Below are 72,089 nucleotides of genomic sequence, written 5' to 3'. Positions count from 1 at the left end.
TTTTCTCAGATGTTATGTAAGATATTTACTCCTTCATTCTTCTGCTCAGTGTTTACTGAGCATTGTGTTATGTATTTATGTGCTGACATTAGCACTAACACAAAAAAAATTAATATGTGAAATACTGCTATGTAAATTATCCCCACAACTTCCAATATATTCGATGACACATAATATATTTTCTAGCATAGTCAATAGAAACTGGAGGACTGTACATCTTGCTACCTGTGAATCATAGTAATAAACTATCAAAGCAAAAGGCAGATATACTAATTCAGATCAATGCAGCTTAATGTCACTGCAAACTTATTAAATGCCATGCCACCATTGCCTTTCTCATGAAAGAAGAATTGCCTAAGGAATATTAATAAATTTCCAAGATGAAAAATCTTATATAAGGCCATACCTAACTGAGACATATATCATTTCTTTTACAATTCAGATTTTCAAATACATAAATGGGACAATAAATTTTGAGAGAAGCTATTCAACATTCAGAGGCTTCAGTTCTTGCTCCTGGCATTCTCTACTAACAACAGCATCAACATGAGTCCAAAGAATTGAGTTTCATTTTGATCTCTGATAAAATTCAATTTTAGAACCACGAACATTAATTACTTTTTTGTTAATATTACCACATAGGTAAGAATATCATTTTACATGCGTATGCCTTTGCTTTGATATGATCAAATTATTGTTGGTTTTCTGTTTGCCTTTGCTCCTCTCAGAATGGATTTTTCCAAAGAACTTATACCTTGTGAAATGTTAGCCAAGGCACAGAGAGCTTTATGAGTGTTGTTCCTTTCAGCACTCTGTTGACATATGGTTGCGTGGACAAGATCGCAGAAGCAAATGACTGAGTGTGCAGGCTCCGAGGTGAAGGCATTTAATTATAGTTTTAGTTCAGACTGAATTTCTTGGGGAACATCCAAGGTTTCTGCATCAGTGTCAGCATTTATAAAATAGGTAAAGCACAACTCTTCACCTATATTCTCACAAGAAAATTACTACCCACATCAATTCCTATTCTGGAGCTCTAGCTCCAACAAGGCCAATTACATGGGGATAAGGACATTTAAAGTACAGTTTGAGATGTGGCGGTGAAACGTGACATATTAAACCATCATTATTATTAAATTTAGAAACAGGGGACTAAGACAAGAGTAATATGGGGACCACTGACTGAGCACCTGGTAAATGTGAGAAATTCTGCAGGTTGCTTTGCATCTATCCTCAAGAACCTTCACTGCCATCTTGCAAACAGATGAGCTAACTGAGATTTATAGAGGTCAAATAATTTGGCCATGTTCCCGCATATAACAAGGAGCAGAGCCTGGGATTAAATCCAGCTTCACCTCTGGCTTTTATGACCAAGCTATAGCTCTGTAATTATCATGAGATTTAGAAGAACTTAGGGGGAAATGGTAGTCTTTTGTGCACATGACAAGTATCTTAACAGCTCAAGTGATTAAGTGAATGTGTGTGTGTGTATGGCTGTCATGTCCCTTTCTTTTCCTTTGTTACTTTTTCTCTTAAATCACAGCAAATACTTAGCTATCCTTGGACCCTTCTACAAAATATAGGGCTTTCTCCACTCCTCACCCTGTGTTGCTCCTGTAGACAGTTCCCATTGGACATTGAACAGAGATTATCACTACCTTTTTATGTCTCAGAGTCTCTAGTGGCCAGAACCCTCCAAAACAGTTCAAGTGCCTACTTTTGAAGACATTGTGTCCATATTTGATTATCTTTTTTACTTCTAGTAAGAACTTAATATTAAAGATTAAGCAACCCCAAAGCTATGCTACTTGCCATTCCCCTTAACACACTGCATTCCTTCCTCATTCTGTGCCCTTGTCTGTGGTTTTGTCTAACTGGAATGTCTTTTCTACCTTCTCTATCTGGTAAAATTGTTTTACTTTGATTCATTTTCCATGGCCAAGGTAAAAAATCATGCCTCCTACAAAGCTTCCACTAAATTGTTCTCTTAGTTCATTTTGTGTTGCTATAACAAAATACCTGAGGCTTGTTAATGTATTAAAAGAAGATGTCTTTGGCTCATGATTCTGGTTGCTGGAAAATACAAGTAGTATGACTCTGGCATCTGGCATGGGCCCCTCTAGCTATACCACAACATGACAGAAGCAGAAAGGGAAATCATCATGTGCAGAAGACCACATGTGAGGAAGGAAGAGTAGGGAGGTGTCAAGCTAACTCTTCAATGACAACTCACTCTTGCAAAAATTAATCCATTTCTAAGAGACCTGACCCACTGACCTGGGCATGTTAGTCCATTTATGGGAGTGAATCCTTCATGACCTTATTGCCCTCCACTAGGCCCTCCTCTCAAAAGTTCTACCACTTCTGCACCACCACACTGAGGCACAAGCTTTAGCACATGAATCTCTGGGGGACAAGCTATATCCCGACTGTAGCAATGCCCCCACAGAATAAATCAATCACTATTCTGTGTTTCTATGAATATTTTACACTTTAACATGAACAATAAGCATTTAGCTGAGCAGAATCAGTTATAGTCATCTCTCTTTTTGTACCGTGTCACTGTATTTCCTGCACCTAATAGATCTTGGCACATAATAGCAATTCAGTATTGGTTGAACTGCAGAAGACCCAAAGGATGAGTGATCATAAACAAAAACAGATACCTTGGGAAGTAAACACTGAATCAGGTTTAATCTTTAACTTCCAAGTAAGAATTCCCTAGAGACAAAATTCCACCTGAGGGTGGGATGAGTTGAAGGTGGGGGGAGTAAGCTAAAAATAAACAGTAAGGCAAAAGATATGGAAATTCCATGAATGTGCTTTAAGCTTTCTTTGTATTAAGGTTCTTACCTGTAACTTTTGACCATAATAATGAATACATTTGTACAAGGCTGGTGAGTTCACAAAATGTTTGTTTAAAAAATATCGTCCGGGCAAGGATGTGACTTTGCTTTCAAAACAAAGAACTTGAGTCTCAGAAAATTGATCAATGATCCCAGTTAAAGGTCACACAGTGAGTTAGAGGTTGAGCTGAAACTTGGAACCTAGGTGTTCCTAATTTTCCTTTAAATCTCTTCTTTGCCTTATAGCATATACTCGAGTGTCAATCAACCCCTTTCAATTGTCGGTTGGCTTCAGCTCAGTCTTCTCCTTCTTTATCCTTTTTTATAACTTTTTCCAATTCCTTTCACTTTTCTCCCTGAAATCCCCACACAAGTCTCTTTCAGATTGTCACTTTGTGAAGAAAGAGCACTACAAACAATGCCAGGTGCTCTGCCTTGTCTTAAATCATTAAACCCTGAGACTGTGGTGGGAAAGAGACTATTGGCAGCAAATTGGTCTTTTCAGATACACCTGTTCACACAGAGAGCAGTCACTCCTGGGAGAATCATTCTAAAATATTGACTGTTCTACTTTTAGTGTTCTCTAAGGCACTGCCATTTAATGCTCTTGAGAAGGAAAAGAATCTAACACAAAGTTCTGTTTCATGCTAGTATTTCATGCCTGCTGCTCTGCAGCTCCACATATTGCAAGTCAACAAAAATGCATTGAGCATCTAACATGAGTCCTGCTCTGTTTTGAAAGCTGAAGAGTCTCCAGGTTTCATGAGATATGGTCTCTGCCATCACTGCGGTCTTTGGAATAGTCAGTTATAACACCTGGAGGGTGAAATCATGTATCACCAACCAAGCAGTCTGGTACCAAACTGATTTAGAGTTTCCTTCAGCAACTCCCAAGCCACTAACTCTTCCAGCCACCCCTCTGCTCTATCCTAGGCAACATCTCTGTCCATCACTCACAGCAGTTCAAGCTTTCACCATGCTCAACTCCTTCACCTTAACATTCCAGCCCAGCCAAAACCTCGTCTCATACCTCTTCAACAAAGTTCAACCATTTTCTCGACTTTCTGAACACCGCCACTCCACCCTCCGAGCCAGCATGCTTGTTTCGCCTTTCTTCTTGACCCTGGGCTCTTCTATCTCAGTGGGAGGCAGTATTTCTCCTAGCGCTGGCATCCCATGTCCTCCTGCTTGTCCAAGACCTCATGTCTTCAACTGAGCTCCACCTTCCCTTTCTAGGCAACATTTCCCACTATTCCTGGTTCTTCTCTCTCAGTAAACAAACAGATGCACATCTCTCTCATCCTCCTGGTGTCTAGGTTGGAAACCTAGCAGTCACCTTTGGCTCTGCTCGCTCTCTGCAATCAGTGCTGACCAGAGATTCAGACTCCTAAAGACCCTTCACATGATCCACCTTTCCAGCTCATTGCTAAACCTCAGAACCATATTCTTTCTGACAAGGTTCATTCCAGGAAACTCCTGAACAATCCTCTCTGGCTCCATTTTTCCCTTCTCTCCCATTCAAATGTTACCATGCTTCTAGATAGCTTTCTAAAATCTGAAACTAATCAAGTTACTACCCTGCTTACATCTTTTTATGGCTCTCTCTTGCCTATAAAACAAAATTAGACACTTTTGCATAACGTACAAGATTTTTCCAGATCTGCCTCCCACCTATCTGGCCAGTTATTCTACCTCTCCCATTTGGCACTCCAATCTTCTTCAACTTCTTTGATACCTCCCACATCTCTGTCCTTTTGTTCATGTTCTCCCTCTGCCTAAAACACGTCACTCCTCCCACATCCTCGCCTTGACAAGTCCTCTTCCTTCAAGAGCTCCCTGACTTCCTTTAGGTGGCCCCATATGCTCAGACACACTCTTGACAATATCGATTGCTCAGGGAAATCAGACATTATTTTCACTTGTTAAAATACTGTTCACTTTAGGGACTTTATCTAAATGGGTTTCATTCACATGTTATTTGGTGCTGTGCTTCTTCAGATACCCAGCACTAATTACAACCTCTACTCATTTTTCAAATGAAATTCCTGTTTGTAGGAAACAGAATAATTTTCATGTCAGGAGGGGCTTCTTTGGAAATTCCATCTGCAAAGCACAGCAGATGCAGATAGCTCTGGGAAAAGAGTAGTCAAAGACAGTTAATCATGAGATCCTGCTTTTCAGTAAGCAAAGCCAGATGCTACAGTTGTAGGTCAGTGACAGGTAAACTATAAATAAAATAATTACCACACGGGCCACATCAGGTACCAAAACCTTGATGGAGGTTAAGCTTCTTCATTTTTAAGCAGGAAATATATACCTGTTTTCCACCAGAAGTAAATAAAAACATTTCAGCCATTTGTCTTGCTCATAAGTACTCAATCATATATAATCAGTCCATGTTCTAAGAACACATTCTGATTGTTGTGGAGATGAGCCAGCAATAGCACAATTGCACTGTTGTTAAGCTTGTGGCATTGAGAATCTATTTACCTGGACTGACCCAGGCTTGGCCACTTACAGGGCAGGCAGCATGAACATAGTTCCAAACCTCTCAATGCCTCTGCGCATTTCCAAGAGAAGAATAATAATGGTAAGATTTACCTCACAGAGATGTGGCAAGGATTAAACAACACGCAAAATTCCTGGCATATGTAAAATGTCCAATAAGTGGTCTTAATACTTACCTTGTTGTTAAATTTTTAAAAACTAAAAGAATCTATTAAGAGGTAAATTATTTTATTCTGTAAGTTTTGCTCATGATTATCCCTTCTCCGGAGTATTACTTCTGCACATTGTTCTTTTGATAGCACAGTGGGTCTTTATTTTGAATTTTGGTTGAAAAAGGGAAGAGGGTTTTGACTGATACAGCCAATTTTATCAATAACTCCCCTACTTTAATCCCAAAATTCTTTTCAAGAATTTTAATTTCAAGAAGGAGGTCACACAGAATAGCCAAAGCAATCCTTAGCAAGAATAGTGAATCAGGATGCATCACAATACCAGACCTTAAACTATACTACAGAGCTATAGTAACAAAAACAGCATGGTATTTGGCACCAAAATCAACATGCAGAATAATGGTACAGAATAGAAGACACAGAGACAAACCCACATAGGTAGTTATTTCATACTAGACAAAAGTGCCAAAAACATACATTGAAGAAAAGATATCCTGTTCAACAAATGGTGCTGGGAAAAATCTACATGTAGTGAAATGAAATTAAACCTCTATCTCTCACCCTGCACAGAACTCAACTCAAAGTGAATCAAGGACCTAGGAATCAGACCAGAGACCCTGAGTCTAATAGAAGAAAAAGTAGGCCCAAATCTTCATCATGTTGGCTTAGGACCTGACTACCTTAACAAGACTTCCTTAACAAAACTCCTAAAGTTCAAGCAACAAAATCAAGAATCAATAAATGGGATGGATTCAAACTAAAAAGCTGCTTCTCAGCAGAGGAAACAATCAATAATGTGAAAAGACAGCCTACAAACTGGAGAAAATCTGAACCACATGCATATCAGATACAGCACTAAGTTCCAGGATAAATACAGAACTCAAAAATCTTAACACCAAAACAACAAATAACCCAGTCAATAAATGGGCTAAGGAACTGAACAGATACTTCACAGAAGAAGATATACAATCAATCAACAAATATATGAAAAAATGTTCAACATCTCTAGCAATTAGAGAAATGCAAATCAAACTAAGATTTTATCTCACTCTAGTCAAAATGGCAATTGTCAAGAATACAAGCAACAATAAATGTTGGTGAGGATGTGGGGGGAAAGATCCACTCATACATTGCTGGTAGGAATGCAACATGGTGCAACCACTATGGAAAGTAGTATGGAGAGTCCTTAGAAAACACAGAATGGAACCACTAATTTGACCCAGCTATCCCACTCTTTGGTTTATACCCTAAGGACTTAAAGTCATCACACTACAGTGACACAGCCACATCAATATTTATAACAGCTCAGTTCACAACAGCTAAACCATGGAACCAACCTAGATATGCTTCAAGAGATGAATGAATAAAGAAAATATGGTATATATAGACAATGAAATATTAGTCTTAAAGAAGAATAAAATCATGGCGTTTGCAGGTGAATGAATGGAGTTAGAGAATATCATGCTTAGTGAAACAAGCCAATCCCCAAAACACAAAGGCCAAATGTTTTCTCTGATAAGTGGATGCTTATCCATAATGGGAGTGGGTGGGAAGAATGGAGGAACCTTGGATTAGGCAGAGGGGAGCAAGGGGAGAGGAGAAATGAGATGGACATTATTACCCTGTGTACATGCATGATTGCATGAACCATGTGACTGCATCGTGTTTGGCCAGAGAAATGAGAAGTTGTGCTCCATTTGTATACAATGAGTTGAAATGCATTCTGCTGTCATGTATAACTAATTAGAACAAATGAAAAAGAGAGGGAGTTCTCCACTGCCTGACCATATATTTCAGAAAAGATCCCAGCCCCAGACTGGTTTACTTCCATTAGTTTTCTCATTGGAAGGTGGTTGGTTATGAATTACAGATGTTTTATGCTGCCATGCTGGGCACTTAGATCATGGAAGAATTCCTTTGCAAAATTGTCACCCAGCCTGTGAATAAAAAAAAAATACATAGTACCTAAGAGATACAGAGGTTAGCAGAATTTACTTTGGTGTTTACTTTAAAAATTTGTGGCCTTAGTACCCGAAGGGAAACTTTAAGTTAATCAAAATTGTGTAAGGTATTCCAAAGTAACAACAACAACAACAACAAAAACCTATTTTGGTATTGGTTTGATGCAATCACTGCAACAAGGGGGAACAAAGAACAAAGAATGAGTTCCACCATTCATTTGTATTATAAAGTTCATTCTTATGTTCATACTGATGCTAAGAACTCTTACTAATTGATTTCTATTTAGATGAATACAGTCTGAACTATATATAGTATAGGTACTTATGCCATATACACACAAATATAGTATTTGGGATGGGATGAAATTAGAGGAAGCTTTTCCTAAATTCTTTTTGCAAAGACTTTGAATGGCTTTTGAATAAGTGCAATCCACTCTATTATACAGTTTTACAGCTCCTTCTCCTTTGTTTTTCTCAAATTTGTTTCATTATATGCCCTGAAGAAAGAATAGCCAGTGAGTTCATGAATTAAGACGATTGTCAAGAGGGTGAGCAATTTCGTGTGTAGAAACCGGCACTGGGCTCAGCGCTTCACATACACAACCCCAATTAACCCCGATGTGAGGAAAAAGTGCTATCGCCCCCATTTTACAGACAAATGAAATAAGACAGCCAGGAGCAGGCACTTCCACTTCACAGAGCTGCCTCATTCTGAAACATCTTTACCTCTTGTGTCACAATGTCAACTCTGATTCTTTTTTCCTCTGAGTACTTATTTTTCATTCCCTTAACAATTTCACCCTTTTTCTCTGAGACCCTCTCACTAAAGTCTTCATGTCTTCTCATGAAGACATACATGTGTCATACATGTGTGTGCATGCACACACACACACACACACACACACACACACACACACACTTAATCGCAGACCTAAAAGTCTTTATTAATTTGTTCAAAAAATATGTATTGAATATCTACAGTGTTCCAGACCCTAATTCTAGGAATGGGGGACATGAGAAGCTTTCATGAATTTTCCATTTCACAGGGTGACAGATACCTAAGAAATAATTTTTAAAGGTATTTTATTACAGCTGCAACGAGGACTAGAGTAGAACAGAGCACAAAATAAGAGCATATAACATGGAGACTAACCTTGCAATTGAGAAGAAAAATAAAATGCCATCTTTGTTGATCGTATTCTTGATAACTGCCATTCTCATTGGAGTGAGATAAAATCTGAGTTTTGATTTGCATTTCTCTAATTGTTAGAGATGTTGAACATTTTTTCATATGTTTGTTGACCAATTATATTTCTTCTTCTGTGAAGCGTCTGTTAAGTTCCTTAGCCCATTTATTGATTGGGCTATTTGTTGTTTTGGTATTAAGTGTTTTGAGTTCTTTATAAATCCTGGAGATTAGTGCTCTACCTGAGGTGCATGACCAGGATGTGGGGGGGAAAGGTGCACTTATACATTACTGGTAGGAATGCAAAATGGTGCAACCATTATAGAAAGCAGTATGGCGATTCCTCAGAAAACTTGGAATGGCACCACCATTTGACCCAGATATCCTGCTCCTCGGTTTATAGCAAAGGACTTAAAATCGACATACTACAATAATGTAGTCACATCAATGTTTATAGCAGTTTAACTCACAATAGCTAGACTATGGAATCAACATAGATGCCCTTCAACAGATGAATGGATAAAGAAAATGTGATACACACACACACACACACACACACACACACACACATTTCTCGGTCTTAAAGAAGAATGAAATCATGGCCTTTGCTGGTAAATGAATGGAGTTAGGGAACATCATGCTAAGCGAAATAAGCCAAACCCAAAAAAACCAAAGGCCAAATGTTTTCTCTGATAGGCAGATACTAGTTCACAATTTTTGCAGATAGAGAAGAATAGAGTTATTTTATATTAGGTAGAGAGGCGTGATGGGAAGAGAAGGGGCATGGGGGTAGGAATGAGAGTAGAGTTAAACAGACATTATCATCTCATGTACATGTATGACTGCATGACTTATGTTACCTATAATATGTACAATCATAAAAATGATAATACTCCATTTATGTATGATCTACCAAAATGTATAAATGCATTCTACTGTCATGTACAACTAATTAGAACAAATTTAAAAAAAAATTTAAATGCCATCTTTATTAAGGCATTATTAATGGAACACCCTTCTTTGGAGAGCTCCACTTGACCCCTGGCTGTGTGAACTACTTCCCAGCTCTTACTCCTCCCCTTGCTTTCTGGCTATCTGAAGCAACTGTGCATTCTTGATCCCTGATATCTTTCCCTCCATGATAGATCTGACCAAAGACTGCAGAACTCTCAGTGCTTCTGAGGGCATAAGTGCCTGTTTAGTAGCTTCACATATACCTTTCACTCTCCATGGTGTTAGTTACCTGCTATTAACCATGGTCCAAATATATTAAATGGAAAATTCCACAAGTAAACAACTCTTAAGTTTTAAGTGATGTGCCCTTCTGAGTAAATCTCACACATTTTGCTCTGCATATAAGCATGTAAGAATGTGTATATATACATACCTATGTGTGTATATGCATGTAGGTGTATACGTGCATATGTAGGTTTGTGTGTATATATGTATGTGTATATTTGATGCCAGAAATTGTGTTACTCACTGGAAACAAAGTTGGGAACAGACTACTAGGTGTGTAGTGCATGCCTATAATCCCAGCAAACTGGAAGACTGAGGCAGGAGGATCACAAGTTTGAGACCAACCTTAGCAATTTAGTGACACTCTGTCACAAAATAAAAAATATAAAAGGCTGGGGATGTGGATCAGAGGTTAAGTGCCCCTGGGCTTAATCCCCAGTACAAAAAAAAAAAAATGGGGGACAGAACGGGTATGAACTCTGTCCTCATAGAGCTTATATGCTAATCTTTGCTGACATATAAATATTGATTCCTCAAATATTTGTTAAGTTTTTTAAAGTGCTTAGCTCTATGAAAGATGCAGAAGCAGCACAAAATAATATCCCTGCCTTACAGAATTCATGATCTCATGAGGAGACAAGATCTAAACACATAAAACAACACATGAGAGTAGACTGTCCAAACTGGAAATGGATATAGAGTTAAGTGGAATTACAATTTGAATCTGGAATGTTCCCCACCATCTCTTGTCTTCAGAGGTGGAACTTCAGGAGGTGATTGGATCAGACGGCTCTGACCTTATCAGCAGTTTAATCCATTGATGGCTAAATGGACTACTGGGAGGTAGACCTGGTTGGGAGAAGTTGGTTCCTGAGATCATACTCTGGGAGGGTTTATCTTCTCTCTGGTCCCCTCCTCTCTCTACTTCCCAGCTACCATGAGCTGAGAAACTTTCCTCCTCCAACTCCTTCTACCATAAAGTTCATCACTGCAGCAATGGAGCCAGTTGACCGTAGACTAAAACCTCTGAAACTGTGAGAGAATCTTTCCTCTTTTAACTTGTTCATGCCACATGCTTTGCTCTACAGCACCAAAAAAATGACTAACACAATTGGCCAGTGAATGAGATGAGGTTTGAAAGTGCCTTGAAGGAAAAGTTGACTAGAATAAATGATTAAAAGAAAGGAGGCTTTCTGGGATGAAAGTGACAGAGGACCAACGGAAAGAGACAGGGTTATCCTGATTGCAAGTTTCCCAGAAACAAGGCAAGGCTGGAGCCCTGCACACGAAGATAAGTCACCAAGGGTTGTTTTGACAGATCATGCAAAGCTCTTCTTGTCATGGTCAATGAATTGTACTGGGGTCTCTTCATATTCATTGTTATGCTGGAAATACTATTTTTAAAAATGTATCTGTATTTGAAGGGCAAAGAAACAAGGAGAGAGACAGGTGATGACATTATTGGCTTGATGATGTCAGCACAAGTGAGGAACTGGAAGAATATATGGGACGTGGGTCTGTAGGAAGGAAGCACTAGGGAGGGATGTGAGGAGAGAGGAGGTAAAGGACAGATCCTAGTGAATACGGGAGGCAGTCTCACTCAAGCTGGGGTTCATTGAATTTTACTTGGTACTAGGGCTTCCGCATGGCTATGTCCTGTGGTGGTTTCCAGTGTGGGCCTGGTCTTAGGTGAGAAGGCTGGTCTGGAAGCCCCAGTGTCATTGGAGTGGAATGATTTTGCAAGCAATGGGAACTGATAAGCTCTCTGAACAGAACAGATGCAAAGATGAACCCAGACTCCAGGAGCCAAACAAGTTAGCAATAGCTAATTATCTACTAGAAGCAGAAAAACACAATAATTAGACTTTGTATATTAAGAATGTTTAAGTTAATTATGCTACAATGTTTGTAGGGTATAAATTTCTTGGGAAAATGTTAATTCCTTAAAAAAAAACTCTTCATTAGATCATTCTCATCCTAATTTTGCAGTCTCATAGAGAAGTTGATATTGTTGGCTTAGAAGAGGCCAGATTTCATAATTACCTGACAAATTCTCATGGTTCCTGGAAAAATAGTAAACTCTCCATATAGACACTGAGAAGAGGCAGCTGATTTATTTCCAATTGCTCCATAAATCACAGGAAAACTTGAAAGATTCAATTAAGAGCAGAAGTTGTCCCCAGAAAATTTAATAGAGGTAGTTTTTTTCTTGCAGATTCTTGTCACTTTTAGCTCAGGGCTCCCTATGTTAAAAGCTTCGGTAATAGATAATTAAATGAACTTTTATTTCTGAAACTCTAGCAAATGATTTGTGATATTGTCATTGAGTATGCTCCATACATACCAACATATTTGCCAGTGAACTCTCCTGACATCACTTCCCAATTAAAAAGAAAATCACAAAAGTATTTAAATTATAAGCTGGAATTTTGTTTCTCAAGAATACAAGAGAGTAAAGGTATAATGTGAAAATGCGTAATCTCTGTCTTCCAAATGTAGGCACCAACTCTGTCTGATGCTCAAAACTTTAAAAATCTAAACATGTTCTTGGTGTTAGTGCTTAGTTTTATCCTTGCTTCCTGGAGTGAAGCATATTTCAATCCACATTATTCCTGCTTATCCGGAAGGTATTCCCAGGTGGAATATTAGCCATGGTATTATTAGTTTCTTATCTTGCTAGTTTCTTCATCTATTTCACTAGGCAATTTTGGAACAAACAACAGTTTATGGTTTTAGATTCTCACTCTACCCGTTAGTCTGACAAGCTCTTGCCTAGATCTATGTCATTTTTCCTCATAAATCATTCATTTATTCATTTAACAAATATTTACTGAAAAGCGTTGGATGGATAACTTAAATATGAACGAGATAAAGGAGGTCTCTAAACTCGTGAAGCTTACATCTGGTGTGTGTGTGGGTCAAAGGTGAGAACGGGAAAGAAAAGATAAGCAAATGATAGAACAGGGCAATTTCAGATAGTGTTTGCTGCTGTGAGGAGAGTGAGCTGAGAGGCTGAGGAGGTAACTCAGTAACGTGTGAGCTGTGATCTGCAAGGGGAGGAACCATCCGTGGGCACACCTGGGGAAAGAGAGGCTGATTCAGAAGGTTTGAGGTGAGAGCATAACGGGTATATTTACAAACAGAAGGAAGGTTGATGTACGCCTATCTGCATTAATACCACTCACTACAACTTAGACGGTGCCCGAATGCACATTTCACAGCTGTTACAAAGTAGACCTCAATGGAAAAGGGAAAGAGACGAGGAGGGAAAATACACAGGGGAAATCATGGTGGGCCTCATAGGCTTTGGCCAGGTGTTTGGATGAATTTTAAGTATAACAGCAATGGACAGTAGGATGGCATGATTTCATCTGCAGTTTTAGAGACAACTTTGCTACGGTATGGAGAATGCACTGTAGGGCACAAAAATGGAAACAGTGAGACCAGTGACACTAGGAAGTAGATGACTTTAGGTTAGTTGTTGAACTGCACAAGTTATTTGGAGGAGTTGGAGCAGAGAATCCAGGGATTCCTCCCCAGGTCTCTCTTCTAGACCATTCACAGGTTCCTGCACATCTTTAGCACACCTTTATTACCTCTGGGGCCCTGCTTCATTGTAACTTGTATGTTTAATAGATTTCAAATTTCTAGAAAGCATAGATATTATAGTATATCCCAGATACTACCAAAGTACCTGGCACACAGTGAGTGCTCAAAATATACTTATTCAACACATGCATGAGTTGAAGTGAAATGTTGCAAGTATAATCACTTGGGTTTTTGGAAGCGTGGTATTTTGTAGAGCTGAACATATCTTTCTATATCCTGATTTATTAAATATATTATTCATGTTGGAAAACAGATGCCATCTATAATAAAAAAAAAAAGCTATGACTGTGATTTAGATGTGTCATAATTTATTTATATGGTAAACAGATTGTTTTTTTTATAGAGAAAAAAATAAAAAGTTGCTTATGAACAGGAAATCTTTAGAGCCCCTTTAGGGTTTAGGTTGGTCTGACTGAACTGAGAAGGATTTCCATATATCTTTGTTTAATAAATGGATTGAACTTGATAGAATGGTTTACCTAGCAGCCTTCATTGGCCTATACAAATTATATATGAGCAGAGTACTGAAATCTTGGAAGGATTTAAATGTAATATCCTAGAGAAAGAGAGCCATTGATATTTAAAGGTCTTGGTAAATAATCAAACAGTTACTTTTCGTGTGAATTGACCACTAGAGATTTCAAGTACTGTACAGTACTGGCTATGTTAGTGTGGCATTCATTCCATGCAACTTCTTCTTTTTGCTATAGCTATTGTGCTATATCTCACATTATAGGAAAATGAAATGTCGAAGCCACACATTCTCAGGTAGCTCTATCGACAACTGTAAATAACAATATGGCACCAGAATAAAACATTAGTCAGTCTTTGATTAATGGCAAGACAAGCTTTGAGGTGGCATGTAGCCTTGATGTTTTGTTTAGTTTTCCCTTCCTAAGTCAGAGTATTTTATAAAACCTCCCAACCATACAACTAGTAACAAAAAGTACAGAGAGAAATCATTCCCTGATTGCAGGGGAGAATGACTGGAAAAAAATGCTAGGATTCCTTCAGGGTTAACAATGCAATCGTGGATAGACAAGAAACTACAGCAATACAAGAGCTAAGGTGGAGTGATCGAGCTGATGAGACCTCTAGCTGGAAACGAGCAAATGCAGGCCGTGACTTCTGTGCTTCCTCACGATCAGGACCTGGTCAGCATGTCTTGGATTAGGATACAACACAAAAAGAACAACAATCATATTACTCATATGCCTTTTAGTGTATACACTCGATGACACACACATCACCACAACCGTTAAGTTTTTATCATGAATTCCCATAATGATCTCATAAGGTAAAGAAATTGCAACTTGAAAGATCAATACAGTAGAGGAAGGGAACAGGAGGGAGAAGAGGAGGGAAAGGGGAAGTACTGGGGAATGGATTAGAGCAAATTATATGCCTTTACAATTATGTCAAAATGAAACCTAATGTTATATATAAATGCTATATATAACCTAATGTTATATAAAAAGAACCAATTTTAAAAAGTAGAAACTGCAATTCAAAAATGGTTGAGGAATTATGCAAAACTATGTATCTAATGGGAGATAGGCCAGAATTCAAACCCAGGTGCATCTGAATCCACAGACACCACCCAGCTCCAATTACACTCTGCATACGTACATCTGGATCCAAACTCACACAAACACAGCACACACAATAGGTCCAAACAGACTCACCAACAATGAATGATGAAGAACCAGTAGCATTGGCCCTTCACGTATCGGAATAGAAACAGCCCTCTTAGCACATCTGTTAAAGATGTTATTTTCCTAGGGGGAGAAAGAATTAGATTTAAGCCAAAATGAATAGCACAGTGAGATTAAGTATTTACTAGAATACCATATTGAGAATAAGCATTTCATATTTCATTCATATATTTATAAGTATTTCTTCTAAGTGTAAGTTCAGTTCTCAATCAATGCTTGCTAAATTATAATGTAACAAGTAAACCACCATTTTGGGTACTGTTGAGGAAAGTGCCTAAAGTCATCTAACCTGACGTGTCTGATCAAGGCAGTCAGGGTTTTTATTCCCAGAGGGGCAAACCAAGGTAAGCAGAGTGCTGGAGAAGTCATTATCTGCTCAGGGCCCACAGCTACCTGCATGTGACCCACATGCAGATAGTGTAAAATGATCCTCCCTCCTTTCCCCCAACAAAAAAACTTTAAATAGCTGCAGCTTTTAGCATCTGTGTATAAACATGCCACCATCAGAACAGTTTTCAAAGGTATCACTAATAAATCTGTTTCTATATTGCCACAGCATACCAAGTCACCAGCCTTCCGAGCAGCACATCAGTGTTCCTGCTGTTTACTGCCTACCTGCTAAGCCAATGTCACATTTTTTGGTTCTGTCAACCCCAGGACTCACATTCAAAATGTGTAATTCTGAGTAAGGTGAGCTAGTAGTTCAGCTTCTTGATTTAGATCTTGCTGATCTAGAACCTTGGTGATCTAAATCTTGGAGATCTAAATCAAGTAAGACCTCATACTTGTCTCTCCTATAAAATTATTAATTAGGATACCCTGCTAAGCCCTCAAAGGCCAGGGGCCCTTCCACTAACTCTCGCACCAGCTCTAGGGGATTGTCCTTTCTATGTGGTCAAAAATGGCTCACTGCCAGGCCCACACCATTGCAAGTTGTACCATCTATTTTCCTTTTTTAATTTTTTTAATGAACTATTTTAAGAGCAATTTTAAGTGGACAGAAAAATTATGCACAAAGTACAGAGGACTCTTTTATTCATGTCATATTAGCCAAAACTTAGTCACTTGTTCACACTCGGCTATAATGGAGACTGAGAAACAGAGTCGATGTTCCTTTTGGAGTCTTTCCCAGATTAAAAATAAATCAAGGTTTTATCACAAAGGAGAGGATAATGGACATTGAGAAATAACTAGGAACTTATCAAAATAACTATATCATAACCCTAATTATATACCATGTGATTATTATATCCTGTCTCTTACACTTTATTTTAAACTCCATTAAGGCACAGATCATATATCTCTTTATGTTTACTGTGAAATCTTCAGTATCAAGCACAACGCTTGCCACGTACTAGGCATTTCTAAAAAACATACTGAATAAATAAGTAAAATAATAAAATAGAATTTGGAAATATTAAACTTGCTTACCTAAAAATAGATATAGATAGATAGCTATTAGAAGATAAAAAGTAATGCTGGATCTTCAAAAGACTTCTCTAAATATTAGAAACTTAGCCTTCATGCATTTTCTGCTCTATTGTTTACTTTCAAATTTTTCTATAAGTATCTTCTGAGGTTTAATATGTACCTCAAGAGTATAAGTTTTTCAGTCATAAAATAGTGTAAGAAAGACTGCATATAATGACCAGTTTTTGTAATTCATTTTATAGATAAAAATTTTAAAACACTGATAAATCCTGCAGAATCAAATCCAATTAGCTCACCATTTTTCAAAATTATTGGATCACAATTCCCTTTTTGAAAGAAATATCTCATAATGTCTCATGGAACACTGGTGTGCCACAGGGTATGCACTTTGGGGAATGCTGCTTTAGACAAAAGCTATTGAGTATCTTAGACCATGGAGGGTCCACTGCCAAAGTAATATTTGTTGGAAGTTTAATCTGCTGGCAGGAAAGCCCAAGGGAAGATGGAGCAGATGAAGAGCATTTCTTTCTTTTCTGTGGTGTTGCGGTTGAATCCAGGGCCTCCATGTGCTAGGCAAGCAAGCATTCTACCACTGAGCTACACCCCCAGCCCAGGTGAAGAATTCTAAAAGGTCTATTGAATAGTTTTCTAATATTTATATTTTCAAAACAATGGAAGTAGTAACCTTATTTTATTAATTATGTTCGGAGGGTGACTTGAGGACCTTCCCAAATAACATTTCTATTTCCCTCAAATCTTGAGCAGATCAGTTTTAGAAACTGCTTCCTAATTTACTGTAATACTCTTACCCACAGGAATAAACCAGTAGCCAAAATACATGCCATATACTGAAACTTACCAAATTAAAAAAACAATTCAACTCCAAGTAGATAATGAGCTGCACTATAAAATGTTGTTTTCTCTATGTATTTATTTTGAGGTTACAATCTGCCACAGCTAAGAATATGTACTTTGTTTGGCTTTATCTTCATAGCATGCCTTTTTAACTTCACAACTTAAACTAAGCAACTTTTTCCTTTCTCTTCTCATTTCCTCCCTTTTGCTCTCTTTGCTTGCATAATGCTTTTATAATTCCCCAAAGTGCTTCCTTTACTTGATTTACTCATTCACCGCACAGGAATCTCTTCCAAGACTTTACTATGTAGACGCGCCCTCGGGTTATCTATTCAAATATCTGATCAACCTCAATGTCCTTTAACTGGTATGCAAGTGGGGATGGCAGAAGTGTTGTGGAAATCAAACTAATTTTAATACCTGAAATCTCTTATTCACAATGTGAATTATCCAAATTAAAGTGTTTAAACAAAACTTTCTTTAAGAATAATAAGAACTACCACTGAGCATGCCTTTTCATGATCTTCTAAATTGCTTCTATCATATTACATACATTTTATGTATTTGCCCCAAATTGCATTAGATCCCATTGGGAGGCAGAATATGCCATACGAAAATATGCCTCTTTTTGTTACAACTATTTTGAGTTGAAGGTGATTGATTAGGAAGTAGGTACAGGAAAGCTCTCTGCCCTCAAGCAGAATATAGACTTACAAAGACAGAAGGTGCCCCACTTCGAGACTCCTCCACTAGGAGAGAAGGTCAACCACTGACTATGGCTGTAGCGTCTCTTCAGGCTCCAGGTGGTACCCAAGGAACTGACATTGAGTTTTGCCAACCAGCCTTTACTTTAATTTGCCCTCCCATAAGCTCCCACCATCCCTCTAAAGCATCACTACTCTTCATTAAAGATGTGCGCTAAGCTATAATTCAAAGACACCTCTTTGGAAATTATCTCTTATTTACATGAAAAACAAAAATACCAATAACTGTCCACGCACTTTCCCTCGCACATTGGTCTTTTGTCCTGGGGTCCATTCCAGCTAGAACTTGTGATGGTTGACGAAATGCTCTCCTACAATCACAAATCCAAAGTTCCTATCTTGCTAACAATTCACGATGGTCCTGGAAGATGAAACTGAAATGTCTTCTTTCCCGCATGCTGTCCAGCACCTGGTGCTCACTGTCTCAGTCCTGGCTACTCTGCAGTGGCCCCAAGGGCACCTGTTAATCTGTCTGAGAAGCCTTGAGTTTAAAACCCAAATGAGTGAAAACTCTAACATTTCCTTTGGATTGTGGGAGTGAACCTCAATCATTATGAGAGAAAGAGAGAGAGAGAGATTCCTCTGGTTTTCTAATGAGAAGTAATAAATACTCTCAAATTGGATAAGTGTGTTAGTTCATTTTTTATTGTTATACTGGAATTTCATAGGGTGATTTCTAAAGAACAAAGGTTTATTAGGCTCATGAGTCTAAAAGCTGGAAGTGCAAAATCAAGGGGCCCCATCAAGTGGGATCCTTACAGCTGGTGGAGACTGCAGAGTCCTGACACAGTGCCAAGACAGGCCACACACACTCACACTGATCTCCCTTCCGTTCCTTATGGAGCCACTAAGGCCATCACGGGGACACCACTGTCATAAGCTAATCCAATCTAATTAATTACCATTTACTCACAATTTGGGGAATTAAGTTCCAAAACCTGAAATTTGAATGACACACTGAAATCCCAGCAGCGTGTGTGGATATGGGACCTGACAGACACCAGCCATCACTCCCAAAGAACCCAGTCGTAGTCCTGATGCTACGAGACTGTGGGTTCCAGAGTGTGAATGCAAAACAGAACAAAACTAAAGCCCCTCGATGCCAGAGGCGACTTGCAGGTAAAGACAACAGCTCCAACCCCTGTGCCCCAGGACTCAAAATCACCCACGTCAGATTCACTGCTATTAACAAGTGCCTTCGTGAAAACTGAATTAGATCTGTTTTTTTTTTTTTTTTTTCCCCTACTGCAAATGGTTCTCATCTGTGTGGAAGCCTGGACTATTTAGAGAGAAGAGAAGAAAACTCTTGGGGGATATGGGGTATATGAGGAAGGAAATTGGACAAGTCTTGGGTAAGACTAATGCCAACCCTCTTATAAAGATATGGGAAAATGGGAACTGAGACCATTTTAGTCTTGATGCAAAGGCTGTAAGAGCCAGGGAAGGTAGCAAGTGAGGGGATGGTGTTCTTTCTTTGTGTTTGTAAGGCTTTTTTTTTTTTTTTTTTTTTTTTTGTCCTATCCAAAAACCAAATAAAACTCATTCTTCATTATTTCAGTTCACGTTCTCCTCCACTCACTCCTCAGGCTTCCTGCCGCTCCTCCTTCATTTTGGACATGTCACCTGCCTGTCCAACATGGCACGTCCTCAGCTTTCAGATCTTTACTCAAATGCCACCTTGTGATGACGCCTTCCCTGCCCTACCCCACCTCTGAACACTCCCTGAGCCCCTCTCCTGGCTTATTTTTCTCTTCATCACTCACTGTCATCTAAGAAGCCTCTCATGAGTTTTGCTTACTTATTTCTGTCCCTGCTACTGGAGGGCGTCTCAGAGTGGGGACTTTTGGCCATCTCATCCACCCCTGTGGCTGCAGAGCCCGGGGAAGGCCAGTGCCAGAGCAGATTTTCACAGAGCATCTGCTGCTGATCAAATGAACGAACAGACTGGCAAACAGAAGCTATGTCAGGATTTGACTTCTACCTTTTTCCCTCAGATGGTGCAGCTTGGCTTTTCCTTTTTCTAAGATATTCAAAAACACAAGGAACAATTCTATTCACCTCTTACCAGATCAGAAGGAGGTCTGTCACTTTCATGAGGCCTCAGAGTTGGGCGAGATGCCGATCAGGCTGTAGATAAGTGCTTATTCATCTGTCCAACATGACGGATTACACCCAGGCCAGGTGGTTCTTAAAGCCACCTGTAGGCTGTAAGTCTCATTCGGTCACTTCATACAACAGAGGATGCCTGGTAATACCCACTGCTCCCACAGCATTGGTTAGTATCACAAGTGAGCAAGGGACAGAACAGAATGTGAATCACCACGGCACTGGTTTGCAATGCCACTGTGGACAGAGTCACGTGGCAAGCCTGCACCTGAACCCATCTGTGGGGACTCCGATTTCCTCCTTTGAATCACCAGACAGGATTGAGATCCAGTGTTCAGGGCAACAAGATATCCCCACTCTTTTCTTTGCCTGCATTTCCTCCTCAATAGCTCTTCAGCATCAGTATAATGTCCCGTGTGTAGGTGTGTGTTTGTGTGTAGGTGTGCCAGAAATATGAAGCAAAACCTGCAACTGTGTTGTAGGGAAACTGTCAACGATAAATGTCAGACTTCTCAAAGTTTTGCTTAGGAAGGGCCAGGATTCCAGAAAGTGGGTTGTCCTGGAAAACTGCAAAACATGCATAGCTTCCATTTTATGTGATAAGACATTCTCATTTCTACACATTAAGGTCACAAAATAATTGTTGAGATAAAATTGATTTGTAATTTGAGAATTGCTTATAAAATTAGAGATTTAAAATTTTAAACACAAGTGAAGTCACAGATCAGAATGAAAAAGACATTTTCTTTTTTTTTCTATTTTTTTTATATATCAAATTATTTTCTTTTTTTTTCTTTATATTCCTAACATTTCAAGATTTATTAGTTGCTTATAAATTGGTATGGCTTTGTAGTTTATAAATGTCTATGCACTATATTAATTAAAAGACCATAGGATGTGTTGGCAGGTTGGCTAATATGATTGGCATTTTTTTTTTTTGTAGTACCTTTTTTTTTTTTTTATTGTAAACAAATGGGATACATGTTGTTTCTCTGTTTGTACATGGCGTAAAGGCATACCATTTGTGTAATCATAAATTTACATAGAGTAATGCTGTTTGATTCATTCTGTTATTTTTTCCCTTTCCCCCACCCCTCCCACCCCTCTTTACCCTCTATACAGAACTTCCTTCCTCCATACTTGCCCCCCTAACTAACCCTAACTATAACCCTAACACTAACCCTTCCCTCCCCCCCATTATGTGTCATCCTCCACTTATTAGCAATATCATTCGTCCTTTGGCTTTTTGAGATTGGCTTATCTCACTTAGCATGATATTCTCCAATTTCATCCATTTGCCTGCAAATGCCATAATTTTATCATTCTTTATGGCTGAGTAATATTCCATTGTATATATATACCACAGCTTCTTTATCCACCCATCAATTGAAGGGCATCTAGGTTGGTTCCACAGTCTGGCTATTGTGAATTGAGCAGCTATGAACATTGATGTGGCTGTGTCTCTGTAGTATGCTGATTTTAAGTCCTTTGGGTATAGGCCAAGGAGTGGGATAGCTGGGTCAAATGGAGGGTCCATTCCAAGTTTTCTAAGGAATCTCCACACTGCTTTCCAGAGTGGCTGCACTAATTTGCAGTCCCACCAGCAATGTATGAGTGTACCTTTCTCCCCACATCCTCGCCAACACCTGTTGTTGCTCGTATTCTTGATAATCGCCATTCTAATTGGGGTGAGATGGAATCTTAGGGTGGTTTTGATTTGCATTTCTTTTATTACTAGAGATGTTGAACATTTTTCCATATGTTTGTTGATTGCTTGTAGATCTTCTTCTGTGAAGTGTCTATTCATTTCCTTAGCCCGTTTGTCGACTGGATTATTTGAATTCTTGGAGTAGAGTTTTTTGAGTTCTTTATAGATTCTGGAGATTAGTGCTCTATCTGAAGTATGATTGGCAAAGATATTCTCCCATTCTGTAGGCTCTTTCTTCGCATTGCTGATAGTTTCCTTTGCTGAGAGAAAGCTTTTTAGTTTGAATCTATCCCAGTGGTTGATTCTAGCTTTTATTTCTTGTGCTATGGGAGTCCTGTTAAGGAAGTCTGATCCTAGACCAACAAGGTGAAGATTTGGACCTACTTTTTCTTCTATAATCTGCAGGGTCTCTGGTCTGATTCCGAGGTCCTTAATCCGTTTTGAGTTTAGTTTCGTGCATGGTGAGAGATATGGGTTTAGTTTCATTCTGTTACATATGGATTTCCAATTCTCCCAGCACCATTTGTTGAAGAGGCTATCTTTTCTCCATTGCATATTTTTGGCCCCTTTGTCTAGTATGAGAAAATTGTATTTATTTGGGTTTCTGTCCGTGTCCTCTATTCTATACCATTGATCTACCTTTCTATTTTGGTACCAATACCATGCCGTTTTTGTTACTATTGCTTTGTAGTAGAGTTGAAGATCTGGTATTGCAATACCCCCTGTTTCACTCTTCCTGCTAAGGATTGCTTTAGCTATTCTGGGTTTCTTATTCTTCCAGATGAATTTCATAATTGCTTGCTCTATTTCTGTAGGTACGCCATTGGGATTTTAATTGGAATGCATTGAATTTGTATAGCACTTTAGGTAGTATGGCCATTTTGACAATATTAATTCTTCCTATCCAAGAACATGGAAGATCTTTCCATCTTCTAAGGTGTTCTTTAATTTCTTTCTTTAGTGTTGTATAGTTCTCATTGTAGAGGTCTTTCACCTCTTTTGTGAGATTGATTCCCAAGTATTTTATTTTTTTCGAGGCTATTGTGAATGGGGTAGTTTTCCTAATTTCTCTTTCTGAAGATTCATCAATTATGTATAAAAATGCGTTGGATTTATGGGCATTGATCTTGTAACCTGCTACTTTACTGAATTCACTTATGAGTTCTGAGAGTTTTCTGGTGGAATTTCCGGGTTCCTCTAAATATATAATCATGTCATCAGCGAACAGGGATAGTTTGAGTTCTTCTTTTCCAATTCGTATCCCTTTAATTTCTTTGGTTTGTCTAATTGCTCTGGCCAGAGTCTCAAGAACGATGTTGAATAGAAGTGGTGAAAGAGGGCATCCCTGCCTTGTTCCAGTTTTTAGGGGGAATGCTTTCAGTTTTTCACCATTTAGAATGATATTAGCCATGGGCTTAGCATAAATGGCCTTTACAATGTTAAGGAATGTTCCCACTATCCCTATTTTTTCTAGTGTTTTGAGCATGAAGGGGTGCTGTATTTTATCAAATGCTTTTTCTGCATCTATTGAAATAATCATGTGATTCTTGACTTTAAGTCTATTAATATGGTGAATTACATTTATTGATTTCCTGATGTTGAACCAGCCTTGCATTTCTGGGATGAAACCCACTTGATCATGGTGCACTATCTTTTTAATATGTTTTTGTATGCGATTTGCTAAAATTTTGTTGAGAATTTTTGCGTCGATGTTCATTAAGGATATTGGTCTGAAATTTTCTTTCCTTGATGAGTCTCTGTCTGGTTTAGGTATCAGTGTGATATTGGCTTCATAGAATGAGTTTGGGAGGGTTCCCTCCTCTTCTATTTTATGGAATACTTTGAGAAGTATTGGAATGAGCTCTTCTTTAAAGGTTTTGTAGAACTCGGCTGAGAACCCATCTGGTCCTGGACTTTTCTTTGTTGGTAGGTTTTTGATGACTTCTTCTATTTCCGTACTTGAAATTGGTTTATTTAAATTGTTTATGTCCTCCTCGTTCAGTTTAGGCATATTCAGTTCATATGTCTCTAGAAACCTGTTGATGTCTTCGAAATTTTCTATTTTGTTGGAGTATAGATTTTCAAAATAGCTTCTAATTATGTTTTGTATTTCAATCGTGTCTGTTGTGATATTTCCTTGTTCATTCCGAATTTTAGTGATTTGGGTTTTCTCTCGTCTTCTCTTTGTTAGTGTGGCTAAAGGTTTATCAATTTTGTTTATTTTTTCGAAGAACCAACTATTTATTTTGTCAATTTTTTGTATTGTTTCTTTTGTTTCAATTTCATTGATTTCAGCTCTGAGTTTAACTATTTCCTGTCTTCTACTACTTTTGGTTCTGGTCTGTTCTTCTTTTTCTAGGGCTTTGAGCTGTAGTGTTAGGTCGTTTATTTGTTGAGTTTTACTTCTTTTATTAAATGCGCTCCATGAAATAAATTTTCCTCTAAGTACTGCTTTCATAGTGTCCCAGAGATTTTGATATGATGTTTCTTTGTTCTCATTTACCTCTAAGAATTTTTTAATTTCCTTCCTAATATCTTCTGTTATCCATTCATCATATAATAGCATATTGTTTAATCTCCAGGTGTTGGAATAGTTTCTGTGTTTTACTCTTTCATTTATTTCTAACTTCAATCCATTATGATCTTATAGAATACAAGGTAGTGTCTCTGTCTTCTTGTATTTGCTAACATTAGCTTTGTGGCATAATATATGGTCCATTTTAAAGAGGGATCCATGTGCTGCTGAGAAGAAAGTGTATTCGCTCTTGGTTGGATGGAATATTGTATAAATGTCCATTAAGTCTAAATTATTGATTGTGTTATTGAGATCCATGGTTTCTGTGTTCAATTTTTGTCTGGAAGATCTGTCCAGTGGTGAGAGAGGCATGTTAAAATCACCTAGTATTATTGTGTTATGGTCTATTTGGTTTCTGAAATTGAGAAGGATTTGTTTGACATACATGGATGAGCCACTGTTTGGGGCATGGATGTTTATGATTGTTATATCTTGCTGATTTATGCTTCCCGTAAGAAGTATGAAATGTCCTTCTTTATCACTTCTGACTAACTTTGGCTTGAAGTCCACATTATCGGAAATGAGGATGGATACTCCAGCTTTTTTGCTGAGTCCATGTGCATGGTATGTTTTTCCCCATCCTTTCACCTTTAGTCAATGGGCATCTTTTTCTATGAGGTGAGTCTCTTGCAGGCAACATATTGTTGGATCTTTCTTTTTAATCCAGTCTGCCAGTCTATGCCTTTTGATTGATTAATTCAGGCCATTAACATTCAGGGTTATTATAGAGAAATGATTTGGTTTCCCGTCATTTGGTTCATGTTTTAAATTTTATTTATTTATTTGTTTGACACAACTTGTTTCCTCCTTTATTTGACAATTCCTTTAGGATAATTCCTCCCTTTGCTGATTTGCTCCTTTGTTTTTCATCTCTTCCTCATGGAATATTTTGTAGAGAATGTTCTGTAATGCTGGCTTTCTTTTTGTAAATTCTTTTAGCTTTTGTTTATCATGGAAGGATTTTATTTCATCGTCAAATTTGAAGGTAAGTTTTGCTGGGTATAAGATTCTTGGTTGGCATCCATTTTCTTTCAGGGCTTGAAAAATGTTGTTCCAGGCCCTTCTAGCTTTTAGGGTCTGGATTGAAAAATCTGCTGATATCCGTATTGGTTTCCCCCTGAATGTAATTTGGTTCTTTTCTCTCACAGCCTTTAAAATTCTGTCTTTCATTTGTATGTTAGGTATTTTCATTATAATGTGCCTTGGTGTGGGTCTGTTGTAATTTTGTGTATTTGGACTCCTATAAGCCTCTTGAACTTGATTTTCCATTTCATTCTTCAGATTTGGGAAATTTTCTGATATTATTTCATTGAATAGGTTGTTCATTCCTTTGGTTTGTTTCTCTAGACCTTCCTCAATCCCGATAATTCTTAAATTTGGCCTTTTCATGATATCCCATAGTTCTTGTAGACTCTGTTCATGATTTCTTACCATCTTCTCTGTTTGTTCAACTTTGTTTTCAAGGTTAAATATTTTGTCTTCAATGCCTGAGGTTCTGTCTTCCAGGTGTTCTAACCTATTGGATATGCTTTCTATGGAGTTCTTAATTTGGTTTATTGTTTCCTTCGTGTCAAGGATTTCCGTTTGGTTTTTTTTCAATATCTCTAACTCTTTATTGGAATGATCTTTTGCTTCGTGTATTTGCTCTTTTAACTGTCGATTGGTGAAATCATTGAATGCTTGCATTTGCTCTTTCATCTCATCGTTTGCTTCTCTGATCATTTTAATTATGTACATTCTGAACTCCTTTCCTGTCATTTCTTCTGCCATGCTGTCATTGGGTTTTATTGATGTAACATCTAGATTTGTTTGGGGCCTTTTCTTCCCTTGTTTTCTCATATTGTTCAGGTATCAGTGGACCGCTGAGATATTGCAGATTTCCTCTATTGACTTACAATGTCCCTGAAGATTTCTATATATATCCCCCCTTCGCCTTCAGTAGGCTGAAGTCTTGGAGGAAGTTGATAATGCAGTGCTCCACAAGGAAGCTGCCTCTCTAGGAGTGGTGGCCTTCAGGTGGGGTATAATCCCTGCTAGTGGGCAGAGGTGCCTCCACTTGTTGACCAATGGTCATCCAAAGGGGACCTAGGCTGCGGGCTGAGGCAAGGCCTGTTTGGGCCTGAGTCTCTGGTTTTACCATCCTTGTGGGGAATCCTCACCCAGCAGGGAAGACTCACCCGGTGGGGAGGTCTCGCTGGTCAGTCCCCTCCTAGAGGTTCCCCTCAATTTACAGCTACCGCTTGGGCTGGGCTGCCTTCCTCTGCAAAGTTCCCAGGGGCCCGGCCCTACCTCCTGGGCCTGGGAGCCTCACCCTTGGCAGATGAATCTCCTTAGGCTGCCCCTCCTCAGAGAATCTGCCCGCAGGCCTGGAACCTTCGCTCCACCCTAAGCCTATCTCTGTGCGGCTCTTCCACCCAGAAGCCTCCTAGATCCTGGGACCCTGCTCTGCACCTAATCGCCTGGCTATGCGGCCCCTCCTCTGAGCAGCCACCTGGGGCCCCGAACAATCGCTCTGAGTCCCAGAGACCCGCCACAGGCCTCTTCCTCCAGACAGCCACCCAGTATTCTGGTGTGGTCACTAGGAGTCCAAGAAACTCACTTCGTGCCTCCTCCTCCCACCAACCACCCGTAGCCCTGGGCAATCACTCACTCCGAGTCGAAATGACCCTCCCCGTTCCTCCTCCTTCTCCAGATAACCCCCTGGGTGTTCAGGAGCGGTCGCTCTGAGTGGCTCTGAATCCACGTGACCCGCTGCACGGGTTCTCTGGGCAACCGCCCGGAGCTCTGGTGCGGCCACTCAAGACCAAGCGACCCACCACGCTTATCCTCCAGGCAGCCCCCCTGTGTTCAGGCGCTGTCACTTTAAGTCCAAACAACTCACCACTCGCCTTCTCCTCTGAGCAGCCGCCTGGAGCGCTAATGCAGTCACTGCGAGTCCAAAAGACCCGCCATGCTCCTCCTCCTCCTCCTCCTACTCCTCCGGGCAGGCCCCGGGGTTCAGAAGTGGTCTGAGTTCAAACAGCTCGCCACGCAGCCCCTTCTCTGGCAACCACCTGTAGCTCTGGTGTAGTCACCCCGAATCCACGTGCCCGCGCTCCTCCTCCTCCTCATCAGGGCAGGCCCCGGTGTTCTGAGTCCACACCTCCCCTGGGCTCTCCTCGCCACTCCTCCCCTGGGCAGCCGCTGGAGCCCCAGTGGTTGCTCCGAGTCCCAGCGCTGTGCCAAGCCGAGGCACTGGTTTTGATCTGGAGAGGCTACACTCTCAGAGATCTATGTCTTCTTAGAGTCCTGCATCCTGCAAACTAAAGGTGCGTGCCATCAGTGCGTGCTAAAGGCGTGTCTACGGTGCATCCCACGTACTCCAGGGTTATTATTGAGATATGATTTTTATTACCGGTCATTTGGTTCATTTTATTTATTTATTTATTTATTTATTTATTTATTTATTTGACACGACTTGGTTCCTCCTTTATTTGACAATTCCTTTAGGATAATTCCTCCCTTTGCTGATTTGCTTCTTTGTTTTTCATCTCTTCCTCATGGAATATTTTGCTGAGAATGTTCTGTAATGCTGGCTTTCTTTTTGTAAATTCTTTTAGCTTTTGTTTATCATGGAAGGATTTTATTTCATCGTCAAATTTGAAGGTAAGTTTTGCTGAGTATAAGATTCTTGGTTAGCATCCATTTACTTTCAGGGCTTGAAAAATGTTGTTCCAGGCCCTTCTAGCTTTTAGGGTCTGGATTGAAAAATCTGCTGATATCCGTATTGGTTTGCCCCTGAATGTGATTTGGTTCTTTTCTCTCACAGCCTTTAAAATTCTGTCTTATTTTGTATGTTAGGTATTTTCATTATAATGTGCCTTGGTGTGGATCTGTTGTAATTTTGTGTATTTGGAGTCCTATAAGCCTCTTGAACTTGAATTTCCATTTCATTCTTCAGATTTGGGAAATTTTCTGATATTATTTCATTGAATAGATTGTTCATTCCTTTGGTTTGTTTCTCTAAGCCTTCCTCAATCCCAATAATTCTTAAATTTGGCCTTTTCATGATATTCCATAGTTCTTGTAGATTCTGTTCATGATTTTTTATCATCTTCTCTGTTGGTTCAACTTTGTTTTCAAGGTTAAATATTTTGTCTTCAATGTCTGAGGTTCTATCTTCCAGGTGTTCTATCCTATTGGATATGCTTTCTATGGAGTTCTTAATTTGGTTTATTATTTCCTTCATTTTGAGGATTTCTCTTTTTTTTTTTCAATATCTCTAACTCTTTATTGAAATGATCTTGCTTCCTGTATTTGCTCTTTTAACTGTCGATTGGTGTGATCATTCAATGTCTGCATTTGCTCTTTCATCTCATCATTCAGTGCCTGCATTTGCTCTTTGTCTCATCATTTGCTTCTCTGATCATTTTAATTATGTACATTCTGAACTCCTTTTCTGTCATTTCTTCTGCCATGCTGTCATTGGGTTTTATTGATGTAACATCTAGATTTGTTTGGGGCCTTTTCTTCCCTTGTTTTCTCATATTGTTCAGGTATCAGTGGACCGCTGAGATATTGCAGATTTCCTCTGTTGACTTATAATGTCCCTGAAGATTTCTAGTATGTTCCCTATTAGCCTTCAGTAGGCTGAAGTCTTGGAGGAAGTTGATAGCGCAGTGTTCCACAAGGAAGCTGCCTCTCTAGTGGTGGTGGCCTTCAGGTGGGGTATATTCCCTGCTAGTGGGTAGAGGTGCCTCCACTTGTTGACCAATGGTCATCCAAAGGGGACCTAGGCTGCGGGCTGAGGCAAGGCCTGTTTGGGCCTGTGTCTCTGGTTTTACTGTCCTTGTGGGAAAACCTCACCCAGCAGGGAAGACTCACCTGGTGGGGAGGTCTCGCAGGTCAGTTCCCCTCCTAGAGGTTCCTCTCAATTTACAGCTACTGCCTGGTCTGGGCTACCTTCCTCTGCAAAGTTCCCAGGGGCCCGGACCTACCTCCTGGGCCTGGGAGCCTCACCCTTCGCAGATGAGTCTCCTTAGGCTGCCTCTCCTCAGAGAATCTGCCCGCAGGCCTGGAACCTTCGCTCCGCCCAAGCGTGTCTCTGTGTGGCTTTTCCACCAAGCCTCTTAGGTCCTGGGACCCTGCTCTGCACCTAATCGCCTGGCTATGCGGCCCCTCCTCTGAGCAGCCACCTGGAGCCCCGTACATCGCTCCGAGTCCCAGCGACCTGCCAGACACCTCTTCCTCCAGACAGCCACCCGGTGTTCTGTTGCGATCACTAGGAGTCCAAGCAACTCACTGGGTGCCTCCTCCTCCCGCCAACTGCCTGTAGCCCTGGGCAGTCACTCCGAGTCCAAGTGACCCACCCCATTCCTCCTCCTCCTCCGGTTAGCCCCCTGGGTGTTCAGGAGCAGTCGGTCTGTGTTGCTCTGAGTCCAAGTGACCCGTTGCACACCTCCTCCAGGCAGCCACCCGGAGCTCTGGTGCGGCCACTCCGAGACCAAGCAACCCACCGCGCTCCTCCTCCAGGGAGCCCCCCTGGTGTTCAGGAGCGGTTGCTTTGAGTCCCAAACAACTCACCACTCGCCTCCTCTTCTGAGCAGCCGCCTGGAGCTCTGATGCAGTCACTGCGAGTCCAAGCGACCCGCCGCGCTCCTCCTTCTCCTCCACGCAGTCCCCGGTGTTCAGGAGTGGTTGCTCTGAGTCCAAACAGCTCTTCTCACAGCTCCTCCTCTGGGCAGCTACCCGGAGCCCCAGCGGTTGCTCTGAGTCCCAGCTCTGTGCTGAGTGGCCTCCTCTATGATGCTCCCAGTTGTCCGAGTTCACTGCTCCAGCGGGGGGAGGGGTGTCTCACCGGGCAGCTCTACTTCATAAAGGTCCCTGCGTTCCCCGACTACCGCCCCATCCGGGATGCCTCCCCAACGGGAGAGACTCACCTGGCTGCTTTGAGTTGGTCCCAAGTCTCTCAATATCTCCTCTTTTGAATTCTGAGTCCTGGAGCAACATGAAATGCAGCCACTCTCTAGTCCACCATCTTGAAAAACCCCAAGACATTTTCTGATGGGTTGATTGGCAATCTATTTACACTGGTGTGACTGAAACATGAGCAGAAGATGGATCAGTGTACGTTTCCCAGTGCAGAGAAGGAGCTCAAGCAATGGCAGCTGTTTTAAGAATGACAAATGCCAAATACTGTGGACGTGGAAAACTCTAAGACACCACCGTGGTGGTTCTAGAAACTGCACCCCCTAACAATTTGAATGCTGTTGCCTCTCTTGGTTACTTAGGTGTAAATGGGCAGTTTTCTTTTATGCTTCCTTTTTGCCCCAGGTATGATCTGTCCATCTGTGCACCCTGTCTGCATCTCCATGATAAGGGATTCGGAAGATGCCCATTTCTTCTTTACAGATGTGTTACCTGCACTCAAGGGCAGCAGTCTTCTCACCAATCTTCAGGCATATTGTCCTTGCAGCCAGTCCTGATGTTGGAGGCACCTGCCCTTGGAAGAGTGCAGAATGGTTGAAACATAAGCTGACTTTTTTACTAATTCCCCTTCCTGCTGTGGATGAATACCTACACCTGACCATGGGTCTTTACTGGGCTCTTTCCAATTTATACATTTTCTCCCTTCACCTCTTTCCCTTCCATCTATTCCATAGCACTCTAAAGAATGTGTGTCCTGGCTAAGTATATATCCTTGTAAGACTGCAGAGGTTGTTTTATGTGCATTTACAGTCTTATAAAATATAATTTGTATTGACCTATATGTCTGGTCTTTTTCATTATTTTTCACTCAGCAATACAATTTCAAGAAGCATGCAACATCTACTTATCAGGGAAAACATTTGGCCTTTGGTATTTTGGGACTGGCTTACTTCACTTAGCATGATATTCTCCAATTCCATTCATTTATCTGCAGATGCCATAATATTATTCTTCTTCATGGCTGAAAAAGATTCCATTGTGTACATATACCACAGTTTCTTTATCCATTCATCTGTTGAAGGGCATCTAGGTCGGTTCCATAATCTAGCTATTGTGAATTGGGCTGCTATAAACATTGATGTGGCTGTGTCACTGTAGTATGCTAATTTTAAGTCTTTGGGGTATAAACCGAGGAGTGGGATAACTGGGTCAAAAGGTGGGTCCATTCCAAGTTTTCTGAGGATTCTCCATACTGCTTTCCAATGAAGGTGAGAGAAGAATGGAGGAACTTTAGCTTACATAGAGGGAAATGAGAGGGAGGAGGGTACGAAAAATGGTGGAATGAGACAGACATCATTACTCTATGTACATGCATGATTACATGAATGGTATGAATCTGCATCATGCACAACCATAGAAACAAAATGATGTACTCCATTTGTGTACAATGAATCAAAATGCAGTCTAAAATTTTTGAACAATTTAAAAATTAAAAAAAAGAAGTTAATGATGAAGAAAATGAATACAAGGTGTTTGAGAACTTTCTGTACTACCTTCACAATTTTTCTTTAAATCAAACTGTTCTAAAAATAAATTTTTAAAAATTAAAAAAAGATGCACGCAACACTCTGATTATTGCTTCCAAATGCTGTACAGTTGGTCTCCGTGTGCACCTGCCTGGTTTTACCTAATCTTTTCTCCTTGAAGGTTTCCTCTGGTTTTCACTACCACAAACAATGATGCAGTAGGCAGACTTAGAATGTTGAAGAGAAGTCTACAACTGAAAGTGATACTGAGGAATTTCAGGGCATTTATATACAGCATTTCATGAGGCACTGACATATTCTCTCCCCAATGTTTTCACTGGTTTATGTTTTTTCCAGCAGAATATGAAGATTCCCACTTCATTACCATCCACAATGCTTGCTCTTATCCTAATTTCTAATTCTCATCCATCTAAGGGGGTTTATAGGATTAGTTCATTACTATTTTAGATTACATTTCTATGACTACAAATGAGGGTAAAAATCTCTCCTATTTCTAATGCATTTAGGTTTTCCTGTTAGGGAGTTGCCAATTCACAGCCACTGACATTTTATATTTTATTTAACTGGCTGATGGACAGATGTTTCTGTGATGTCGTAGAAAATAATCCCTTGGTTTCTGATATTGAAAATATGATTCCCAATTTGTCAGCTGGTTTTTACCTTCAAAGTCCTTCATTGACAAAAATCCTTATTTGAGGTACTGATAATCCAACCTTTTTCTTTTTTTTCCTCCTCTAAAATTGTTCTTGTTGGGTCTTTTGGTCACAGCAGCAAAAAGGCTAACTAAAACACCAATTTTAAATTTTCCACATGAAAAGTAAATTTCTTCAGTGATGTGAGCTAAAAATCCTTCCTTTCCCTGCTGATAAGTGATACAACTCTCATCATTTCATAAAAACTAGATTCTGGGTTTTCCATTATAAGCCATTGCCTCTTTTGAATTCATGCCTTCTATTATTTATTAATTCATTTAGAAGGTATTTTTGAGCACCTACTGTAGTTGGCAGTATTTTACATACAAAGAAAAAATGTAGTCAGAAATTTTTCAATCTGAATGCCAGCTTAATTACTGTATGCCCTTGAGTTGTCTGTGCTACAGTTCGCCCATTGATAAAGTGGGAGATAACAGTAGAAAGTGTCTCCTAGGGTCACTGAGAAGATTGGATAATTTACGCAGGCATCTGACAAATACTAATGCCATATATATGCCCACTGTTATTATTTTAATAAATGTCAATACTCAAAACAACACGTAAGGCTCTATCCTATCTACCTACCATTCCCTAAGATAGGAAGAAGACAAGGATGCCTGTTCCCTGTGCCCATTCAGTCATTCAACATGGTAGTGGAAGTCCTAGTAACTGGGCATGACAAAGAAAGAGCATCCACAATGGAGAGGAAGAAGCGAAATTGTTCCTTTCATAATGATATAATCTAAGAGAAAATTCTAAAGACTCTACACACAAAAGTAAAACTTCTAAAAGTAATAAATTTAGCAAAGTTAACGGTTATAAAAGTCACATTAAAAATCAGCTAAATTTCTATGCAATAACTATGAACTATCAGAAAAAGAAATCAGGAAAATAATCTTATTTACAATAGTATCAAAAAGCATTCAATACTTAAGAATAAACTTAATTAAGGAGTTGGAATACTTTAAACCAAAACCCATAAAACATTGGTGAGTAATTGAAGAAGAAACAAATAAATGTAAAGCAATCCTTAGTTCATGAATTAAAAACCTTAATATTGCTGAGATTCTACCCAAAGCACTCACAAATTCAATTCTATCCCAATGGAATTTTTTTCTAAAAAAAGAACAGAAAACAGTTTCAAAATTTATGTGAAACCACAAAGCATCTCAAATAGAAACAAATAAATTTTTAGAAAAAAGAAAAAAGCTAGAGGCAGCATACATTCTGATTTCAAAATATATTGAAAGAATGAACATTTTTTTAAGCTGTTTTAAAGAGTGAACATTTCTAAGCTGTAAGCTGTTCTAAAGAATGAACATTTTTTTTATCTTAACTCCCTAAGGTCTCCTGCCCATTGTCTTAACTCTCTGATGTCACCCTCCTGGTTATCTTAACTCCCTGAGGTCACTCTCCCAGTTATCTTAACTCCCTGAGGTCACCCTCCCAGTGATGGGAGCAAAAGCCCCTAAAAGCTGTTCCAGGAAATAGCCCCAAACAGAGGGTAAAAGAGTAAATTGGGCTAGATGACTAAATAGTGCTCAAACAGTAGGATTACCAGAAACTATTGACCAGAATCTTACGCCCTGTTGTAAAACATTGTAAAACATGTTGTATGTTATCAGACAACTTAGACCCCCTTTGGAATTTCCCGGCAGCTTTGTTCCCCCATTTTTTCTTTTCTTTTCCCTTTTCTCCCTTTCATGTGCGACCCCTCCCGATGTGTGGTTTTCTGCCTTTATAAGCTTGTAAGATTTTCTGCTAGGGACTCGACCCTTGCACTCCTGCGTGAGTCACGAGTCGGGTCCCAGCGCGCTGGAATAAACACCTCTTGCGGTTTGCATCAAGTGACGCCTCCTGTGGTTGATTGGGGTTGCCGTCGGTCCGAGGGATAGAGTCGGGGTCTCCTTTTTGGAGGTCCTTCAATATTATAAAACTACAGCAATTAAAACAGTAGGTACTGGAATAAAAATTGTTATATAGACCAGTAGAATGCAATAGAAAGCCCAGAAATAAATCATTGCTTATATGATCAACTGATATTCAACAGGTAGCAACAATACACAATAGCAAAAGGATAGCCTCTTCAACAGACCTGGGAAAACTGAACAGTCACATGCAAAGGAATAAAAGTGGACTGGCCTTGTACACGAAAATCAATTCAAAATAGACTAAAGACTTGAACATAAAACCCCAAACTGCAAAGTTCCTAGAAGGAAATACAGAGAAAAGTGCTTTGACATTGGTAATAATTTCATGGCTATGATTCCCAAAGTACATACAGCAAAAGCAAAAAGAGAAAGTGAAACCATATCAAACTAGGAAGTTCCTACACAGCAAAGGAAACAATCAGCAGAGTAAATGGTGATGAAATTGGAGAAAATATCTGCCAGCCACATACCCAATAATGGGCCAATGTCCAAATATGTAAGGAACTTCTATAACTTAAGAACAAAAAACATTAAGAGCATGATTTTAAAATGGACAAAGAATCTGAATAGACATTTTCCAGGAGAAGACAGAGATACAGGTATATGAAAAGGTCCTCAACATCATTAATCATTAGGAAAATGCAAATCAACACCATAATGAGATACTACCTCACACTAGAATGGCTGTTATCCAAAACACAAAGGACAACTGCCACCAAGGATGTGGAGAAATTAGAACCCTTTTATGCTCTTGGTGGGAGTGTAAGAAGGTACAGGTACAGCGGAAACATTGTGGAATTTCCTTAAACGTTTAGAAACAGGACACCCATCTGACCCATCAGTTCCACTTCTGGGTATTAGTGAAATAAATTTCGTATCTCAAAGAGACATTAGCATTTTGCAGCTGTATTCATGATGGCCAAGAGGTGAAACAACCTAAATGCATCAGCAGATGAATGGATTAATAAAATGTGAGATCCATCCATCAGGTAAACTATTGTTTTAGAAAATAAACAACTCCTGCACAATGCCACAGCATGATTGAAACTTGACCCTCTGCAAAATAAAATCAGCCATCACCTAATAGGGACAAACACTGCACAGGCTTCCATGCATAGGTAGTTTCTCACATAGTGTGACTCACAGAAGCAGAGAGAACAGGGGTGCCAAAGGATGGGTATGGAAGATGGGGTATTGCAAATCGGAGATCTAAGGTTTCAACTGTATGAGAGGACAGATAAGTTCAAGAGCTGCTGTAAAGCACTGTGCCTACATTAGCAACACTCTATTGTCTGTTTAAAAATCTGCTAGGAGGATACCTCTCATGCAAACCATTTCCCACCACTATAAAATTAAAATAAAACTTTTTAAAATAGGGAAAGATTAAGGCAGGAAAACTTGAGCTATCAGTGGAAAATGCATAGCTGGTACTCTGACTTCAGGTTGCCCGCCTCCAGCACTGTAAGGAATGAATGTTCACGGTCTGAGTCCGCCAGTGTCCGATACTTTCTCACAGCAACTCCAGCGGATTGTGATGCTACTGTATTTCTCCACTGTGTGGACTTGCTCTATTAATCATGTTCCTTTTTTGCTTTTCTTGGTGATTCTCTACCTCTTTGTTCTATGGCTTCATCTCTTCAATTGAAAATCGTTCATGTCTTTCTATCCACTTTGGGGGCAGGAATTTTCTTCCTTTGAGGCTCTATTATTTTTTAATGACTAATTCCACCACATAACCCATATTTTGTACTTGGGCAGGAGCCACAAGCTGGGGCAAGGAACAAACTCGAACCAAAGGCATGAATGATGAGGTTCTGGAACAGTGCAGACGCACACAGAAGGGGGCTGGTGGGCACAGGGGCAGAGAGAAGAGGGGGAAGGCCCAAGAGGCAAGAGAAAGGACTAGAATCTAGAGGATGGAGGAGGAGATGTGAGAGATCCATTTCAGAAAGTGGGAGCACAAGAGTTACAAAAGAAAGTGAGCGGGACTGTTCTGCAGGGTTTGATGAACATCACTTGTCCATGTATCAACCCATCCAGTTGTGTAACTTCCTCTAACAAACCTCCGGGGCTTGATACAGTCGGAAAAATGGTAAATAATTAGGGAATCCATGACTTGCCAGATTCATCCCAAATTTGTGTTGGATTTACTTACTGTCTGTGTAGAAGTGTATGTAGCAGGTCCCTATCTATTGCATACACAAACAATCTAAATATTTCTTACTCTGGCATTCAAGGTCTCTCCAGAATCTGGCCAAAATTAAAATTTTCAGCTTTACCCTATCTCATGTCCTTCCTATCATCTTGAACTGTTTGCCATTCTCATAATACATTCTGATTTCCTTTATGTGGCTTTGACATTGCCCTTCCATGTACTAAAAAATACTGTTGCCTTCTCTTCATCCTCCCCAGCCTTGTCTTTCAAAATTATCCTTCAAATCCAACTGCAATCCAAATGTCAACAGGAAGCCCTTCTCCTCTGAGTGCACAACAGGTTTGGGCATTTCCACATGCTTCCTTTCTGCTGTCTGTGCACTTGAGTTGGTTGAGTTAGCAAATCACATGAAAAAATATAAGGACAAGAGATTTGTTACTTTGTATAACTTTATTTTTTAAGTCCAAGGTCTTCCCTTCTTCTAGCATCTGACTTAAGCTTTCCTTTGGGAAACAACCTCTCCTGCAACTCTCATCCATTTAATTTTGGGAGAGACACTCTTGATATATGGGATATCTGGGTAACCAGGCCGAGGACCCAGAGCAGCACACAGTAATGGTCTCTGAGTAAATGTTTCTCTGAAGTGATAGACAGTGAAATCAGTCCTGGAATGTGGGAGAAGCTCCTGAGCAGTGGTGGTCAGTAGCAGAATGTGACTCTAAAGCCACCAGGAGGCCCATCCAGAGAGGGCAAGTAGGGGAAGACAAGGGGAGAAAGAAAATTCAGCAAAAGTAAGGAGAAATAGTCTCAATATAGTCTCAATAACTAGAGTTCTGGGGTATGGGCATGCCAGATGCCTCCTGAGATTTTCAGGTGTGTCACCAATGCATCCCTTTCTTTGTTTAGGTAAGTTTGAGTTTTTGAATCCTTGACGTCCCACGGGCTCCATGAACCATCACCCATAACAATCAGGCCTCAGAGACATCTATTGTGTTCTGAGCCAATCCCACACTCAGTACTGCTGTGTTCGAATGTATCCCTCAAAGTTTCATGTGTTGCAAAGTGACTCCCCCAGTTACTATGTTCACTGTATTTGAAGGTGGGGCCTCTGGAAGGTGATTAGAATTAGTGAGGTCATGAAAGAGGGGCCCCCTGAGCTGGCACACTTCCTCTATCCAGTCATGTGATGCCCTGGGCCAATGTTATGATGCAGCAAGAAGGTCCTCATTAGAGGCCAAGCAGATCCCACAGCCTTGTTCTTGAACTTCCCAGACTCCAGCACCAAAAGGCAAAGAAAATTCTATTCTCTGTCAATTACCCAGTCTTAAGCATTTTGTTGGAGCCACAGAAAACAGACTAAGAAAAAGACAAAGTGATTTATGTGGTCATTTCTTTGGACATATACATTTCCTAACTCTTGATCTAAGAGTCGGTCATTTGAGGGCTGTTTATTGCAGACCCTAAAGCCAGAATTCCTGGGGTCTGAGCCACCACTTACCTGCTGAGTGACCTTGAGCAAAACAGCTTACCCTTGTGTGCTTCTGATTCATTCTCCACACAACAGAAATTATTGCAGTCCAACACCTTGTAGAGTAGTTGTAAGAATTTAAAAGTCCTGGGAATGTTTCTGACACATTATGTATACCATACAAGCAAGATCCATGTAAGTGTGAGCTATTTTTACTACTATTATTATCACAGTGATGATCATTATCATTATTATTATTCGTAACCCCACTGCCTAATGCAGTGCTCCTCAATTATAAAGAGTGAGTCATTCTTAACTATTATTTGAGGATTTTAATATAGTACTTGTTTGATGGTTCCTGTAGTTTTAATAGGAACCCAAACTGTTAAGGCATTATGAGGTGGCAGCTCCTGTCAGCTCAGAACACTGTGAAAGTCCCAAATCTTGTGTCTCATCCCTAACACCAACTTCCCCTTCCCACCCATTCCTGCCTTTAGTCAGTGCCTACCCTTTTAGCTCCATCTCCCACAACCAACACCCAAAGGGCCCTTGTCGATGATAGATTTTAATCTCAGCGTTTTTCCCTGGTCATTGTTGAGCACCAGCCTTTTGTATTGCATCTGCTTCTCCCTGAATTACCACACCCTGGTCTCCCATGGGTGCAGGGTAAGGGCTCAGCTGACACCAGATGTAAAGCACCTAGTCTCCTGTGAGGTTTTAGAACATACTCTAATCAGGATTCAGAATGTAACCTCCATGACACAGGAAGTATCTAGTCATATATGATTGAACGTGGAATGAAAATGTAGTTTCTTTTCAACTAAAATTCCCCCTTTTGTCTGTCTCCTCTACAAGTTCAAGGAGAATTTGAATTTGCAGGGTGGGTAGTTTCATTCCATGCCACCAGCACCCAGTCATATAAGGAGGACTCGGATGCTGATGGGCCACATTAATTGCTCATAATCTGAGGAAAGTGGCCAGAGGGAAAAAAAGCCAGTTATTTGCATCTAATGAGGACTATTGACTATTTAAAGGATACAAGATTTATTTATGGCTTTTCCATTTGTGAGAGTTCATCACCATCACCAGAATGGATGGAGAAGTAAATGCCATCATTCAGAATGTTACCTGAAGCAAAGTACAGGACACAGTTAGCACAAGGCACAAAACCCATAAAACCTTCTGTGACTTACACAGGAAAGGTTTTCAATGTGCTAAATTTGCAATGATTTGCTTATCTGTGGTTCTGCTGGAGGAAATAAAATGCTCAGCTTGGGAAATGAAGAAAGGAAACATCAATGTTTTGTTCATAATGTTGAAAGAGACAAAATTATCTGAACCACGTGAATTCAGAAGCACCCACTTTGCAAAAGCACATTTACTATATTTAGAATGCAACTTAAGAACTTAGGATTTCCTTGTAGAAATTCAATAATGGAATTTTTTAAGCAGTTTCTAGTTTTCAAACAATAAACATGTAAGATGTACTTTTTATATCTTAACATAACTGATAGACAACACTTCTGTATGGCTTACTCCAAAAATTGTTATAAATCAAATCATGTCTGAAGAAAAGTCATATAATAACAGGATTTTATAATATGGCACTGCATGTAATACTGTCATTTCTTTTTTTTTTCCACCTAAAATTAATTAAGAAGGCACACACATCAAATATAGAAAAAAATCATATTTAATTAAGAGAAAAAATGGGTGTACCCATTAGAACATACAGAATAATTTTTTTTCAAGGTCAGTTTCCCCAGAAGTAGGGCCTAAGATGACAGTTCACAGGAACATCGTTCCTCATTACCAAAACCAAAAAATGTGAAGAAAGCAGGACAGTAAAGAAGAGGAAGCCAAGAATGTGATCTCAAGCAAGATTCCCACACAGGACACCCCTTGGGTGAACCCTGGAGAGGCAGTTACATCTCAGAGTTGCCCAAACCTGAGTCAAGGGAGCTGGGCTTTTAAACTTCCACACCAGACACTGGAAAAGGGTGACAGCAAGAGGACATATGTTTCCATGTGTTTAGTCAAAGAAGGTTCCAGAAGATTGAAGGAAGACTTCAAAACATGCCCACAATTTATGAATAATGAGAACGAATGCATGTTAAAGTCCAGAAATATACAGAAACAATAAAAATAATATTAGTGAGTCTGGACAATGCACTAACATTATTTACAGTGAGGTTCCTTAACAATGTTCATTTGTTTATTTAAGTAATGTATCCATTATCATCTTTATTATGCTAAACTATTAGATAAACATACACAATTTAAACACACGATATCTTCCCAATATCAATGGATAAGTTTAATTTGCCTACATTAATCAACTCAACCCAACAAGCCTTCTTTCTTTGATCCATATTTTTATTTATCCAATCATTCAAAAGTATTAATTAGTAATTGACCATCATAGAGAATCCATTGAACACTTTTGTAACAGCTTTAGAGTTATCCTTGAAAACTGACTCTCCGTCCTAACAACTGCATGATTTTGAGCGAATGACTACATTTTTCTAGGTTCCTATTCACACATGTCTAAAGTGGGGACAACTGTCGTACAGGGTTTAAATGAGACAATGCAATTAGCTGACTTTACATAGTGCTTGACACTCAGTAAGATGTCCACAAACCTTAGTTAATATAATAATGACGAAAATGCTATTGACACTACCACTTCTGTTGGAGGCAGGGTAATAGATCTCTGTGTATGAAATAGTATGTTTAAAAGGAAAACAAGATTGTCCCCTGCCTTACAGAGCTTTTATTCTTAGAAGGGAAGGTAGGAGTAAATATTTAGCAAATAAAGTTATATAAGAAAACAATGTATATTTGGTATTGAATGAAATATACACAAAAAATAAACACCTCTCACCACTAATCTTCCTACCCCAGTAGTGTCCACAATGACATGAGTTCTTTCTAAAACACAGCTCCAATCTTGATGTACCTTGTGCCCAGATTATTGATTTCCTTTTACCTACATAAAAACGTCCAAGCTCCACAGCATGTGTCTATGATCCATGTGTCCCCAGTCCTCACAGTGTATTGCAGCTACCACCTTTCACTTCATTCCAGGACACAGAATTATCCAGAATATGAGCTATCTGGAATATGTAATATTTTTCTACTTCTGGGTCACTGTTTGAATAGCTGCATCTAGGTGGAATATCTTTTCTCTAAATTTTACTGTTGAAATCTCACACTTAGATGTCTATCCCAAGAGTCACTTCCTGTGCAAAAATTCCCCAACTCCTCCATTCACATGACCGCTGCCTGTCCATACTCTTCCAGCACATTGTTTTACTCCTTGCTTTACCCTTAGTTGGGAACTAGTAGAGGGACAGAAGAAAATGACTGGGAAGAAGAGGTTTATGCCCTGAGATGGGGTCAGCCACTCAGCAATAGCAGTCAACATGTTCGTCTTTGCATTAGATTGTGCGTTTCCTGAGGCTGAGGATGATCTCTAAGACATCAGAAAGACATTATAAAGGAAGGAAGAAATTAGCATGTTGCAATATTATAAGAATTAAGGTGGAAAATTTCATGAAAGTAGATAAGGAAATCCATGCCATATAGTTCTGAAAATTCAAATAAAATAATGAATGAAAGAGGCTTGTACAGGGAAGCCGGTTGAGGATTTTGAATACACAGTTTTTCAAGTTGCACCTATAAATACCAGTTATAGAATATATATACTATTCTACCTAAACAGAGATATGGGAGAGAATAAATTGTGAAGCTATAAAACTAGCAGCGGAATGCCAGTCATTCAAAGTGCACATAAAATTATGAGATATGGCAGTTGGCGGTGGGAGGTTGAGAAGGTTTATGTCATGAGAAAGTAATTTTCAATATTAAAAAAAATCCTACTTTTTTTGTTAAAGGATAAAGGGAAATTATTCATTTAAGAGAGAGATTTAAAATGCTGGGAGAAGAAATATTTGAAAAGGATTCGAAGTTTTTTTAAGTATTCGAATGGATTACTTTATAATTAATCAGTGTGGTTGTGTAATTCCTATAATTCTGTAATGTGGAAATCAAAATCATCCCGACACCAGCTTGATCTTTTCACAATGAATGTGGCATTTCCCCATTATGTTAGGTAGATTCATGTTTTTGAGTGGCAAAAGCAATGGTCTGTCCATATCCCACTCTGAGAAAAATTCCCACTGGTTGGACACAGCTTGGTCTGGAAGGTTGAGGCTATCCCTTCACGCTTGCAAGCACACTCAGGAGGCCAGACTCCCCAATCCCTGTTAAAGGAGGCATTCCAGTGCTCAGGAGTGCAGAGAGCAGTTTTTTTTTGAGTGTTTACAATGTGACAGACACTTGTCTCAGCTTTTAAATTTGTAACACATACATAATCATCACAGCAGACTGATAAGAGAGGTACAATTATTTTTGCCATTTTACAGACTAGAAAACAAGGACAGAGAAGGCAGATGTTTTGCCCAAGACTGCACAGCTAATACGTGGTAGAAGGGGTTTGGAGTCTAATTTATCTTGTTCCAGAGTCTCAGCTCGGTTTTAGTATTCCACATCTTAAGAACATAGTATTCTAAGTTTTGCTGACTTACTGTTTCTCCAAATCAAAACAGTAACAGTCTGGATATTATTTAAAATATAAATAGTGTTTTTATGTTATCACCTTATAGAGAAAGATTACTTCATATAAAAGTCAGGGAAACAAAAATCAAGACTTTTTGGTCTCTATATCAGTATCAGTCAAGCAACAAAAGCATATTTTATGTAGTGAAAGGAATCATACTGAGAATATTTCCTGTTAGATTCTGAGTGGGGTGACAGTAACTAATTATGTTAATTACCTGACTTGCATTGATGACTTACAAACCACATATAACTTGCTGTGAACGGATGTAGGTGGTTGTTAGCTAGATGGAGAAATGTGGAACTTGACAAAATAGATTTGGATGATATCAATTAGTTTTTAAATAAGTGCTTTGCACATTGCTTGAATAATCTGAAAATCATCTGCAGCTATACAGCATGGCTGTCATGGGTTCTCAGGTAATTATAGCTACCTCCATAACTTACTATAAATATTCTCAACACTCAGATGAAGACTTCCTGAGAGAATCATCTAGATACACCAACAGAGAGAACTGTTATGGAGGGAAAATTACAAACTAGTAATTATCTCTTGGTTTCCCATTGATTTTCTATATAGCATGAATTCCTCCTTAACCTATCATATCACATTGTCCTATATACAGGACACCTATAAAAACCTAAATTGAGCAATTTTAGAGGTGTCCTATAAAGTCCCATAGGTTTTTATAGGTGACCTACATATTAGACAATGGCATGTAATATGTTAATGTTGGCAGTATCTAAAATAATAGCTCTCAATCCGTGGTAAGCTCATTCAAAGTAGCTAATTATGTCTTTAAATACAGATTCCTGGAAACTCCCAGAGATTCTGCCTCAACAGGTCTGAGAAGGGCCCCAGAATCTATTTTAAATAGGCTCCATGGGAAGATGGTCAGCCAACCTCACACTGAAAACCACAGATGAGAGTCAAATGAAGTCAGGTCAATGCTCTATCTGACCTAAATGTCTGGCTCAGGTAGCACCTGGACAGAAGGCCATTTACCTGTTTCTGTCCACTCTGCAGACAGTTGAGGGCCATGTGACTAAACAATTAAGGTACTTCCCTTAACTGCTACTGGAGGATTCAATGTCTTGAGACTGTAAAACCAGCACAAGGATTAGCTGGGAAGGACTGACCTGGAATACAGAATAAACTAGTTAACATTTACACAACAGACAATGTAAACATTCATGCATACAACAAACTTTCAAGAGCTGTTAATTTCTAATTTCTCCTTACTAAAATACTAATGAAACTTCTGCCCAGATGAGGTTAGGGGCAATGTCTTTGTCCTATTACCATATAAGTCCTCCCCATCTTAGATTTACTGGGATCTGCTGATTCCCATCCCGTCTCATGGGCATTAATATAAATTCTACCATTTGATACATGTGCTAATTTTAATATTTTTAGACTACCTGCAGTTGTTCACAAAGGTCTTCACCAATTATATATCTGCAGCTTTGGTAATTCAGTCTTTCATGAGATATTGTACAGAACTGTGTGGAATTAAAATGTGTTTCTCCTCCAGCTTGGTGAATATGCTGGCCACGTCCAGTTGTGACAGCCTGGGGACAGTCAGCATCTTTGTTATGTCGCAATGAGGATGACAGAGGCAGCCTTGCCTTTTCACAGGAAGAAAAGGGCTGCCAAACTCAGTGATGTCTGAAATGGTTTCCAACAATGGGCAGAAGGTTCTTCTGCTTTGAGCATGTGTCACATAACCCATGTCCAAATGGATGCTGCTATTTAAACCAAGTCCTCTGCTTTGTGGGCTTTGAGAGCTTAGTTAACATTTCCATGTCGGTTCTTTAGAAACAGAGTTACATCAAAATCAACTTATTGGGGTTGCAGATTGTGATGCAAAAGACATTTTTCAGTGTGTGGAAAGTTGGGAACTTTAAAGATTACATTGTTTTAGGTGGGGGTATACCGTCATACAGGATACATTTTCAACATGACAAGAATTGTTGAAAGATCGTTGATCTGTTTTTCCAACTACATTTTCTAGGGATAATTTAATTTCTTCCTTCCTCCCTCCCTCCCTCCCTCCTTCCTTCCTTCCCTCCTTCCTTCCTTCCTCCCTCCTCCCTCCTTCCTTCCTTCCCTCCTTCCTTCCTTTCCTCCCTCCCTCCCTCCCTCCTTCCTTCCTTCCCTCCTTCCTTCCTTTCCTCCCTCCCTCCCTCCCTCCCTCCTTCCTTCCTTCCTTTCTTTCTTTTTTCTTTTTCTAGTTTTATGTCTTTGTTGGACAATCAGCAGTTAGTTCTTGTCCACACTGGCTGTCTGTAGATTTTGAATGTGGTAACAGGGATGTAGGTTACCAAAGTATAGAGTATTGTTTGGCGCATCTTCACCCTCATTACACTTTCTGGACAATCACACTCAAATACCATCCAGGACATTCCTTACTCCTTTGGCCCAGACAGCTTTGTTGAGCCTAGTATGGATGCACACACCTGGAGCTCCCATCTCTTTCACGGCAAATTTCTGGATCTCTTTGAGTGCCCGAGGACCACGCTTCCCCGAGCCCGCTCCATGGGTGCGCTGTGAATGTCGGTGTGTTCCCGAGTCACGACCTCGCTGATCGCAGAATGGCCCTTCTTCTCGCCACCCTCCTTTGAGGGAGCCGTTCTGCCCGGCTCAAGTTGGAAAAGGGATAATTTAATTTCTTAGGAAAAAGAATAAATCACATGATTACATCTTTTTTTTTTTCTTTATATCCTTCATGGTATGGATTTCAATTCTAAAATTTTTTTCTAAAATACATATTTTTATTTGACACATAGTAATACACATATTTAGGGCTACAGTGTAATATTTCAGTACATGTATACAATGTGCAAGATGAGATCGGGACAACTGGCACATCAATCGCCTCAGGAATATATCATTTCTTTATGTTGGAATATGAAAAAGGATAGCTAATGTGTACAGAGGTGTGACTGGATAGGAGCAATAACCAGAGGTGTCCTGTATGGCAATACAATAACTATGGCTGATAATAATTAATGAATATTTCAGAGTTCTAAAACAATGATTTGCAAAAGAAAATGCAGTGCTAGAAGGGAGAGATAGTTACTCTGGTGCTACTAAAACAAGCACCTCTTGTCTCCAGGTCCCTCGGGTAACTAGTACAAAGAACTCATAACCAATCTACACCATAGGAACTGCAGTTCCCACAGGGCAACCAGAAACACTCGAGGTCAATCTGTAATCCAAAAGTATGTCCAGAAAGCTTCTAAAGCCAATCAAAAAGAATATCCAAATTTCAGGTACATTGAAATGTTTAGGGAGAAATTTGTTACACTAAATGCAAAGGCAGCAAAACATAATCTTTGCTAAGAATGTAGGAATTTTAGATTATGTAGAGGGAAATGAGAGAGAGGGGGTATGAAAAGTGGTAGAATGAGATGGACATCATTACCCTATGTACATGTATGATTACACGAATGGTATGAATCTACATTGTGCACAACCATAGAAACGAAATGATGTAGCCCATGTGTGTATAATAAATCAAAATGCAGTCTGTAAAAATGAAAAAAGAATTTAAAAAAAAGGAAGGAAGGAAGAAAGGATCAGAGAACAACTCAGCATTAGGCCTTCACATAAGTTCATTCTAGTTGCAGTCTGATAACAACTTCAGAAATAGCTGTTTTGTTTTCTCTCTCAGGCCCATGTCTTATTTCTAATGGTTCTATGCAATCTCTATTTAAAGACATCTGCCATTCCTCAAGATCCTAAGGCTTTTGTTTCACCTGCTGGTGTAAAATTTTGGGAGTAAGTTTTTGCTTTTTCCTTGAAACTTCTTCACTCAGTTAAAAGTCTCAGAAACAATCATTTGGATTTCTGACGGTTACTTTCAAAGCAAGGAAACACTCCAGTGTGATGAAACTGAAAGCAAAATGAAATTGCAACTTTTTTTTTCCAAATAAAAATAATGTTCAAAAGTTCAGTGGGATATTCATTAGTTATGACAAGTGTACCTGTCTTTTTTCCTCTTGCTATATAACAAAATACCTGAAGCTGGGTAATTTACAAGAAAGTGGTTAAGTTGACACACACCTCTAGAGGTCTGAGTACATGGTGCCAGCATCTGCCTACTTCTTGGGAGGGCCTCAGGAAGTGTCAACTCATGGTGGAAAAGCAGAAGGGAAGCAGGCATGTGCAGGAAAGCACATGTGTCAAAAAGACAGAGGCTGGCCAGCTTTATAATGACTGACTCTCACTCGACAGATCCAGTCCCATGAGATCTAAAGCACTCCAGTGGGAAAAGCTTTATTTATTCCTAATTACCTAGTCACCTCTTAAAGGCACCACCTGTCAACACCACCACAGTAGGAACCAAATCTTAACATGAGTTTTGGTGGCAACAATCATATTTAAACTACTGTAGTACCATATAGTAATATAAGATGTTAGCAAAAAACTGGGGCTGTGTTTATAGGAACTCTCTGCACTAGCCTTGAAACTTTTCTGTGACTCTTGAAACATTAAAAAATACATTTATATATACACACATACATACGTACGTACACACACACACACACACACACAAAGAATAGACATAAAAGGTGAAAATTACATGGGACTTTAAATATTATCTAGTGCAACCAACTGCCACATGTCAGAATCTTTTCATCAATTTCATCCAAAAGCGGTCATTCAGGGTAGATTCACTTGAATTGTATTTTAGTCAGAAAATTCTCTAAGCCCACACAGCCCGGTGAGTATATTTTGGGAGATTTCTGAGAGAACATTCTCCCCTTATCGAGACCAAATCTGTCTCTCTGTGGAACAGCTGTGAAGCTATTCCTTGGGGTCACAGTAAACCATTCTATTTCTGCACTCTCAGCCTAGCACATGTAAATTATAAAACAAATCTAACTCCTTGTATTAGTTTGCTCAGGTTGCCATGATTTTATTCCAGGCTTAACCAACAGATATTTTTTTTTCCCAAGTTCTGGAGGTTGAAGTCCAAGATCAAGTCGTTAACAGTCTTGGGCTTCTCCAGAAGCCTCTCTCTTGTACATGGCTGCCTATTGGCCTGTATCCTCACATAGCCTTTTCTCTGTGTGTACATCCCTGGTATCTTTTCCTCTTAGTGGTGACTAGTCCTATCACCTTAGGACCCAACACCCCAAGATCCCATTGTACCTAATCACCTCTTTAAAGGTCTTGTTTCTCAGTACATAGTGGGTGTTAGGACCTCAACAGAGATTTTAATAAGATACATATAGATCCATAACCCCTCCTTTAGGCACTAAGCCTTTCAGCTGTTGGAAAAGTACAGTGAGCTATTACAGTGTATTGGTTAGGAGTATGGATTTAGAATTATATCCCCGGGAACAATCCAAGCTCAGGAATCAGTTAGCAGCATGTCTAACCTTGGGCAGCGATGTTCCCTTAGATGCTTCCCTGTCTACTCCAGAAAATGCAGATGATAATGCAATTACTCAATGTAGCAGTCTCCTAATCCGAGGGGGATATGGCCTAAGACTCCCCGTGGAAGCCTGAAATCATGGATGGTATCAAACCCTATATATGGCATGTTTAGTGCGTGTGTGCAATACACATATATGGACAGACATTAGAATTAGTAGTCTAATTACTATAACTAATTTATTTTAGAATAGTGAAATATTTAATTAATTATTGTCAACAGTTATCCTACTGTGCTATAAAACATTAGGAATTATTCTGATTACATATTCTATTTTTCCTTGCTAACATACATACATATAATAAAGTTTAATTTGTAAATTAGGTACAGCAAGAAAGTAACTAATAAAAACAATTATAACAATATACTCTAATGAAAGTTTTGTGAATATAATTCCCTCATCTCTTTCAAAATATCTTATTATACTGAAATAACAACTAATGACTGGGGTTAAATCAATGGTTGAAAGCAAAACCATAGAGAAAGGGCACTACTAATATGATATGGTAATGGTAACTGCTCATTATGGTCATGGTGAAGGTTTAATATCACAGTTCATATAAAACATGTCACATGATAGCTAGCACATCACAGTGCTTTACTGAGTACTAATAATGATAATAATCACTGTTGATTCTTCTTCAGTCTCAGAAATCCTCTCATCTCCTTTGACATGGTTTTAGTCCCCCCAACCTGAGCCCCATGTCCTATACTGTGCCTATGCTTATGTTTGAGGCAAAACCTCACTCCTGTGTAGTTGGAAACACACATCCTAATAACTGAACCTAAAAGCCCTTTTACTATTTTAACACTCACATCATAATAAATTCATAGCAAGTAGACCCTCTGAGTCTTCTTAGCTCGAGTCCCTTTTTGGAGATTTCTGCTGAGCCAAGTCTCCTTCCAGCCTATTTTGAAAGGCCAGTTTCTAGTAACAAAAGTCATAATTATTCATTCATCCATATTAAATTTTACCTCATTAGCATCAGCATCTTCATCTCATTGTCTCTTCAAGGTGTTCTCGAATCATCTCACTGCTCATTAATAATCTGTTTAAGACATTTCTCTAAATCTATCCAAGTTTCCTAATATGTGTTGGGGAACAGCTTTGGCCTGGTCACTTTATAGGTATCAGCATGAATAAAGCTTGAAAGGCAGCTTATCAGAGTCTTGGCAGGCAACATCCTGGATGGGAGAGGTGGGAGGTTTCTAAGGGCTGCTCTACATCTCCCACTGATGCTCCACCTCCCTAAAAGGATGTCAAGAGACAGTTTCTCGTCGCCTTCTGGGCTCTGAGGACACATAGGCCTTCCTGCCACATCCCTCAGAATAGAGCTTTAGAAAATAAAAACTCTCAGCTGGAGTACAGATTTAGCTCCTTAGAACGAGAGTAGCTCCCAACTGCTGTTACAGTTGCTTCTCTTTTGTGTTCATGCCATCCTGGTTGGTGTCTGGGAGCTGGGCACTTTGGCTTGTTCTCCTTACTGTCTCCGTAAACAATATGTAGTCCAAATCTAAAAGTAGCTCATTGCATCCTTTTGAGTAGATCAGTTGGACACCGGCTTTGCCTTATTCTCTAAACCGCTTGACAGTTTGTGGGAACTTCCTGTTTCTTTAAAATCAGAGATTAATTTATCCAACTCTATTCTTTTCCAGTTGTCTTTAGAATGTCTCAAAGATTGTCCATGGCCAGCCCATGGTTTCATTTGCAACTTCTCTTAGTACTTTGGAATGCCATTTGCTGTAGCCAAAAGGTTATGTTATAGCAGCCATCTGTTGCTAGTTGCTTTCTTATTATCTTGTCATGAATTTTAACTGCATCTCAATTTTATCCAAGTCCACTGCACACTTTATGGCCATTGTTACCTATGCAGACTTCACCTGCCATCATTCTGCTACATGAACTTTTTAACTCTAGAACTTCCCAGGCTGCTGGAGAAGCTTTCTACCTGGAAAGCATGTATCCATTCCCTTATTCAGACACTCACCAAGTTGTACCTAATGAGACCACTAAGACGTTATGGGTTTATTCTTATCTCAAGAACTTAATATGTTCTTACATATTATATACATGAACCCTTTGATCCTCACTGCACCTTTATGAAATATGTGACTTTATCATTGTGCCCATTTTATAGGTTATTAAAATAATACCCTCCAAAGTTAGGTAAAGATTTATTGTGGCTTACAGTTTAAGAGGTTTCAATTCAAGGTCACTTGGCTCTATTATTTCTGGATCCGTAGTGAAATACATCATGGAGGCCAGGAGACAGAAAGAGAGAGACAGGGACAGAGAAAGAGACACAGATGGTGTCGGGGATGTGGGCAGGGACACACTAGCTCCTTCCAGGTTACACCCTCAGTGACCTACTTTCTCCAACTAGGCCACACCTCCCACAGTTTCTATCACCTTCCAATAGTCCATTCAATTATAGACCCATCAATGGATCCATTGATGAGATTAAAGCTCTATGATCCTGTCACTTCCCCAAAGTGCCACCTTTGAACATCACTGCATTAGGGCCCAAGTCTTCAACACGTAAGCTTTTGGGGTACATTCATGACAGGAAGGAAATGAGAAATGTGTCAGTGAACAAAGATGTCCTCCAAAAAGATAAGTCAAAGTCCTAGTTCCTGATACCTGTGAATGAAATCTCCTTTAGAGAAATACAAAAGCATCTTGACAGATATGATCATGACTAAATGAAGTAATAAAAGACCTGGGTGTCCCTAAGGCAATATGACTGGTGCTGTATGAAAAGAGGAAGTGGAGACACTGGAGGGGATATCATGAGCGATGGAGTCATGCAGGGAGAAGACGCCCCTGCAGAGAGGGAGGCAGAGAGGCAGCCACAGCCCAGCAATGCCTGTGGCTTCTGGAAGGTAGAAGAGGTGAGGAGGGATCTCCTCTCACCTTCAAGACTTCAATGCCTTCATGACTACCTAATTTCAGACTTCAGGCCTCCAGAACTGTGAGAGAATAAATTTCAGTTACTTTAAGACACCTCGTTTATGGCAGCATTAGGAAAAGAACACGTGCTTCAGGGTCAATTTATATGCCACATTCCTGGTGTATATACTAATGGACACTTCTTTACTCAGAATGAATCAGCCCCTCTGTATTAGTCAGGGTTCTCTACAGGAACAGAACCAAAGGAGATATACACACGCACACACAGGTGTGATTATAAAAAGGGGGGGTTATTAGATTGGCTTACACAACCAGAGGCTGAATAGTCCCACAATGGCTGTTAGACGACAAGAGCTGGAGGAATCAGTACCTGCACAGTCCAAGAAGCTGAAGTCTCAGAACAAGAGGCATCATTGATGGAGCCCCAGGCCAGGACCAAAGGCTGAGAAACTCCCTGGAGAGTCACTGGTCAGAGTCCACTTTGGAAGAGTGAAGGAGGATCTGATGTCCCCAGGTGATCACAGTAGCAATCAAAGAACTTGCTCAAGAAGAATAGAGCTTGCATCAACTGCTACTCCCTTGTTCTTACAACTTCTTGTCCCATCAAGGCTGCAATCTATTGGACTGTGCTGCCCCACACTTAGTGTGGTCTCCACCTCAGTTTGCTGCCCCACCTGCAATCATTCCTAGGAAGATCCTTACTGATACACCCAGGAGCCTCGTAATCTTAGTCCTCTCTTAATCCAATCAAATTGATTAAGATTAACCATCACACCCTCTATGGCAGAACCATGGTACTGACTTAACTTGACATGTCTGTTTATAGACAGCACATTTATCTACTAGCTGGAAACTCCCTTTGGCTTTTGGGCCTACAAAGCACATTGCCTTAAATGCAGCAGTAGCTCAAAACAGTCCATGACTGAAATTATCTGAATTAAACCAAACAAGAAAGAGAAGAATTTATGGACTATGTATTTGTGTTCAAATTTTATTTTGACAAAGCTTAAGTTTAGTGTTCAGTAGCTCAGCATTTCTTAGATTGCTATTTTACAAAGCAAATTTTAAATTCCTCTTTGTTATGAATTTTATGAAATGTGACTCAATATACTCACTTAAGATTCTGGAGATGAAACCAAAACTGAAAATTTTCTGTGCACCCACCAACATGAAACTTATTGTAATAGGATTGCTGGCATAAGCTCCTCTTGGACAAAAAATTTCAGACAGTGATTCTACCAAGACAAACATACTTCTATTAAGAATTGTTTTTCTCATAAAATTGAAGAAAAAAATCTTCAATCTTCAATCTTACTCTTATAATTTTGTATATCATTTCTGGTTAAGGCTTACTGCTCTTGAATCGAAAACGTTGGGCAAGGAAAGCTATAATGGAAGCAAATATGTTAACTGGTAAATACTACAGTACTTATCGGCAATCTTTTACACTTATACAGCAGACATCTGTCATCAAGTTCATGTTTATACCCCTCTCCCTGTACCACCTGCATGTGCCAAGGGTAAGAACTAATGTGATCCTTAGAGAAACAATTTGATGTAAAGCCATACAAAGGTAATTTTGGCATTATGTTATATTTAATTCAGGAAGCACTGATCAATTCACTTTTATTAAATTAAGTTAATCATTATTTATACTACTGTTACTGAAACTACAATTTGGGCTAATATTAATTATGAGCCTCCTTTCTCCCTTATTATAATTTTAACTCCCTAAGGATGAGAACGGTATTTCATAACTCTTCTTCTCCCACATATGATTCTGTCTGGCACATTTTAGGTACTCAACTAATACTGGTTGGATTGAATTTGAGACATTTGTGTTATGATCTTATCCCATGATGCTTATTCCCAATGAAGAGAAATCACAAATTATATGAATTATAAGAAAAAAAAGAAACCATAAGAAAGTGTATGAGTGTCACATCGTGGATTTCTTTACAAGTTTTTTGCACCTCTCCAGATGGATTATAGAACTCTTCAAGGAGGCTGCACATACATGCCTACTATAATGGCCCAATTTAGTTAATCAAGACACAGGACGAAAAGGAACAAAAATTTTACACTGAAGAGGAACAAATGTGCCAGATTGACCTTTCTTGTGTTGCTAATGAGGCACTGTGTTCAAGCACAGACTTAGCTGCTGTAGCAAAGAAAGCCAAACACAGTGACTCAAGAAGCAAGTCGACTCTTTTCCAGAGTGGACAGGTGGTCCAGGATTGGTGGGAAGCAAGTTTCTACATGATCATACAAAGGACTCCGGGTCCTTCTGTTTTGGTATTTTGTCAAACTCCAGGGTGCTGTACTCATTTTAATATGTTCAAAATTGGTTTATCACTACCATACCATCATTCTAATTAAGAGTAGAGAGGAAGAAGAACACGTTTAAATGATGTGCCTCTGCCTTCTGTTTATTTTCTCTTTTCCAGAAGTTATTCTCATACTCCAGGGAAAGATCTAAGTTTGGTGGAGCCTGAAACAGAAATAATGAAGTAAGGGAGTCAGAAAAAGGAAAACAAAATTACAAAGTGATATCTGTTACCTTTCCATTACTATAACAAAATACCCTGGATAATCAGCTTATAAAGAGAAAAGCATATATTGACTCTGTTTTTGAAGTTTCAGTCCATGATCAGTTGATATTGTTGCTCTGAGCCAGCTGCAAGATAATACATGGTAGAACAAAACTGGTTATCTGATGGTCAGGAAAAAAAAATAATAAAAACCTGAAAAGAGACCAGAGTCCCACAATCTCCTTCCAGGGCCCCACCTTACAGATTCCACCATCTCCCAAGAGTGCCACCTTGGAGAACAAGTTTTTAACAGATGGACCTTTGGAAGGCATCCAAGGTCCAAACTACAGCAATAAAAAAAAAAAAAAATTTACATAAATGTGATTAAAAATACATAAGAGTTTGAAAAGCTATAAAATGTAAAATGAGATAAAAATTTGATTTTTTTAGAGTGAACAAGTGCATAAATATTTTAAGGCTTTCAAATTCTGCAAGTATCACAAAATCCAGAATAAAATATTGTTATTATTAGTGTTTCATCAAACCTCAATATGGTTTTCCTATATTTTGACCCCATCCTTTTGAGTCCTTCTTCATGTGCATTTCTATACCATCACTTTCTATAGTAAGAATAGAAAAATAAATGTCTCTAATATGGTTGCTGTGGTTTGGATGTGGTTTGTCCCCCAAGAGTCCGTATATTTAAAGCTCGATCCTAAGAAAGGCTGTGGGACCTTTAAGAGGAAGGGCCTACTGAAGTCCCTTGGTTCACTGAAGACTCTGTCTTTGAAAGGGATTAAGTTATTTCTCATGAGACCCTTGGTAGTTCTCGAGAAAGGGATATTATAAAAGCTTGAGCCTGGCCCAACCCAGGGTCCTTTTTAAGATGGAACTGTTCATTCCCACACATGAGTGGCCATTTCTTTTGGAACCCTTGCCAGAGTCTGCACCACACTATTTGGACTCTCAGTCTCCAAATTATGAGCTAAGTAAACCTCTTTTCTTCATAAGTACCCTGTCTCAGGCATTTCATAACAGTGAAGAAAAGTTGACAAATACAATGGTTAATCAAAATTTATATTTTATTGTTGATAATTCCTAAGTGTCTTTCAGTGTTACAACCATTATTGTAATGACAATGTTAGACATTTAATGATACTCTGGAATGTACAAAGAATGTAACATAAGATACAACTGTGTTATTTTGTAGTACTGCTAAAGGTTTCAGCTTCAAACACAGAATTATGATCAGTTCTATTTCTTGTGCTTCTCACCAAAACAAGAATCACTGTACACATGGCATAAATATATTCTACATAGGAGAGAACTGAAATCTACGTTTCTAATCCAATGACTTGAAAGATATTTCCAGTCTAGCTCTTGTGGTTACTGTACTGGGACCAACACAAAGGGAAGTGTGAGAGAGTATAAGCTGGCAGGGAGACAGTAGTCTTCTACACTGTGATTACAATCAAACTCCTGCAAATTTTCCAAAACTTATGACCCAAACTTATGACCAGATTAATACACTGAGAGCATCCTGCCAGAGTTTGACAAATTTCCCTTAACAGAATTCTCTTGAGTTCCATTTGTTTTCCAGCAAATGACATAATTCATTCTTCTTTATGGTTAAACTCCATTGTGTATATATTCCATATTTTCTTTATCCATTCACCCACTGATAGACACCATAGCTGGTGCCATAGCTTATTTTAAATTGTGCTGCTATGAACATGAGTACAAATATATCACTATATTTTACTGACATTAATTCTTTAGGATAGATTTAGAAGATTGAGACAGCTGGGTCATGTGGTTGTTTCATTTCTAATCATTTGAGGAGCATCCATATTGACTTCCATAGTGTTTGTTTTACTAATTTACATTCCAACCAATAGTGCAAAGGTGTTCCTTTTCCTCCAAATCTTCCTCAGCATCATTTGCATTCTTAATGAATGCCATTCAAACTGGACTGAGATGAAACCTCTATCGAGTTTTGATTCATATTTCCCTAATGGCTAATAATGTGGAAATTTTTTTTCATATATTTGTTGGCCATTTGTATTTTGAGAAGTATCTGGTTCACCCCCCCCCTTTTTTTTTTTTTTTTTACTGTTAAGTCTTTTGAGTTCTTTATATAGTCTGGATATTAATCCTATGTCAAAAGAGAAGAAAGCAAAGATTTTCTTCCATTCTGTACATTCTTTCTTCACAATCTTATTTCCTTTGTTGTGCAGAAAATTCTAGTTTGAAGTCATCTCATTTATTAACACTTGGTAGTATTTCCTGAGATGTAGAGTCCTATTGAGGAAGTAGTTTCCTAAGCCTATATGTTGGGGTATTGACCCTACATTTTCTTCTAGGAATGTGAAGTTTCTGTTCTAACTCCTAGGTCTTTAATCCATTTGGAATTGAGTATTGTGCAGGGTGAGAGATAGGGATCTAGTCTCATTATTCTACATATGGATAAGTTTTTCCTAGCACCATTTGTTAAAAGACTATCTTTTCTACGTTTTTGGCACTGTTGTCAAGGATCAGATTACTTTGAGAATTTGTTTATGTATCTTCTATTTTGTACCACTGTTCTATGTGTTTGTGCACAGCCTATGTTTTTTGTTACCATTGCTCTACAGCATAATTTGAAGTTAGGTTTTATAATGCCTAAACCAGTATCGGTTTTTGGCTTAGAATTGCTGTAGCTATTCTGGATCTTTTATTCTTCTAAATGAGTTTTAGGATTGCTTTTTCTAGTTTTGTGAAGAATGTTATCGGCATTGTAATGATAACTGCCTTGAATCTTTATGTTGATTTTGGTAGTATGACCTTTTTAACAATATTAATTCTTCCTCTCCATGAACATGGGAGGTCTTTCCATCTTTATTTTCAATTACTTTCTTCAATGTTCTATAGTTTTCATTGTAGGGGGTCTTTCACCTCAATTAGATTCATACTTTGATATTTTATTTTGGGGCTATTATGAATAGAATTGTTTTCCTGGCTTCTTTTTCAGCAAATTCATTATTGATGTATCGGAAAGATATTGATCTTTGTATGCTGATTTGGTGACCTGTTACTTAGTTTATTAGTTCTATCACTCTTTTGGTGGAGCCTTCTGGATCTTCTAAATATAATACCAGCTCATAAACAAACAGTAATAATTTGACTTCTTACTTTTATTCTTACTTCTATTTTATACCTTATATTTACTTCCCTTGCCCAGTTCTCTGGATAGAATTTCTAGTATAGTGCTGATAGGAATAATGAGAATGAACCTCCTAAGCTTGTTCTGGATTTTAAAAGAAGCTTTCAGTTTTTCCCTTCATTATGATATTGGTTTTTGGTTTGTCATATATAATCTTTATGATGCTGAGATAAGTTTCTTTTATGCCAAGTTTCTTCAGTGTTTTTATCATGCACAGATGCTGAATTTTGTCAAAGGTTTTTGTCTGAATCTATTGAGATGACTATAATATTTATGTGGTGAATTATATCTATTGATTTGCATATGTTAATCCATTTTTACACCCCTGGAATGAAACCAAATTGGTTATGATGTATACTCTTTTTAATATGTATTTTAATATGATATTTCATTAAGTATTTTTGCATCTAAGTTCATCAGAGTTATAGGTTTATAGTTCTCTTTCCTTTATGGGTCCTTATCTGATTTGATATCAGGGTGATACTGGATTCATAGAATGAATTTGGAAGTATTCCATCCATTTTCATTTCATGGAGTAATTTGAGGAGCATTTTGCATTAGTTCTTCAAATATTTGATGCAAAGCAGTAGAGAATTCATCTGGTCTTGGGCTTTTCTTTGTTGGAAGGCTTTTTTTACTGCTTCTGTCTCATTAGTTGTTATTGGTCTCTTTAGGTTTTATGTATCTTCCTGATTTGACTTTGATATGTGTCTAGAAAAGTATGCATTTCTCCTCAGATTTCCAGTTTATTGGAGTGTATGTTTTCAGAATAGTCCTTAATGATTTTCTGGATTTGTGATATTTGTAGCAATTTCTCCTTTTTAAAATATCTTATTATTTGTGTCTTTCTTTCTTTTGGCTAATTTGACTTAGGATTTCTCTATCTTATTTATCTTTCCAAAGAACCAACTCTTTGGTTTCATTGCTACTTTGTATTTTTTTATTCTCTAATTGATTTTGCCTCTTATTTTAATTATTTACTTCCTTTTACTGTTTTTGAAATTTTTAGTCTTGCTTTGATGAACCCATGGGTTGTTTATTTGGGATCTTTGTTCTTAAGTAGGCATTCATACCTGTAAACTTTTCTCTTAGAACTGCCTGCATAGTGTCCCAGAGGTTCTGGCATGTTCTGTCACTATTTCACCTGATTCCAAAAAAATTTTTGACATTTTTCTGATTTCTTTTATAACTCATTCATCATTGTTTGATCTCCAAGTGTTTGACTAGCTTCTGTAGGTTACTCCTCCTGGTTGTTACTGACTTCTAATTTCATTCCATTCTGATTATATATAATATATATACATACATATATATATATATATGATTAGGTATATAATATATATGTGCATGTATTTGCATGTGTATTTACACATATATAGCTATGGGTTGCTCTGCGATCTGAAATATTATCTATTTTGCAGACTATTCAATGAGCAGCCAAAAGTGAATTCATCTGTTGTTGGTTGGAATGTTCTATTACATCCTCTTGATTTATAATATTTTTTATATTCAAATAGAGGTTATGTCTGTTGATGAGATAGGTGTGTTGAAACCACCCAGTATAATTGTATTGAAGTCTGGGTCTTTAAGTCTTTTAATGTCTCATTTATGAAATTAGGTGCACTGATATTTGGGGCATGAATATATACTATCATTTATCTTCTTGTTGGATCATCCCTTTATCAGTATGAAGTCCTTTGTCTCTTTTGATTAATTTTGACTTGAAATCTGCTTTGTTGGGTAAGAAAATAGCTAGTCCTGCTTATTTTGGGACTCCCATTTGTATGGCATATTAATTTCCTTCCTTCCACTTTCAGCTTGTGGCTGTGCTTATGAGGTGAGTCTTTTCTAAACAAATGGTAGGGTGGTTTTTTAATCCATTATACTAGCCTGTCTTTTAGTTGGAGAATTGAGAACACTTACACTCAGTGTTATTAAAGAAAGATATTCATTATTCCTGCATTTTTATTTCTAAGTTTAATTTGTTTGTTTCTCATTTGCTTAGCTACAACTCAAATGAGATATTTCCATTTGTGATCTCTAGTAGTTGCTCTTGATTTCTTCTCTGTGCAGTATTTCTTTTAAATATTTTCTGTAGTGCAGGCTTAGTAATGAAGTCTTTTAGTTTCTGCTTATTTTGAAAAGTTTTATTTCTACCTTGATTCTGAAGGATAGCTTCGCTGGATATACCAATCCATGTTGACAGTTATTTCCTTTCAGGGCTTGGAACACATCATTCTAAGTCCTCCTGGATTTTAAAGTTTGTGCTAATAAATCAGAATTGTGATTGGTCTGCCTATAAATGTGACATGACATTTTTCTTAAGGCTTTTAAAGTTTCATTCTTGCTCTCAATATTAGGCATTTTAATTATAATGAGTCATGGAAAGTTTTTTTTTTTTTTTTTTTATCTTGTCTATTTGAGTTTCTGAAGGCTTCCTGAATCTGAATGTCCATATCATATCCAAAGTCTGGAAATTTTTGTCATTATTTCCCTGAAGGAGTTATCCATGCCATTAGCCTGCATCTGACAATGCTCATGGATTCCAGTAATTCTTATATTTGGTCCTTTATGCTGTTCTAGAATTCTTGCATATTCTAGTCATGGTTACTTAGCTTAATATTGTCTCAAAGTTCAAGCCTGGTTAATCTGACTTCCAGCTGAGATTCTGTCTTGCATGTGGGCTACTTGATTAGAGAGATTTTCAACTGAGCATTGTTATTTGACTTACTGTACATTTCATTTCCAAGATTTTTTCTCAATATCTCTATCTCCTTATTGAATTTCTCATTCATGTCCTTACTGACTTCCCTAATTCATTCAGTTGTTTTTCTGTTTTCTTGGAATTCACTGATATTGTAATCATTCTTTTGAATTCTTTATCTGGTATTTAATCCACTTCAATATCTTTGGAGTCAGCTGCCAATGAATTCTGAACTTTAAAAGGCATCCTATTATATGTGTGTGTGTGTACACACACACACATATATGTATATGTGTATACATATATACACACACGTTATTCTTGTATTGGGTTTTATACATCTGTCGAAATGAATTTCTTTTCCACTCTTATGTGTGTGTACCTTTTTTAGGGCACAGTCTTCTCTTGGCAAAAAGTTCTTGGATATCAGATTTTTCTGAACTTTTAAAATATTTCAAAGTGGATTTTGTTGCTACTTTGTTTCCTTGCCTTTGAGACTTTGTCAGGTAGTATCTGTTCTGGATAGATTAAATCAACATACCCCTAGAGCCTGGCAATGCCAATTTGTGCTGTACATCTGGATTTTAGGGTATTTTGAGAATTCTACCTGTAGGGAAGAGGAGCCAAATTTTCACAGGACTCACACACTTCATCACCCACAAATGTGGCATTCTCAGATTCATGCTTGGGAAATGTAATCATACCCTTCTGTTCAGTTTCCTGACCCTCTTCAGGTGGTCATGTGAGTCACCAGACTCAAAGGGAACTCAAGTTATACTTTCCTTTATAACTCTGATTTTAATCCTCCTGAATAGTCTTCTTTTTGCCTATTTAACTCACATTCTAGTAGCTACACCCTAGACCAACTGGTAAGCTCTTGCTGGGATAGTATGGCAGTATTTGCTATGATCTCCCAGGCTCCAGCAGCAGTAAGCTGTAGCACAGGCTCCTCAATTTGGGACTAGCCTCAGCTCTCCACCTGGGAGTTGGGAAACACAGAGGACTTTTCAAATAACCAGCTTTCTGTGCAGCCCCTGGTTCAGCTGAGTTCAGACTGGTTTTTGTTTGACAGGTTTTCCCATGCCAAATTTGTTCATTGTTCTGCTGCTTGTGTTATCCCTCCTCTCTGGGATGATCTGGCGCTACTGCCACTGCCACTGCCACCCCCAGCTTGGCTTCATTGTACTCCTCCTGATCCTTTCTTCAACGCACTCAAATTTCTAGGTTTCTAGGAGTCTCTGACTGATACTTAATTTCAGTGAATTACCTCTCACCTTCCTTGCTGAGAAGCAGTATTTCTGTTGCTTGAATCCCAAGCCTTGGGGCAACTGGAAATGAAGACCTCCTCTAATCTGCCATCTTGAATCTCCATCTATTTCCTTAAAGGTATATACACTGGTAAGACAAGAACGGATACACTAAAATGGGCAATTCCATTCAAATACAGGGAAAGCAGGAAGCAAATAGTAGTCACTGGTCTGTATCAATTCTGAAATCCATCCCAGCACACATTGTCAGGGAGCAGGAAACATTCCTTATTTGGGGCCCAGTTCTTCACGCTGGAATGCTCTGTCCCACCATCGAAGGTCTCAGCCTCTCCTTCTGCAATATCTTTTCTTTTCAATAAAAACTGTACCATGTTTACAGCTGATTCTCAGTCTTCCTACTGGATATGAAAAGTTGGGATCCCAGAGGCCCATTTTCATCTTCAACCATCTGTTCTTTTTAGATTCCAGTCAGCAGTACTTTTCCTAGCATATTTTTCTTTTAAAAGTATGTGACTATCCTGTGAAATTATTTGAGTTTATTCCACACCAAAAAGTCACATCTATAATTCTTTCAGATAGGCTATTAAGATCAGTCCACACATCAAGTAATTGAGCAACTGGATAATACTAAATTTGACTCTGGACTGAATTTTTTTCTGGTTCTGATTTTGATTGTTCCTAAATAACTGTGTCCACACTACTGGTGGCTATGTAGAGGGTGGTTTTTCATATGATCAGTTCATTAAGAAGCTTCTGCTGAGTTTGAGATGTCAGGGATGGGCATAAGAGGAAACAGGATACAGTTCACTTTCTAGCCCTCCCGTTTGAGATTCTCTAAAGATTCTTCCTGGTTTATCTAAAAACTATAGCCTGTTATATATTTACTTATTAGGGGTCCAATTTTGAGAAAATGTAATTTCTATAATAAATACAAAATGAAATGAAATGTCTAGCAATCTTTACTTGATTTCCGTAGATGAATAAATAGTTACAAATTAATGTCCCCTCATGGCTCTTTATGTAAGAGTAAAACAAGGAGAAAGAAATTTTTATCATTTCCAGCCAAACTGACCTAGAAAAATGAAGTTTCTAAAAGTTATGTAAACCAAGAATGGTTCCTTAAAATATGATCAAATTCAGTCTTTAAAAAATAAAAATGAAATAAGGTATATGAACAATTAAAAAATGTTCTTCCAAATTCAAAAGAAAATAATTATATAGACATTCAACAATAATGCTTCCTTAACTGATCTAATGGCACTTAATTATATGTTTTTTTTTCTTGTGAAGTAGGAAACATTCTTATTAACTACTGAGGCCTTTTTTCCTACCTTAAGATCTGTAAAGTTTTCACAATTAGCTTCTCTAATTTCTAAGTGTGATAAAATTTCCATTTTATGAACAGGAAATACATTTTGAGTAGTTCTGTATATTTTGGTTACCTTGCAGAAGTTAATTTCCTTTAGAGTAGGTTTCTAAAAATCTAACAAAGTGGGAGAACTTCACTTGTCACTGTACTAGAGTAACTGAGATCAGATTTGTCCACTCTGCATTAGAAACTGGACAAATAGACTAAATATGTGAAAAAAAATGCTTCCAGAAAAAAAAAAAAAAAAAACTCCATGTTTTTTAGAAAAAACAACAAAATTCAAAATTCAGCAACATAATAAATCACAATGTTCAGTATGTAAGTACAAAATGAACAGCACGATTGTTCATTTTGAACCAAGCTGATGAAGGGATTGGAAAAAAGACAAACACAAAAATAGAGCAAAGTGCGACTCAGTTGTTCAGTCGACCTCTGATGGAGGAGGGCTGATAATGAGCAGGCTCTGCACATTTATTATATAGGTTTTTATATCAAAGGGATATGTTGTGAGAAAGTTAATTTAAAATGCCTGAGGTCAAAAGTTTCAACAGCCCAATTACAGTCATCAACTTGACCTCACGATTCTCCACCCCAGAAGCTGGCACCTGAACCTTAGATCATGACTAATAAACTCCATGGCACATGGGCAGTTACCATACAACTGGGCAGTTTTCTTGGTGCCCCAGAGATTCCCAAGAGAAGTTCCAGCCTCTGTCTTAGAGCAGTTCAAGGACCCTTAATTCATTTGCCACTCCAAACATCTCCCCCTTATTTTTTTAACTTAAGCACAAATGATGGGCTCTTTGACATTCTCAGATATCTTGTTGTTATAAGGCATCTTGTTGTTATAACTCAAGAGAATTAGTAGCAAACACATATTTCCAGAAATGTGCCATACAGAATGTTTGATCATATTCCAACACTTAAAGCAATTTACATCATTAAGTATTTGTTCAGCAAGCCATGCAGGATTCACAAACATGGTGGCTGGAGACTTAGGACCTCCCTGCTGCTTGACTATCTGTTTAGTCTGAAGCATCAGGTTCTTCGATTGTCCTCACATTGGCAGGTTGACATTCTGGGTCCACAGAGTCTTCTTCACCTTCCCCTTCTTCCTTCTCAGCTTCTTGTTCCTGGTAGGGATTGGGATCAACACCTCCGGTTTGAGCTTAAGTCACATGAACCTTCATGATGACGACGAATGGTGTGTTCAGGTACCCAGATGGGACAAGCTGCACTTTCTAGAAAGATACAAGTATAGACTCTACCCCACATTATCACCAGATCTGGTCCATCCCTTGTCATGTTTGTAAGTCTCTCCACCAGACCAGGCCTGACAGGCCTATTATAGTGGGAGTCATGTGTACACAGCAGCAGTGTGACCTTTAGCATCACAATTTTAAAAATTTAAAACAAAAATAGCATGATTCAAACAATTTGCAGGGTTCTATCTCTCCCTTGTTGTTTTTTAAATTGTAACATAGGGACAAGTGAGCCTGCTTTACAATAACCTGACCTCAATCTGTCCTGTAGTTATTTAACCTTATCCCTTACCAGTCCTGATTGATTAACATAGAAGCACCATTCTTCCCGGAGGCAGAGGCAGAGGTAAATAAGAGCCTCACAAAGGAAAAAATACCTCAGAAATGCAGGGAGTGTGGGAACCATATGTCTTAAGTTCTATTAAAAGAACTATTGTCTTTTAAGTGCCCAGGAATGGCCATACTTTGGTTATAACTGTTTTTTGCTAGGTGTTCAAGATGAAGCTGGTCAAACTGACCTTGTTCTTATCTACTGTTAAGAGTCAGCTGAGTTCCCTCAGGGGTCACTCTTGGGGAACTCGAGAGCAGCCTCTTAGCTCTTTTAGTGCCATCTTCTACGATGGCTTAGGGTCTCTTTGATGATCTGGCTTCCCTTGGAAGTGTCAGGGATGACTCCCTTCTCCAATGATCCTTTTTTTTTTTGCAGCACACTGGTCACCTTTCTGTTCCCATGGGTCTCATGAATAACCCCTGAGTCACGTGGCCCAAAGTTGCAAAGACTTTAGAGAAATCCCCTTATTCCCTCGGTTCAAGCTGAGTCAGAGAGTCAGAGTCAAATATTGTCTATTTTCTTTCTTGGCCCTTTTACTTCCTTAACTTTAATCTCCAAGTCTTGGACTTAAACATTCAGCAAACCCATTTCACCAGTCTTAAAGAGTAGTGGGTTTTAACTTTAACATCTATAACTTTATGGTCATTTACCCCTTTAATTCAATTGGGGTCAGTATTAGTACTGAAGTTAGGTTTACATTCTGTCTGTCTATAGGTAATGGCCTATTATTTCAAATTAACTCAGTTTGTTATATTGAAAGTTGTACTTCTGTAAAGCACTAACAGGCAACAGTTAAAGTTTATGAGGAAAATACAAAATGAAATTAATAAGAGCAAAAAGATATTTAGTTTGTGAAATAGCTATGAACCAAAGAACATAATTTTTTGTGAGTTCAAGTTTTTACTTAGCTATATACTTTTTGTTTAAAATCATGGTTATTATTAAAACAAAAATGTTTTTTAAACTTAATTTTAAATGAACTTGAATGATTACATTAACATGAAATAAGATGAAAGGCACAGTCTTAACTTAGGTGAAATGGCCTCTTGACAAATCTTAGGTGTTTTATTTTTGAAACTGATTTTAGTCTCTTAAAAAAATATTTTATAAATTTTTATATGTATCATTTCTTAAGTCTATATGAATCAGTTGACACAATTTAACACATCTGAAACATGAATCAAACAAAAGTTAAGAGAGCTTTTAACCCTCTTTTGCTGGAAATTGGCAAAATATTTTTGCGTTTCATAGCATTAACCTTAAACGGATGAGGCTCTCATTATCTTTCAAAAGCACATTTAAATTCCTAATCCAGTGTAAAAAGTAACATAAAAACCTACATATATCTTATTGATAACAGATACAGTTACAGAATATTAAATGATATAAATTCCCAATTAAATGTGCTATTGTTATAAGTCTAAAATTACCATTACAGACAACTTTAGTTTGGAGAACACTAGCCTCATAAAGTGCTCTTTTAAACCTCATACATTAAAGACTTGTATACCTGGTAGATAGGAATACATTTATTATACCAAGAAGTCAGTAATAGCACAATTACATTTATGTCTTATATTAACCAAATTTAGCTTTTTAAAAAAAATTTAGACTCTGTAATGTAGCATAATACTCTAAAATAACACTTGTTGTTTAACCAGAGTTGTATGAATCTTAATTCCTTTAAAACCAGTTGCTCTAACATAGATTAAATTTTGGATTATACCAGTATGTTAATATTTGGCCTTAGGAAAAACCCTTGAATAGCTTTAATTGATTATGCTATTTACATATGACCAATCGAGTTACACACACACACACACACACACACACACACTCTCTTTTGAAATTTACCCTACACAAATCCTTTTGTAACTTGCTTAGAGATTCTACTACTTTATCACACAAAGACTTTCTCACCAAGAAACATTTCCATTTCTTTCTACTTTCCATACTAAAATATATTTCCATACCTAAACCTTATTTCTCTTTCCTAGCTATTGATTCCTTTTTAAAGTTTACTTTAAAACAATGTAGCAATAAAACAATCATATGAAATTTCTGAATTTAGACAAAGTACTCCACTCTAATAAGATGAAATACTTTTATGTTATTCACAGTACTCTAATTGAAATGCAGTTGAAACATTCTGAACCCTTTGCATGTAGAATTATACTTGTTGGAATTTTAATTCTTAGTAATATTGCTTTCAGTGAACACAGACAAAGCACTTTTAAACCTTTTTCCATTTACCAATTTATGAAAACACATCCAATGTTTAACTATATTTCCTTACGAAACTAAAGAAGTCAAGAGTACTTAATTTTATATTTAGCAGTTTGCAACTTAACTTTGTAAACTAATCAGATGACTCTAACAAATTTATGATTAATCCCATTTATGTTAAATCTAATTTACTTATTTTTAAATGTGAAAACCAAGATATTAAACAAGCATAGTTAACAGTATTAGCCAACTTTGTCTTGTTGAAAGAAAAATCACAGAAGCAATGCATATCACATTCTAGACACTTTATAGAAATTAAGACTCTATTGTCTGACTACCTATAAACACTTGCAAGTTATTAATTTTAAAGACATTTTTGTTTACCCAATTTAAATTGAACTTGCTTTTAAATCATGTCAATTTAAAAGTATATACTTGGATCCATTTTTAATTTTCATTTTAATTGATGAGCGCTCATTTATTTATATGCCAATTTTAATACCACATACAACACATATGCAGACACAATACAATAGTGTGCATGCATACACAACAGACAAGAAAAGATTTTATAACATTTTGCAAGAGAAGCTCCACAGGTAGGAGGCAATGTTACAGATGTTTATCAAAGCCTCTGTTAGATTTAACCTGTTAGAAATTAAAATAAAGTCAATCAGACTTTTACTTTACTAATACTTTTATGTATTAATTGTAGAGCAGGCCTGCACAGATGGAAATGTTAGGTATAAAATCCAACAGCCATAAGGACACTCAAATAAAAGATTTCAGGTGGCCACTTATCCTGATGACTATCAGATCCATCCCAAACACTACCATATCTATGTCTTTCTTAGAATTTTCTAAGAGTTTTTTTAATGTATTTGAGAGTAAACCCTTGAAAAACTAGCCTCTGAACAAAGACTGCAAAGACCTCAATAATTAGATAAAGTAAAACTGGAAAAATTACACTAATTTAGGCACACAAGGTCAAATGTGAATTCACCATAAAATTATGAGCTCAAAATATAGAATCTTAAAATGGGAATTAAAAAAAAAAATTACACAGCCGCTATTTCTAAAAGAGCATGCAAAACATCTATACTAAATCAGAGTGCACTTTTGGCTTAGATTAGAGCCAATTTGAATATTTAACGACTGTGGGATGCTATACAAATTCAATGCAATTCCAATTAAAATTCCAATGACGTACCTTACAGAAATAGAGCAAGCAATTATGAAATTCATCTGGAAGAATAAGAAACCCAGAATAGCTAAAGCAATCCTTAGCAGGAAGAGTGAAACAGGGGGTATTGCAATACCAGATCTTCAACTCTACTACAAAGCAATAGTAACAAAAACGGCATGGTATTGGTACCAAAATAGAAAGGTAGATCAATGGTATAGAATAGAGGACACGGACACAAACCCAAATAAATACAATTTTCTCACACTAGACAAAGGTTCCAAAAATATGCAATGGAGAAAAGATAGCCTCTTCAACAAATGGTGCTGGGAGAATTGGAAATCCATATGTAACAGAATGAAACTAAACCCATATCTCTCACCATGCATGAAACTAAACTCAAAATGGATTAAGGACCTCGGAATCAGACCAGAGACCCTGCAGATTACAGAAGAAAAAGTAGGTCCAAATCTTCACCTTGTTGGTCTAGGATCAGACTTCCTTAACAGGACTCCCATCGCACAAGAAATAAAAGCTAGAATCAACCACTGGGATAGATTCAAACTAAAAAGCTTTCTCTCAGCAAAGGAAACTATCAGCAATGCGAAGAAAGAGCCTACAGAATGGGAGAATATCTTTGCCAATCATACTTCAGATAGAGCACTAAACTCCAGAATCTATAAAGAACTCAAAAAACTCTACTCCAAGAATTCAAATAATCCAGTCGACAAATGGGCTAAGGAAATGAATAGACACTTCACAGAAGAAGATCTACAAGCAATCAACAAACATATGGAAAAATGTTCAACATCTCTAGTAATAAGAGAAATGCAAATCAAAACCACCCTACGATTCCATCTCACCCCAATTAGAATGGTGATTATCAAGAATACGAGCAACAACAGGTGTTGGCGAGGATGTGGGGAGAAAGGTACACTCATACATTGCTGGTGGGGCTGCAAATTAGTGCAGCCACTCTGGAAAGCAGTGTGGAGATTCCTTAGAAAACTTGGAATGGACCCTCCATTTGACCCAGCTATCCCACTCCTTGGCCTATACCCAAAGGACTTAAAATCAGCATACTACAGAGATACAGCCACATCAATGTTCATAGCTGCTCAATTCACAATAGCCAGACTGTGGAACCAACCTAGATGCCCTTCAATTGATGAGTGGATAAAGAAAACTGTGGTATATATATACAATGGAATATTACTCAGTCATAAAGAATGATAAAATTATGGCATTTGCAGGCAAATGGATGAAATTGGAGAATATCATGCTAAGTGAGATAAGCCAATCTCAAAAAGCCAAAGGACGAATGATATCGCTAATAAGTGGAGGATGACACATAATGGGGGGGGGGGGAAGGGTTAGTGTTAGGGTTAGAGTTAGGGTTAGGGAGGGGGGCAAGTATGGAGGAAGGAAGTACTGTATAGAGGGTAAAGAGGGGTGGGAGGGGTGGGGGGAAGGGAAAAAATAACAATGAATCAAACAACATTACCCTATGTAAATTTATGATGACACAAATGATATGCCTTTACGCCATGTACAAACAGAGAAACAACATGTATCCCATTTGTTTACAATAAAAAAAAAAAAAAGTGAAAAAAAAAAAAGAATGTGGGAGCTCATGAAGTAAGAATATAAAAACTTGTAACTTTGGGACCTGTTAATTTTTCCTTCTAGTGTTGTATCATTAGAGGGTAATTTATTAAGCAAGCAGGATCGTAGAGTGTGAAAACAGATAAGAGCCAGCCAAGTTACATGCAGGCAGCTCAGATTTAAACAGGACATAATGCAATGTGGTTCCCCTTGACCAAAGTGCAGGAAGCAAGAACAAGATGGAATATGAGCCCAGAGGGTTGCCCAGGTGTGGAACAAATAAGGAGGGGCACCCCTGAACCCCTTTCCAGACACCAGAGCACCTAGAACAGGGGACGAGAATCTGTACACAAGACTTGGGGTAAAGTACTGACTCTAACTTATCCCTACAGTTGTATAGGCCCTCCCCACCACCACCTTCTCCAGTGGCTACCAACAGGCAGGGTTGAAAGGATCTGCAGGCCAATCGGTAGCATAAGGCAGGGCCACAGGCCACTGCTCTGCCCCCACATCCCCTGCACCCCAGTGCTGGGCTCTTCTGGAGGTCATCACCCCCTGGGCCTTGTCAGCAACCCACCTTACCTGACACACACCTCGTGCTGACCCACCAGGTCAGGGTCTTACTTCTGGTAGCAGGGGGCAGTATCTGTGGGTGACTGGGCTCTGCACCCCTGCCTGCCTGCTCTCTGAGGACAGAGTCTGGCAATGATGGAGTGGGTGGAGGTACAGTCAGCTGAAGAGTCTTTGTTAGCGGGTTTGTAACCTTTAACTGCATTCTTAAAGCCAGAAATCAAGGCTGACCATTTTATCCGAGATGGATGAGATAATCTTGTATTAAGGACCACAAAGTAAGTTTCCACAGAATTCTTGCCGATTTCTCAGCTGCATACCTAATAGGCCATCTTCACTAAGCTCCTCCCAAGTCTCTATATTTACCGCTCTCTCCTCAAGGAAACAGAGAAGTTTTTATAACAAATTGTAAAAACTGCACCAGCTGTGCCTTCTTTACAGGGCTGCCCAGTGATTTTTAAAGCATTGTAACATAGAACTCTCTTTATGCTCTTTCTTTAAAATTAGAATGTCCCATGCTTTACACAGAGCTATATATCAACTCACTCCTCCCCTTCCTTAAATCCACCTGTGTGTCACTTTTTGAGGAAGGTCCCACTCACCTTAAACAAATCAGAGTTCCCCAGAGTGTTAGAGGGTCCCGGTTCCAAGACGCCAACTGGCATGATGTTTGCTCAATTTCCCCAAACCAGTGATAAGGGAATTGGAAAAAAAAAACATGAAAAAACACAAAAATAGAGAAAGTAGGAGTCGGTGGTTTAGTCGACGTCTGACAGAGGACAACTGAGAAGGAGCACGCTCCACATGTTTATTTTATAGGTTTTTATAGCAAAGGGATTCTTTGTGAGAAAGTTACTTTAAAACAGAACTGAGGTCAAAACCTTTAACAGCCCAATTACAGTCAAAAGCTTGTGCCCACAATTCTCCACCCGAGTGGCTGGCACCTGAACTTCTGATCATTAACTGCTAAACTCCATGGCAACCACAAAATCTGCTTTTGAACAGAGAGGGCATCACCATAGAGCTGGGGGTTTTCTTGGCACTGAGAGATTCCCAAAGGAGGTGTCAGCCTCTGTCTCTGTCTCTGGGCAATTTGAAGACCCATAATTCAGTTGACATTCCTGACAGAGCAAGAAGCTAGAAAATGTGACCTAAATAACCTGAATAAATGTTGTCAATAGAAAACAAAAGACTAAATGGACATATGATGGAATTAGCAACAAGGACTAAAGAATGATTATAAATATGACCAACATTTAATCTTAAGGAAATACAAAGAATAACAAAATTAAGTGTGACAATGAAGAGATACTGTCTGATGTGAAAGTCTTTATCGGAAGCAGGAAGGAAGGGAGGGAGGGAGGGTGGGGCAGAAAGGTTGGTGGGTAGACACAGATGAAGGAGACAATGCAATGCCATGTGGATAATTACTGAATATAGGATATGGATGGAGCAGATATTCATGAACTCTGGCTACCAGAACAAAATACTGGGTAGCTTACAAAACAAATTTATTTTCTCAAAGTTTGGGAGAATGGAAGTGTGAATTCAGGGTGCCAGCATGGGTTGGAATCTGTTGAGGGCACTCTTTTTGGCTGCAGGTGGCTGCCTCTGGCTGTGTATTCATAGGGTCTTCCTTTCAGAGTCCATCAGAGAGACGTGGCCTCTTCTTTAAATCAACTCTATTGGATTAGGATTCTGCCCCAATAAACTCACTAAACTCCTAAAAGCCCTATTTCCAAATTTGACCACATGGAGGGGTATTGTTTCAAGACATGAGTTTTGGGAGGACAAAATTCAGTACCATAGAAGGCATTTATTATATCATTAATTTCTAAAATTTTACATATTTGAACACTTTCATAAAATTTAAAAGTGGTAAAATGTATTTGGTCTTCTACCACCTTTTTATACTTTATTAAGAGACAACCTTCCCTAAAAGATAATTCTGAAGTCTCTAGAGGCCCCTTATACCATTAAAAACCTTGTTTACATATTACAAACCTCCATTCAAGATAATAAAGCTTTAAGTTGGCTTTAATGTCAGAATTCTCTACTTTCTTCCCAGTTGTTGGAAATACTACAGTTCAAAGCTGTAACAGGAATGGTGTGGCAGAAAGCTTCCCCCTTTCTATACTTCCCTCTCAAATCCATCTAAAGGTGGCTTAAAGTTTTTCTTTCCCCACATTTATGCTGCTTTAGAAAGCCACAATAAAACACAATCTTAGCCTTAGAAACTCAGATGCAACTAGCCTTTCAGTCCTGTATAAATTATTTTTTTTCATGGTTCATGAACTGATAGACACATACTTATAGGATCATGGTTTTCCACGCATGACAAAGACCATTGGGAAAGGCTTCTAGGTGTAAGGTTGCTCCAACAAATTGACTTAAAGAATGTGTTTTACGATTTAGGAAAGAAATGAATAATATCTTATTAAACAGTCTTTCATGGATATTTTAAGTAAAAGTCATTATAAAAGCCAC

At 38.6% G+C, this 72,089-nt stretch overlaps 1 pseudogene across 1 annotated transcript; it reads right to left on the bottom strand.

Moving 5' to 3' along the window:
* Positions 1–45,256: 45,256 nt before the first annotated feature.
* On the bottom strand, positions 45,257–70,267 carry LOC306669293 (large ribosomal subunit protein eL31-like; annotated as a pseudogene). Its single transcript has 3 exons — positions 70,205–70,267; positions 69,657–69,801; positions 45,257–45,665 (listed from the first exon to the last, which is right to left on the bottom strand). The product of its transcript is annotated as a large ribosomal subunit protein eL31-like (transcript).
* Positions 70,268–72,089: the final 1,822 nt, after the last annotated feature.

Source organism: Sciurus vulgaris (assembly GCF_902686455.1).
Source record: "Sciurus vulgaris genome assembly, chromosome: 9".
In the NCBI taxonomy this organism is placed as follows: domain Eukaryota; kingdom Metazoa; phylum Chordata; class Mammalia; order Rodentia; family Sciuridae; genus Sciurus; species Sciurus vulgaris.
Note: the sequence above shows the minus strand (reverse complement) of the source record. Positions and strands in the feature narration are given on the sequence as shown.